At 43.5% G+C, this 72089-nt stretch overlaps 2 protein-coding genes across 3 annotated transcripts; one reads left to right on the forward strand and one right to left on the reverse strand.

The window, feature by feature from the left end:
* Positions 1–18474: 18474 nt before the first annotated feature.
* LOC139538473 (UV excision repair protein RAD23 homolog B-like) lies at positions 18475–37734 on the forward strand. 2 transcript variants are annotated; one of them, XM_071340556.1, is made up of 10 exons: positions 18475–18829; positions 19526–19607; positions 21214–21293; positions 30297–30475; positions 31056–31111; positions 31383–31510; positions 33587–33707; positions 35298–35425; positions 36377–36547; positions 36847–37734. In XM_071340556.1, exons 1-10 carry the CDS (start codon positions 18764–18766, stop codon positions 36958–36960), a joined length of 1125 nt encoding a protein of 374 aa, XP_071196657.1. In that variant the 5' UTR covers positions 18475–18763; the 3' UTR covers positions 36961–37734. The 2 variants fall into 2 exon arrangements, with proteins under 2 accessions (XP_071196657.1, XP_071196665.1); XM_071340564.1 differs by having other exon boundaries at positions 31383–31447.
* Positions 37735–58901: 21167 nt separating this feature from the next.
* On the reverse strand, positions 58902–59387 carry LOC139567610 (ribosome-binding protein 1-like). Its single transcript, XM_071388983.1, has one exon. The coding sequence runs from the start codon at positions 59385–59387 to the stop codon at positions 58902–58904; it is 486 nt and encodes a 161-aa protein (XP_071245084.1).
* Positions 59388–72089: the final 12702 nt, after the last annotated feature.

Genomic DNA, 72089 nt, shown 5'->3' on the forward strand with positions numbered 1-72089 from the left:
AGAGGGACAACAAAGGCATACACTTGTAAATATGTAAATTGCAACTTATTTTCGAATGAGCAGATGTGCATGTTCAAAGTATTAGCATTTCTATGAGTGTAGTCAACTGTATGTACGTGGGTCCACTCTGAGTTTCCCGCTCTTGAACTGTCCCCACCCCTTTCCTTTGTCTACCAAGCAGTCATATCAGTTTAGCCCACTAGGGACTTTTCAGTGTATCATGTGAGTAACCAATGTATAACTATTGTGTGTGTTTATGTAATTCTGTGATTGATTAGTTAGTAGGTTAGTAAATAAATAATTAAGCCAATTTGTATATCGCTGATTCATGATTTATGCTAGGGTTCGTGCAGATATCCAAGGGTTTGCAACATTCAGAATATGACTGAGGAGGTAATAAAACATTAATAAGTGACTGTAATTGATAAGATATGAAAATATCTGAGGAGTTAATTCGGGAAATAGAGACTCTTTAAACATTTTCCCGTGGTGCCCGGACTTCCTAGTTAATTAAATGTACATGATTAATTGAATCATGTAATGAATAATTATACAGAGAATTGATAATATAACAGTCTTCACATTTAACGATAGTCACGTTACGAGAACTGACTATGTACAGACTCAGTGAGTATAGCCTTGCTATTGAGAGAGGCAGGCCTGGCTCTCAAGAGAAGACAGGCTATGTGCCCACTGCCCACAAAATGAGGTGGAAACTGAGCTGCACTTCCTAATCTCCTGCCAAATGTATGACCATACTAGAGATGTATATTTCCCTCAGGTTACACAGACCCACCAAGAATTTTGATAAACTACCATATCTACTGGATGAAATACCACAGTTTTAAATGTCTCTATTCATTTGAAACTTTTGGAAGTATAATGTTTACTGTTCATTTGTTATTGTTTATTTCACTTTTGTTTATCTATTTCACTTGCTTTGGTAATGTAAACATATGTTTCCCATGCCAATAAAACCCTTTGAATTGAATTATAGAGAGAGAGAACTATTTGACCTGTAGAAGAAAGGCTGTGCAACTGCCGCACCACAGCAGAACCCGAGACAAAGCTGCATTTCCTGACAAAATGTCAAAAATATAAAACAATTAAAGAGTGTCATTTCCCCAAATTTGAAACCCTTATTTAAGGTTTCAAAGACCTTTCTAATGAGGATAGGCTACCCTGTCCTGTTGGGGGAGGACGCAGGGGGAGGACGCAGGGAGCTGTGGGTTGGCAGCGCACTACATTGATGCCTGCCATTGTTCAATGTATGGTTACTTTGACCCTTGGTTATTGTTGTTACGTTGACAATATTGATTATTAATTATGTTAATATTTTAAATGTCCATAGTAAGCTTTGGCAATATGTACATTGTTACATCATTTAAAAAATGTATTCAACCGTTATTTAATTAGGTAAATCAGTTACGAACAAATTCTTATTTACAATGACGGCCTACCCCGGGGGACGCTGGGCCAATTGTGCACCGCCGTATGGGACTCTCAATAACAGCCGGATGTGACACAGCCTGGAATCGAACCGAGAGAGAGACAGGGTCCTCTCAAAGTCAGATGGGTTGTTCAGAGGGACGGGAGACAGCAGTTACACAGGGTACTGACAGAATACTGAATTTGTAATGATTTAAACGGTTGAATGAGTTTAGATTGTTGAAAAACTATTTTTACACTTAAAAATGGGCTTCTCGTCCAGTTACTAAAGGGATGATACACTATGAAATGAACAGCATATAGAAAGTGGCAATACTATTTGTAGTGAATGTGTTCTAAATCAACTGATCTGGTGAGATACAAGTAAATGGATAACAAATAAATCAGACCACATTACCTTGGCTTGAGTTGACTTATACTTGGGTAATACTAAATTCCGTTAAAGTCAATCCAGTGCAGTGCTCAAATTCATTATCAGGTGTACATTGTATGAATCTTCATAAAGCAAAGCAATGACTGATTGGGTATGAAGAGCCAGACTTACCTTTCCCATTGGTGTGGTCTCGATGTTGAAAAGTCAAACAGGTTGAAGCCAAATTGCCCTCTGGTCTTCCAGGGCACAGATCCATTCTTATGGTGTTCACTGGGTGGCTGCAGAGGGTCAGAGGTCTACCTTCTCCTCCACTCTGTAACTCCTCTGTGGGTCTGACCTGAAGTCCTGACTTTACACCCTCCGACACTTCATGGATTAGCATGATCTAGCACTTCATGGATTAGCATAATCTACCTGCTTTCTGCTTCACAGGAAGCAGGTAGGTCAGGAACAGTCCAACTGTCCGCCAGATGGCGTCGTTTGAGGCTGTCTATGATAATTGTCTTTCTGGGCCAAGCGTCAGATAAACTGCAGTATTGAATCAAAACTGTAGGAAGAGACAAAACCGTGCTTCCAGACCAGAACTTTTTCCCATCACTCACAGCCGAAGATATTAACCTTTTATATGAATTAGTCTGCCCCGTGGTTGGATGACGTGATGATGTTGTCACTGATCGTGCGGCTGTGTCCTCACTGAGTGCTAGTGTGCATGTGACGTTGGTCCGTATAAACCGGATGCGACCTGGATATAGACGGTCCATGAATCAATGTAGGTGAACGTGAGTAGATTACTTAGAAAACAACGGCGGGACATTTTGGATGCACTCTCTAGTTCTTATTATACCTCAGTGGGCTAGACCAGGGGTAAACGACAGACTGCTGCAGCCTGATTGGCTGAACACTGTAGACAACATCAGGAAGTAGTACTAGCAACTAGTATGGGCGTAGAAAATTATAGTATGCACATTTTCCCAGTATTTTTAGACCAGCAGGCCATTATAACAGAGGAAACCTACGCTAATCTGCAGCCTAAATTAAGGATGTTTTATTTACCGAGCCGGTCGAAAGGGAACCCTAGTGTATCACCGGCTGAGCATATTACAGTTAGATCTCAGGTAGTGCCATCAGGTGGGCAGTTGGGCTGAAGAAGAGTAGCATAGCCTAAAATAACACCAGTGTGTCGTGAACAACATTAGCGAGAGCAACAATAGTGGAACGGGGCAGTTTGCCTTTGAAATAAAAGTCCCCCATTGAAACTGATGCAAATGGTTAAAAATAATGGAATTATGGCACAATTGGACTAGATAATGCTAAATAAGGTTGGAATGTTGATATACAAATTCAACAAAGAACAATTATTGGTTAATTTCACACGCAAAACATTACAAATATGTTGATATCGAACAGTGGATGTATAAGATATCTGAATTGCATTGAGGGCATACTTACTGTATATGCACAGCCTGGATTGTGCACCCATGAAACGGGGTATCAGCAGGGGTGGAAAGAGTACTGTAAAATCCTACTCAAGTAGAAGTACTGTTACTTAAATTAAATTGTAATCAAGTAGAAGCAAAAGTACCTGTGTAAAAAACGACTCAAATAAAAGTAAAAAGTACCACATTTATAAAGTACTCACAGTAAAAGTTACAAAGTTAGCTTTAGTGAAATAGCACAGTTACAAGTGGAAATCAAACTAGATGGACAACAGAAATAGAGGAAGGACTAAGAACAAACAAGAGAGAACTATTATAAAGTAGACTGTGTCTGTAAAATGTGTATAAGATGTATAAATTGAAGTATTTATTAGTTTACTCCAATTGGGGAATCGGTGGTAGGGTTTGCGGGGAATAATAATAAAGCTATATTCTTTTAAAAAGTATGTCTATATAGGTATGTGTATGTATATATGTGTATATGTATACATACGTGTATGGATATACATATTTATCCAAAAAGATATGGGGGATTGGAAATGATGCAGACAATTACATTGGAAGCAACATTCTTTCCGCAATATTAAGCTGATCCACAAATTAAAAATTAAAATTTTAAAAAGTTACTTCTAAAATAATTAGCTATTTCAATTTTGATGGTTAATTTTAATTCTCCTTTTACAAGAATGGAAGTTCATGTGAAAAGGGTGTGGCAAATGTTCCATAAAACACCAGTAAATAACCAACAAGATAAGATCCAGCACAGCTGATTTTAATATTAAATCTTCAACTTCACATACACAAATATTCAAAGGAATGTTCAAAAGGCATATTTTTTGTGGAACTACCTATCGAACACTTAACTCACTTCACTTCTCTCTGAATTTGCCATTCAGTTTCAGTATGAGCTGATTTTCTAAGTTAATGTCACGGATCCCTCCGGAACTTTTATCACGCACACCTGTCCCTTATTCCCACTGATTAGCATTTGTATATACAGTTGAAGTCGGAAGTTTACATACACCTTAGCCAAATACATTTAAACTCAGTTTTTCACAAGTCCTGACATTTAATCCTAGTAAAAACTCCTTGTCTTAGGTCAGTTAGGAATACCACTTTATTTTAAGAAAGTGAAATGTCAGAATAATAGTAGACAGAATGATTTATCACATTCCCAGTGGGTCAGAAGTTTACATACACTCAATTAGTATTTGGTAGCATTGCCTTTAAATTGTTTAACTTGGGTCAAACGTTTTGGGTACCCATCCACAAGCTTCCCACAATAAGTTGGGTGTATTTTGGCCCATTCCTCCTGACAGAGCTGAGTCAGATTTGTAGGCCTCCTTGCTCGCACACGCTTTTTCAGTTCTGCCCACACATTTTCTATGGGATTGAGGACAGGGCTTTGTGATGGCCACTCCAATACCTTGACTTTGTTGTCCTTAAGCCATTTTGCCACAACTTTGGAATTATGCTTGGGGTCATTGTCCATTTGGAAGGCCTATTTGCGACCAAGCTTTAACTTCCTGACTGATGTCTTGAGCTGTTGCTTCAATATATCAACATAATTTTCCTACCTCATGATGCTATTTATTTGTGAAGTGCACCAGTCCCTCCTGCAACAAGCACCCCCACAACACGATGCTGCCACACCCATGCTTCACAGTTGGGATGGTGTTCTTCGTCTTGCAAGCCACCCCCTTTTTCCTCAATGGTCATTATGGCCAAACATTTCTATTTTTGATTCATCAAAAAGTACGATCTTTGTCCCCATGTGCAGTTGCAAACCGTAGTCTGGCTTTTTTATGGGGATTTTGGAGCAGTGGCTTCTTCCTTGCTGAGCAGCCTTTCAGGTTATTTCGATATAGGACTCGTTTTACTGTGGATATAGATACTTTTGTACCTGTTTCCTCCAGCATTTTCACACGGTCTTTTGCTGTTGTTCTGGGATTGATTTGCACTTTTCGCACCAAAGTACATTCATCTATAGGAGACAGAATGCGTATCCTTCCTGAGCGGTATGACGGCTGCATCGTCCCATGGTGTTTATACTTTCGTACTATTGTTTGTACAGATGAACATGGTACATTCAGGCGTTTGGAAATTACTCCCAAGGACGAACCAGACTTGTGAAGGTCTACAATTTTTTTCTGAGGTCTTGCTGATTTTCCCATGATGTCAAGCAAAGAGGCACTCACTGAGTTTGAAGGTAGGCCTTGAATTACATCCACAGGTACACCTCCAGTTGACTCAAATTATGTCAATTAGCCTATCAGAAGCTTCTAAAGCCATGACATAATTTTCTGGAGTTTTCCAAGCTGTTTAAAGGCACAGTCAACTTAGTGTATGTAAACTTCTGACCCACTGGAATTGTGAAATAATCTGTCTGTAAGTAATTCTTGGGAAAATTACTTGAGTCATGCACAAGTAGATGTCCTAACCGACTTGCCAAAACTATAGTTTGTTAACAAGAAAGGTATGGAGTGGTTGAAAAACAATGATTCCAACCTAAGTGTACGTTAACTTGTTTCTTTTTTTGCTGAATTTATATTGTGTATTACGGGTATTGTCCCGTGTTGGTCAACAAGGTTTACCCGGGCTCTTTTGTTTGGGTACAGCCCAGTGTTTTTGTATACGTGTTTGTTTTGGGTGTATTAAAAACCCCTATTGTGTATTCCTGCGCCTGTCTCCAAAATTCTTTATACCAGCGTGACAGTTAATTGAGTCTATCCTGGCTCGCTTTGCAGTGAAGAGTAGTCCAGCACAGATAAAAAGTCGCCACAGGCAGCAGACGCAGGCCTGTGTTGAGTTTGAGGGACAATTTCTGTATGTACAGAAACAAATGAAGTAAATCCAGCTCCCCTGTACCTTCTGATCCTCTTCATCAGATGAATGCTGCCTTAGATGCTCAGTCTCGTCCTGTGTGATTGTGTCAAGATAGTTCTTCAGGTACGCCATAAATGTACATTGGAAACAACACAACATTCACATATTCAGTGTTGCAGCAAACTCTGTATGTGGCTGGCAACACAATCATATTATTGACATTGCAATAGCTCTAACACAGACTTCCACACTTGTTATTCTCATATACTGAGATTGAATTGAGATGTTCAAATACATTCATACCTAACAAATGATCTAATGTTGAGGTGAGTCCATGTCTGGCTGTACCCAAACATAAACTAAGGGGGAAAAAGTAACGTCCCTTTTTTAGGACCCTGTCTTTCAAAGATAATTCGTAAAAATCCAAATAACTTCACAGATCTTCAATGTAAAGGGTTAAAACACTGTTTCCCATGCTTGTTCAATGAACCATAAACAATTAATGAACATGCACCTGAGGAAATGTCAAAAAGACACTAACAGCTTACAGACGGCAGGCAAATAAGGTCAGTTATGAAAACTTAGGACACTAAAGAGGCCTTTCCACTGACTCTGAAAAACACAAAAAGAAAGATTCCCAGGGTCCCTGCTCATCTGTGTGAATGCGCCTTAGGCATGCTGCAAGGAGGCATGAGGACTGCAGATGTGGCCTGGGAAAGACAGAGCTACAGGGAGACAGGAAAGAGAGCTGAACGTCCTCGCAGTGACAGACCACGTGTAACAACACCTGCACAGGATCTGTACATCCGAACATCACACCTGCGGGACAGGTACAGGATGGCAACAACTGCCCGAGTTACAACAGGAACGCACAATCCCTCCATCAGTGCTCAGACTGTCCGCAATAGGCAGAGAGGCTGCAGTGAGAGCTTGCAGGCCTGTTGTAAGGCAGGTCCTCACCAGACATCACCGGCAACAACGTCGCCTATGGGCACAAACCCACCTTTGCAGGACCAGACAGGACTGGCAAAACGTGCTCTTCACTGACGAGTCATGGATTTTGTCTCACCAGGGGTGATGGTCGGAATTGTGTTTATCGTCGAAGGAATGAGCGTTACACCGAGGCCTGTACTCTGGAGCGGGATCGATTTGGAGGTGGAGGGTCCGTCATGGTCTGGGGCGGTGTGTCACAGCATCATCAGACTGAGCTTGTTGTCATTGCAGGCAATCTCAACACTGTGCGTTACAGGGAAGACATCCTCCTCCCTCATGTGGCACCCTTCCTGCAGGCTCATCCTGACATGACCATCAAGCATGACAATGCCACCAGCCTTACTGCTCGTTCTGACAAGAATGTCAGTGTTCTGCCATGGCCAGCGAAGAGCCCGGATCTCAATCCCATTGAGCACGTCTGGGACCTGTTGGATCGGAGGGTGAGGGCTAGGGCAATTCCCCCCAGAAATGTCCAGGAACTTCCAGGTGCCTTGGTGGAAGAGTGGGGTAACATCTCACAGCAAGAACTGGCAAATCTGGTGCAGTCCATGAGGAGGAGATGCACTGCAGTACTTAATGCAGCTGGTGGCCACACCAGATACCGACTTATTTTTGATTTTGACCCCCCCTTTGTTCAGGGACACATTATTCCATTTCTGTTAGTCACATGTCTGTGGAACTTGTTCAGTTTATGTCTCAGTTGTTGAATCTTGTTATGTTCATACAAATATTTACACATGTTAAGTTTGCTGAAAATAAGCGCAGTTGGCAGTGAGAGGACGTTTCTTTTTTTGCTGAGTTTAGTTACTGTATATGCAAAGGTTATTGCCCAGCATCTGTAAAGCAACTTAAATAATGAAAAAAATAAAAACATAACAAAAAACTATTAAAGAAAAGACTCAAAGACCAAAATATATCATCATATGGACAATGAGGTTAAAACTTTTTGGAGTAAAGAAATCATACCAGCTGTGATGAGATCAGCTTTGTCAGTACAAGACGTCTTGAAATTTGGCAGAAGGATTGCAGCAGCAATAAGCTGTGCATCATTTCCAACAAAGCGCTTTTGGAGACCGTTCTGAATGGATCTGAGAAGTGGTAGGCACATTTGGAAAGATGCTTCCGGCCTTTGAAGTTTTGTTTTTAGTAAGAAGATCACTGGCAGCAGACAGATATGCGTGTCAAATCAAATCAAATCTTATTGGTCACATACACATGGTTAGCAGATGTTAATGCGAGTGTAGCGAAATGCTTGTGCTTCTAGTTTCCGACCGTGCAGTAATATCTAACAAGTAATCTAACAATTTCACAACAACTAGCTTATACACACAAGTGTAAAGGAATTAATAAGAATATGTACATAAAAATATATGGATGAGCAATGGCCGAACGGCATAGGCAAGATGCAGTAGATGGTATAGAGTACAGTATATACATATGAGATGTGTAGTGTAAACATTATATAAAGTGGCATTGTTTAAGTGACTAGTGATACATTTATTACATCCAATTATTAATTATTAAAGTGGCTAAAGATGAGGCTGTATGTTGGCAGCAGCCACTCAATGTTAGTGATGGCTGTTTAACAGTCTGATGGCCTTGAGATAGAAGCTGTTTTTCAGTCTCTCGGTCCCAGCTTTGATGCACCCATACTGACCTCGCCTTCTGGATGATAGCAGGGTGAACAGGCAGTGGCTCAGGTGGTTGTTGTCCTTGATGATCTTTTTGGCCTTTCTGTGACATCGGGTGGTGTAGGTGTCCTGGAGGGCAGGTAGTTTGTTCCCGGTGATGCATTGTGCAGACCGCACTACCCTCTGGAGAGCCTTACGGTTGTGGGCGGAGCAGTTGCCGTACCAGGCAGCGATACAGCCCGACAGGATGCTCTCGATTGTGCATCTGTAAACGTTTGTGAGTGTTTTTGGTGACAAGCCAAATTTCTTCAGCCTCCTGAGGTTGAAGAGGCGCTGTTGCTATCTGTGTGGGTGGACCATTTCACTTTGTCCGTGATGTGTACGCTGAGGAACTTAAAACTTTCCACCTTCTCCACTACTGTCCCGTCGATGTGGATAGGGGGGTGCTCCCTCTGCTGTTTCCTGAAGTCCACGATCATCTCCTTTGTTTTGTTGACGTTGAGTGTGAGGTTATTTTCCTTACACCAGACTCCGTGTTGGTCTCAGACTGTAGAATGTTCAAAGCTGAGACCAAAGGCTTCATCACTTTGCAGTACACATTCAAGAAGGACATTTCTGCCGGGCTCAGCCTGAAAGATAAGGTAAATGTAATACCTCTTAGAATTCTAACATTTCATGGACAATACATATTACTGTAATAGGAAAACAGCACATTGATTCAAAGAATTACTACTCACATTTTCACTTTTAATTCTTCACACACATTTCTTATGGCATACTCTGGAGATTACTTTGCATTGAGGATGCAGGGTGGTTACCAACTCTTTAAAAGCTGGTTGTATGACCACAGAGAATGGCTGTTGGCCCTCACAGATCAAATTAATGACAAGCTTGTCAACGGTTGCCTGTGAGACACACCTGGCTCCTCCCACTGCCATCATGTCAGACATCTTTGCTTGCTTGCAAGTTGAAGAGGTGTTTGATAGTTCCTTGATTCGTTTGTTTGTGGTTACAGAGGTGAGCATATTGTAGTTTGTCATCTTTAATGGATGTTTCCTCTGTGGACAAAATGACTGCATCAGTCTGGGCAAAATGTATATAGCCCGACCAGTTTGGTTTTATACAAATTAACTTAAACTAGCACAAAGTGCAATCTGTAAGTATTTGGGCAATGACAACATTTTTGTTTTGGCTCTGTAGTCCAGCACATTGGATTTTAAAATATACAATGACAATGGGGTTAAAGTGCCGACTGTCTGCTATAAGAAGGTGTTTTAAATAATGTCACTGTCCAAACACATATGGATGTTGGGGAATATTGTTCTTTCTTTTCCCCAGTTATAAGAATTATAGTTTTACCAAACATGATTTTTGGCTATTATTTGAAACTCAGTGATCCAACCAGGTATATTAATAAGCAAACAAAAAAAATGAACGCAACACACCTAAAAATCCCAGGTCTCAAAATTATTTATTTTATCTTCACAAGTCCATTCATTTCACGTTTAGCTATCACCAACAACTTACATTATGGGGATGGCTAGCGACTGGCCACAATAATGTCAATGCGGTAGTAGCCCGCACTACAGCTTATAGTTCCTTCAACTGTGTAAAAACGTTGGTCAGGGTTAGCTTCTAACTAGCTAGCAACAGGATGAGCTAGCTACCGTTCGCATTATGCTACAGATTGAATGCAACTGGCTAATAGCAACACTTTGTTTACTACATTACATAGCCTACACAACAAACGCCATTCGTGGCGATAAAATATATGGTACGAATATTTACTTTTCGTACCATTAACTTACATGTTTCCTCAAGTTTGACGCAGAGTAAATGTAGGCAGCCACCTCCACCATCTTTGGTAAGCAGAGCCTACATTCCATAGTTACACTGTCTTCTCTTCTACTCTTGTGTTCTTTGAGATGCGGCCAGGGATTTCCTTCCTCATGGTCTTCAGAAGACCCGGTCACTGTCTGAGTGTGTCAGTATTGTCTCCTGAACCTGCTCAATTTATTTTTCAAGTTGATTAGGCAAACTTCTTTTTTCATGGCATGTAGCTACGTTTTTTTTACTGTTACAAAATCCTGCTACCGATCATCATTTGGTTTGCATACACAGCTGTGATTGGGCCGTTTTGGCGCGATGCGTGAAATTGAATCGTATTGGTCCATCTGGTCATGTAACTTGTCACTGACAAAGAAGTGAACAGTTCTAGCTGCTACAATATGAAGAAGTTTAAGGAAAACATCAACTCAAATTGCTCCTTTTGTAATGACCACCCAGAAACAGTGTTGCATCTTTTTTTGGCATTGTAGTCATGTAAGAAAACTGTAGATTTATAATTGAACACATTTATGAGGATCTTACACTATTGTGGAGAGATGTACTACTTGGAATCTTTACCTATGATAGAAATAAGATTAAACATTTTTATGTAATTAATATCATTATTCTTTTGGCCACATTTCATATTCACAAATGTAAATTTACAAACAAAAAAACACATTTTCTTACCTTACAAAAAGAAAAATAACTGTATTTTAAGACAATTAAATACTCTACTAACAAAAAGCTGTTATAATTATAAGTGTATGTATGTGTCACGACTTCCGCCGAAGTTGGTGCCTCTCCTTGTTCGGTCGACGTCACCAGCTTTCTAGCCGCCACCGATCTACGTTTCTTTTTCCATTTGTTCTGTCTTGATTGTACACACCTGGTTTCCATTACGTTATAATTTATTCCATATTTAACCCTCTGGTTCCCACATGGTTTTGTGCGTGTTTGTTCTTTGTTAAGTAGTCGCTCTGTTGTGTCGAGCTGGAAAATTGTTCCCTGTATGGAATTTGTTTGTGAACTCTGAGTAAAGTACATTGTTACTCAGGTCTGTGTCCTGCGCCTGACTCCGTCCTACCTGCTGCACACGGACTCTTGACAGAAACACGTACCTCAATATGGAGTCAGCAGGTACACCGGTCCTCAGTTACCAGTGGAGGAGCGCGTCCAGCTGCACACCATGGAGCGATGGGAGAGAGGGGGTTTTCCCACAACCCCGCCCACTTCACCCCAACCCACATCGCTGTCCTATCCTCCGTCACCTGAACCCAGTGGGATTTGGCTCTCGCTCCCGAGGGCATGTGGTGGGACGGTTGCCGGGTGCCAGGGGTTCCTGCTCCAGTTGGAGCTCTACCTGGCGACCGTCCACCCGGCTCCCTCGGGACACGAGAGCGTGTCCGCCCTCATCTCCTGTTGTCGGGGAGAGCACTTGAGTGGGCCAACGCCGTATGGGGGAGAGAAGGCGCAGCGTTGGTCCACTATGAGGATTTCACCCGCCGTTTCCAGGCGGTATTTGATCATCCACCGGAGGGGAGAGCGGCGGGGGAACGGTTGTTCCATTTTCGACAGGGGATGAGGAGCGCACAGGACTTTGCACTGGACTTCAGGACCCTGGCAGCCAGCGCGGGATGGAATGAAAGGGCCCTGATCGACCATTACCGGTGCATTCTACGTGAGGTTGTTCGTCGGGAGCTGGTCTGCAGGGACACCACCCTTACCCTCGACCAACTGGTGGATTTATCCATCCGGCTGGATAACCTGTTGGCCACCCGCAGACGTCCGGATCGGGGCCCGTCCATTCCATCCCCCAGCACCTCCGACCCTACACCTATGAAGCTCGGAGGTGCTGCTCTGAGGGTGACTGGAAGGGGGGCAGTTTCCTGCACCACATGTGGCTGCAGAGGGCATACTGCTGGTTGGTGCTGGGGAGGTTCCCTAGGGAGTCGAGGCAGCAGGCAGGGCACTGGTGGATTATCCCAGGTGAGTAGGCACCCGACTCACCCAGAGCTTCCTGTTGCGCACATGAGTGTATGTATAGAGTTTTCCCTGCATTCCCAGCATAAAGCGCTAGTAGATTCAGGCGCAGCTGGGAACTTTATTGACCGGTCATTTGCACTTAGATTAGGGATTCCTATTGTTCCTGTTGATGTGCCCGTCCCTGTACATGCCTTAGATAGTTGTCCTTTCAGATCGGGGCTGATTAGGGAGGTCACAGCTCCACTATGTATGATAACGCAGGAGGGTCATGAAGAGAGAATTAGTATCTTTCTGATCGATTCTCCTGTGTTTCCTGTGCTGTTGGGGCTTTCCTGGTTGGCCCATCATGACCCCACAGAGGGCTCTTAAGGGATGGTCCCGTCAGTGCTCAGGGAGGTGTGTAGGTGTTTCCATAGGTGTGACTACGGTGGAAAGTCCAAACCAGGTCTTCACCATGCACATTCCCCCTGAATATGCCGATTTGAGACTCAACTACCACCCCATCGACAGGGGGATTGTGCGATAAATATCCTGGTAGACGCAGCACTTCCCAGGAGTCACGTGTATCCTCTGTCACAGGAGGAGATGCCGGGTATGGAAACGTATGTCTCCGAATCTCTGGGACAGGGATACATTCGGCCTTCCACTTCACCTGCCTGCCTGTTTCTTTTTTGTGAAGAAGGATGGAGGTGTACGCCCGTGTATTGACTATCGAGGTATAATTAAGTACAGTTATCCGCTGCCTCTCATAGCCAGTGTGACAGTCATTACACGGGGCGCGCTTCTTCACAGAATTGGATCTCAGGAGCGCTTACAACCTGGTGCGTATCCGGTAGGGGGATGAGTGGAAGACGGCATTTAGTACCACCTCTGGGCACTATGAGTACCTCGTCATGCCGTACGGGGTTGATGAATGCTCCATCAGTCTTCCAATCCTTTGTAGACTAGATTTTCAGGGACCTGCATGGGCAGGGTGTAGTGGTGTATATAGATGACATTCTAATATACTCCGCTACACGCGCCGAGCATGTGCTCAAGGTGCTTGGTCGACTGTTGGAGCATGACCTGTACGTCAAGGCTGAGAAATGTTTGTTCTTCCAACAGTCCGTCTCCTTCCTAGGGTACCGCCTGTCAGCGTCAGGGGTGGAGATGGAAAATGACCGCATTTCAGCCGTGCGTAATTGGCCGACTCCAACCACGGTAAAGGAGGTGCAGCGGTTCTTAGGGTTTGCCAACTACTACCGGGGGCTTTGGTCAGGTAGCGGCTCCCATTACCTCCTTGCTGAAGGGGGGACCGGTGCGACTGCAGTGGTCAGCTAGGGCGGACAGGTCTTTTGGTCACCTGAAGGCTCTGTTTACCTCGGCTCCTGTGCTAGCTCATCCTGATCCCTCCATGGCATTTATAGTAGAGGTGGACGCGTCCGAGGCTGGGATAGGAGCTGTGCTGTCTCAGCGCTTGGGTACGCCACCAAAGCTCCGCTGTGCTTTCTTTTCGAAGAAGCTCAGCCCGGCGGAGCGAAACTATGATGTGGGTGACCGGAAGCTGTTGGCTGTTGTCAAGGCTCTGAAGGCATGGAGGCATTGGCTTGAGGGTGCTAAACACCCTTTCCTCATTTGGACTGACCACCGCAATCTGGAGTACATCTGGGCGGCGAGGAGACTGAACCCTCGCCAGGCAAGGTGGGCCATGTTTTTCACCCGTTTTGTTTTCACCCTTTCTTACAGACCAGGTTCCCAGAACGCTAAGGCAGACGCACTGTCCCGGATGTATGACACAGAGGAGCGGTCCACGGATCCCACTCCCATACTTCCGGCTTCTTACCTGGTGGCACCGGTGGTATGGGAGGGGGACGCGGACATCGAGCGGGCGTTACGTACAGAGCCCACTCCCACCCAGTGTCCAGTTGGGCGTCTACACGTTCCGTCTGATGTCCGCGATCGTTTGATCTGTTGGGCCCACACGTCACCCTCCTCTGGTCATCCTGGCATCGGTCGGACAGTGCGCTGTCTTAGTTGTAAGTATTGGTGGCCCACTTTAGCTAAGGACATGAGGGTTTATGTTTCCTCCTGCTCGGTGTGCGCCCAGTGCAAGGCACCTTGACACCTGCCCAGAGGGAAATTACAACCCCTACCGGTTCCACAACGGCCGTGGTCACACCTATCGGTGGATTTTGTGACGGATCTTCCTCCTTCACAAGGAAACACCACGATCCTGGTCGTTGTGGATCGGTTTTCTAAGTCCTGCCGTCTCCTTCCTTTGCCCGGTCTCCCTAGGGCTCTACAGACTGCGGAGGCCCTGTTCACCCACATCTTCCGGCATTTCGGGGTGCCTGAGGATATAGTTTCTGATCGGGGTCCCCAGTTCACGTCTGGAGGGCGTTTATGGAACGCCTGGGGGTCTTGGTCAGCCTCACCTCAGGTTTTCACCCCGAGAGTAACGGGCAGGTGGAGAGAGTTAACCAGGATGTGGGTAGGTTTCTGCAGTCCTATTGCCAGGACCGGCCGGGGGAGTGGGCGGCTTTCATCCCCTGGGCAGAGATGGCCCAAAACTCCCTCCACTAACCTATCTCCTTTTCAGTGTGTACTAGGTTATCAGCCAGTCCTGGCACCGTGGCATCAGAGCCAGATCGAGGCACCTGCGGTGGATGAATGGTTTCGGCGCTCGGAGGAGACATGGGACACTGCCCATGTGCGCCTGCAACGGGCCATCAGGCGGCAGAAGGCGAGCGCCGACCGCCACCGCAGTGAGGCCCCGGTGTATGCACCGGGGGACCGGGTCTGGCTCTCGACCCGAAACCTACCCCTTCGCCTGCCCTGCTGGAAGCTGGGTCCGCGGTTTGTGGGGCCATTTAAAGTCCTGAGGAGACTGAACGAGGTTTGTTATAGGTTACAGCTTCCCCCTGATTACCGTATTAACCCCTCGTCCATGTGTCTCTCCTCAGGCCGGTGGTGGTTGGTCCGCTCCAGCAGTCTGAGGTGCGGGAGGTTCCTCCGCCCCCTCTGGACATCGAGGGGGCCCCGGCGTATACTGTGCGAGCCATCATTGACTCAAGGCGTCTGGCGAGGGGCCTTCAGTGCATGTGTCTGCTCAAACGGTCAGAAACAGACTCCATGAGGGTGGTATGAGGGCCCGACGTCCACAGGTGGGGTTGTGCTTACAGCCCAACACCGTGCAGGACGTTTGGCATTTGCCAGAGAACACCAAGATTGACAAATTCGCCACTGGCGCCCTGTGCTCTTCACAGATGAAAGCAGGTTCACACTGAGCACATGTGACAGACGTGACAGAGTCTGGAGACGCCGTGGAGAACGTTCTGCTGCCTGCAACATCCTCCAGCATGACCGGTTTGGCTGTGGGTCAGTCATGGTGTGGGGTGGCATTTCTTTGTGGGGCCGCACAGCCCTCCATGTGCTCGCCAGAGGTAGCCTGACTGCCATTAGGTACCGAGATGAGATCCTCAGACCCCTTGTGAGACCATATGCTGACACATGCACATTTGTGGCCTGCTGGAGGTCATTTAGCAGGGCTCTGGCAGTACTCCTCCTTGCACAAAGGCGGAGGTAGCGGTCCTGCTGCTGGGTTGTTGCCCTCCTACGGCCTCCTCCATGTCTCCTGATGTACTGGCCTGTCTCCTGGTAGCGCCTCCATGCTCTGGACACTACGCTGACAGACACAGCAAACCTTCTTGCCACAGCTCGCATTGATGTGCCATCCTGGATGAGCTGCACTACCTGAGCCACTTGTGTGGGTTGTAGACTCCGTCTCATGCTACCACTAGAGTGAAAGCACCGCCAGCATTCAAAAGTGACCAAAACATCAGCCAGGAAGCATAGGAACTGAGAAGTGGTCTGTGGTCACCACCTGCAGAACCACTCCTTTATTGGGGGTGTCTTGCTAATTGCCTATAATTTCCACCTTTTGTCTATTCCATTTGCACAACAGCATGTGAAATTTATTGTCAATCAGTGTTGCTTCCTAAGTGGACAGTTTGATTTCACAGAAGTGTGATTGACTTGGAGTTACATTGTGTTGTTTAAGTGTTCCCTTCATTTTTTTGAGCAGTGTATATCTTATTTCGGGACTTTGACTGTGGACAATCACCTCCCCAGTTAGTCTATTGTGTGTAATGAACATTAATTTTGCACTGTACAGACTGACATATAGATTGTGCACCAATGAAATGGGGTATCAACCTACTTGTTGAGACCCACAGTAGGGTGACGAGGATTGTGCGAGACAGTCCACCATTTTGGCCCTTTATTCCACGTCCCGCAACCAAACAATAATGTCCCGCATTTTATCAACAAATTCATCCACCACAAATTTAGAAAAAAAGGTAAATTGTCCCGTATTTCAGGCAGACATTCCAACCTGTCTCTTGCATTCATGTTGCGTGTATGAAAATATATATAGCATATCATAAGGATGTGGTACTGGTGATGTCCAATTATTGTTGAGATCAAATATTATGCGGAGCGCAAGACGAGTAGTAGGCCAATGTCACAGGCCTATAGTCAACCAATCACATTTTTGAAATCCTTTCGGGCTACATTCCAGCTAGCCTTGGAGAGGACAGTTAGTTCTCACTACTCACAAAATGCGTGCTTCTGCCGAAGAGCAACAAAAGTAAGTAAATAGCCGAATTAGACTTAAAGATATAAGATAATTTAATCAAACTTGTCAGGCTCTCCAGTCTCAATGCTCATTCAACACATTTGCCGCTACTTCACTCAATACCGTTTAATTTTACATTCCCTGAGACCAACCAGAATGTTTCCTGGGCCACATATTCCCAGATTGTCATTAAACAGCCACACTTGTGGTCTCTCGTTTTTGCATCACCAAAGTTTGCACGAGGAAAAATAATAGACTAGGTGTGGCTGGTGCGCTTAAATTAGCTCGTTCTGTGCAGCGAACTGCAGGGGGTATACTGTAGTGCTGCCAGAGCGCACTGGAGCGTCACTTCGCCACTTCTCACCGTGGTGCTCGTTTAGTAAAGTTAAAATCAAAGTTGAATCAATGTCTTGGAAGATCACATAATGATTAATTAGTATTCTGCATAAGAGAAACATATATAATAGTATACTATAACGTTACTGTTACACCAAAAACAACACCTAATTTCTTATGAGATTTTTGTAAATAAGAATGTGTTCTTAACTGACTTGCCTAGTTAAATAAAGGTTAAGTAAAAAAAAAAGTTCTAGGATGGTTAGCTAAATAGTCCAACAACAAAAAAATCGCATGAGGCCAAAACGCAACAGTGCTCGAATGTAAGCTACTAAACAGAAGGTGCAGGAAATACAGGAAGGATATATACTGTAGTTTGTTAACACCATCTGCTCAAATTTGCAAATGAAACAGTCATTCAATTACAAGAAGATCTAAATGCATATTCCGTATTGTTGTGTTCTGTTGGTGTCACTGTGTAGGCTTATAGCCCATTTCATGGATGCTCAATCCATAGGCTAGGCTGTACAATGCGTATAAGCATGCGCCCAATGCAATTCTGAATTTAAATGCATCCACATTGCATTTTCAACAGATTTGTACTTTTTGGGGGTCAAAATCATTAATAATTGTTTTTTGTTAAATTTATATAACAACATTCCAACCTTTTTTATCATTATCTAGTCCAATTGTGGCATGTTTTCACAACGTTTATCCTTTTGCATGTTTCAATGGGTGACTTATTTTGAAGGCGAACCGCCGATTCCACTATTGTTGCTGACGCTAATGTTGTTAAATACACACACCTGCCTAAAAGCTAGTGAGTGAGTAACTATTTAATTTGAGAGAAAATTAAACCCGAGTGCGTTCATTTAGCTTAAAATCAAAGTCGCGAAGAAACAAAAAAGTATTCCCTCGACCGGGAATGATCATGGATGCGCCGATGATGCTGGTGTTGATGATGATGCACTCAAAACATTTTTTTTTTTTTTTTAACTTATCTGTGATGCGCTGCTACCAATGAATGCATGTATGAATGGACGGATTAATTCAAATGAATACTCAATTTCCCATGTTTCTTGCAATGTCGCACTCGCGTCACCAGTTGCACATGCCTACTCGTCTTTTTGTGCAAAGTCAGGTTTGTTTATGCACTGAAAAGCCAAAAGCGTAATGGCGCCGGACAGGTTGTGATGAGCTAGCGGGAATAGTAACGAATCTACCTACACCCTCGGAAAGAGTACGTGGTGAAATAAGTAAAGAAACCTAAGCTAAATTGCTCATCGCGAAAATGCAGATTACTTTGAAAACCCTCCAGCAGCAGACATTTAAAATCGACATAGACGAAGAGGAGACGGTGAGTTGAAACCACCATGCATTTGTTGAAGGGGGCGGATGGCTTCGGCTAAATTACCGTTGGCTAACGTTAGCTAGCACACATTCTAGCTAGTTTGACATGGATAGCTAGATAACTACTGTAGGTAGCGAAGCAATTTAAACATGTTCAAGTCCCGAATTAGTAATCATAACATAAAGTAGTAAGTTGCTTCATATACACTTATTGCGATTTTATGATGCAAAACAAATCTGAAACTTGAGGAAATAGTAACTAAGGTTGGCTGATTTATGCTAGCTTTAGCTAGTATCGTTAGCTACCTAATTAGCTCAACTTTATCAATCGTTGTCTAATTAAATCACCTTTTTCATGCATAGTTGTAATTTATGTTTACAATAGATATTTATTCAAAATGGCAACTTTTGGGTTTGTTATAGCTAGTTAGCTAGCAAATGTTCGCTAGCTAACTACTGTTAAGTAACATTAGCTATCTATTATAGCTAGCTAACGTTAATTTGTTAACGTTAGTCACACTTAGTTAGGTAGCTAGATAATTATGAAGCAGTTGAATAGTTTGTTAGCTATTTGGCTAATTAATGATTCAGATCATTGATCCATATAGCTAGCTATCTAACGACAGCTCTAGGTTTGACAACATATTTCTCACAATGGACTTCGATCCCTTTATACTTTGTCTACTTCTCTTTTTCTTTACAGGTAAAAACCTTAAAGGAAAGAATTGAGAATGAGAAGGGAAACGATGGTTTTCCGGTTGCAGGGCAGAAATTGATATATGCAGGTACAGTTTGTATTTTATTACACTACTCTACATTTCGTCTGGCAGTATAAGGACTTGGATAAAGAATGCATAATAAATCGTTGTCCTGTCATAATATAATTACATGTCTCTGTTGGCTTGCCTTGTGGCGCACTGATAAGAGAGCTGCATAAGTATGTCAGTACACAGATGATCATCTCAATGTTTTCATGTATACTGAACAAAAATATAAACACAACGTGTAAAGTGTTAGTCCCATGATTCATGAGCTGAAACAAAATATCCCAGAAATGTTCCATTTGCACAAAAAGCTTATTTATCAGAAATGTTGTGCACATCCCTGTTAGTGATCATTTCTACTTTGCCAAGATAATCTATCCACGAGACAGTGTGTATAAGAAGCTGGTTAAACAGCATGATCACTACACAGGTGCACCTTGTGCCGGGGACAATAAAAGGCCACTCTAAAATGTGCAGTTGTTACACAACACAATGCCACACACGTCTCAAGTTTTGAGGGAGTGTGCAATTGGCATGCTGACTGCAGGAATGTCCACCAGACCTGTTGCCAGAGATGTTAATTTCTCTACCATAAGCCGCCTCCAATGTCATTTTGGAGAATTAGGCAGTACGTCAAACCAGCCTCAACTGCAGACCACGTGTAACCACAACAGCCCAGGGCCTCCACACCCAGCTTCACCTGAGACAAACCACCCAGACAGATTTGTTTCTGTAATAAAACCCTTTGTGCAGGAAAAACTCATTTTGATTGGCTAGGCCTGGATCGCCAGTAGGTTAGCCTATGCGCTACCTGGCCCACCCATGGCTGTGCCCCTGCCCAGTCATGTGAATTCCATAGTTTAGGGCTTCATTTATTTATTTCAATTGACTGATTTCCTTATGAACTATCTCAGTAAAATCATTGAAATTGTTGCATTTTTAATCAGTATAACTATGTTATGGGAATGCAGCAATAGTGTTCAATCCGTGTATGTGACATTTTAAAGGTGCAATATGTGACTTTTTGGGAGACTTGAACAAATTCACATGGAGATGTAAGTTATAGATCTGTCATTCTTATTGAAGTAGTCTGTGGTAGAGCTGTTCTATGTACACTATTTATATGCTTCCTGGTCTTAAGTTTAGTTTTTGTATTTTACTTTCGGTTTTCTACACCAGCTTCAAATACAATATTTTTGGTTATGGAAAATATTTCACAGCGGTTTAGATTGTGTAATGATCATCTACACTATAGTTGCTTGTTTTGTAAATAAACTGAATTTAGGCCAACTATTAGAATTTTAGTAACTAGGAAATGGTGGAGCGATTTCAGCATCGTGCATCATTAATGTTTCTTCACCACTATGACTTAACTTATCAAATCAAGTTTATTTTATATAGCCCTTCGTACATCAGCTAATATCTCGAAGTGCTGTACAGAAACCCAGCCTAAAACCCCAAACAGCAAGCAATGCAGGTGTAGAAGCAGGTGTAGAAACTTATAGGTGACAGGATAGCAGGGTTCTCCCCAGGGATAGGCTTCTGTGAATTTCATTGGCATAGAATGTCAGGGTTCTTGAAGCATTGTTGGCTGATAACTGACTATCTTCATGTTTGTTTCTTGCAGGGAAAATCCTAAATGATGACACTGCTATCAAGGACTATAAGATTGATGAGAAGAACTTTGTGGTTGTCATGGTGGCAAAGGTAAGGTATTAGAGGGGTTGAGATCTGGCCTTTATTGTGTTGTGGTGGAGAATTTAAGAGTAGATGGCACAGAACTGTTTTTGCATCGTAAAACAATTTTCACTCACACACACACACCAGACCATAACACACACACCAGACCATAACACACACACCAGACCATAACACACACACCAGACCATAACACACATACTGTGGCAACCCACTGATAATGGCAGATGGACTTAATTAACTTTCCATGTCATTGGACGTACGTGTCTGTGTGTATGATGTAGATTTCCTAGGCCTGTCACACCGGTGTTAATTTAGTCAACAAAAATTGTGACAAGTATTAATCGAACACCAATTTCTTTTCAGTGGCAATTAACGAGATTATAACTGACTAAATAGACCCAGAAAAAAATTACTAAACAAATTAATTTTAATTTCAGTTGACTGAAACGAGACTATTATCCCTGTGACTAAAATCTCACTAAGTGGACTGAACAATAGTTTTTGGAGAGATTGAGCGCTTTTCAGTGACGAGCACAATTAATATTAGCAGCACAGATGCTCAGTTCTGTTCAGCATTGGGAAGGACACGCCACACCCGTCACACACAGCCTAGCCTACATCAGTTCTTGTCATAGATTTTTAAGCGGATTTAAGTCAAACTGTAACTCGGCCACTCAGGAACTTTTATTTTCTTCCTGGTAAGCAACTCCAGTGTAGATTTGGCCTTGTGTTTTAGGTTATTGTCCTGCTGAAAGGGGAATTCATCTCCTAGTGTTTGGTAGAAAGCAGACTGATCCAGATTTTCCTCTAGCATTTTGCCTGTCCTTAGCGCCATTAAGTTAAAAAAATATATATTGAAAAACTTCCCAGTCCTTAATGATTGCAAGCATACCCATAACATGATGCAGGCACCACTGTGCTTAAAAATATGGAGTGATCCTCTGTAATATGTTGTATTGCATTTGCCCCAAACATAACTTTGTATTCACGACAAAAGGTTAATTGCCTTGCCACATTTTTTGCAGTATTACTTTAGTGCTTTGTTGCAAACAGGATGCATCATTTGAATAGTTTTTATAAAGTACATGCTCCCTCCTTTTCCCTCTGTCAATTAGGTTAATATTGTGGAGTAACTACAATGTTGTTTTTGCCTATCACAGCCATTAAACGCTGTTACTGTTTTAAAGTTACAGAGGGTAGTACGTACCAGTACATCACTGGGGCCAAGCTTCCTGCCATCCAGGACCTGTATACTAGGTGGTGTCAGAGGAAGGCCCAAAACATTGTCAGACTCCAGTCTTAGACTGTTCTCTCTGCTACCGCTCGGCAAGCGGTACCGGAGCGCCTAGTCTAGGTGCAAAAGGATCCTTAACAGCTTCTACCCCCAAGCCATAAGATTGCTGAACAATTAATCAAATGGCCACCTGGACTATTTACATTGGCACACCCCCCTTTGTTTTTACACTGCTGTTAGTCACTATTTATTATCTATGCATAGTCACTTTACCCTACCTACATGTACAAATTACCTCGACTCACCTGTACCCCTGCACATTGACTCGCTACTGGTACCCCCTGTATATAGCCTCGTTGTTATTTTACTTTGTTACTTTTGATGACATTCTTTTTACTTTAGTTTATTTAGTAAATATTTTCTTAACTCTATTTCTTGAACTGCATTGTTGGTTAAGGGCTTGTAAGTACGCATTTCACTGTAAGGTCTACACCTGTTGTATTTGGAGCATGTGACAAATAACATTTGATTTGAAGATGTGATTTGGCCGGGGACTTTAATGCAGGGAAACTTAAATCTGTTTTTCCTAATTTCTACTAGCATGTTAAATGTTCAATCAGAGGAGACGCGTACAAAGCTCTCCCTCGCCCTCCATTTGGCAAATCTGACAGTAATTCTATCCTCCAGATTCACACTTACAAGAAAAATATATAGCAGGAAGCACCAGTGACTCGCTCAGTAAAGAAGTCGTCAGATGACGCAGATGCTAAACTATAGGACGGTTTTGTTAGCACAGACTGGAATATGTTTCGGGATTCTTCCGATTGCATTGAGGAGTAAACCACATCAGCCACTGGCTTCATCAATAAATGCATCGATGACATCGTCCCCACAGTGACTGTACGTACATACCCCAACCAGAAGCCTTGGATTACAGGCAACATCCGCACTGAGCAAAAGGTTAGAGCTGCCACTTTCAAGGAGCGGGACTCTAATCTGGACGCTTAAGAAATCCCACTATGCCCTCCGACGAACCATCAAACAGGCAAAGCATCAATACAGGACTAAGATTGAATTGTACTACACCGGCTCCGATGCGCGTCAGATGTGGCAGGGCTAGCAAACCGCTGTCCAGTGTCACGAGCCTACCAGATGAGCTAAATGCTTTTTATGCTCGCTTCGAGGCAAGCAGCACTGAAGCATGCATGAGAGCATCTGCTGTTCTGGACGACTGTGATCACGCTCTCAGTAGCCAATGTGAGTATGGCCTTTAAACAGGTAAACATTCACAAGGCTGCAGGGCCAGACCGGATTACCAGGACGTGTACACCGAGCATGCGCTGACCAACTGGCAAGTGTCTTCACTGACATTTTCAACCTTCCCCTGATTGAGTCTGTAATACCAACATGTTTCAAGCAGGCCACTATAGTCCAGACCTGCCAACATGCACGCATTTTGCGTACCAACTACGCTCTTCTCTGTCCATGAACGCAGGTACGAGATCTGATTTTAATAGTACGCAGAAATGTTATTTATTTTACATTTGAATAAAAAATATGTTCACAGAGTAAATCTAACATCCCGATTCTCGAGCTGCAACATACCGACATGTACGGAGTTTGTGTCAACAGACATGGAGATTAATACATCATTATTCGACGTAGCTACCCCGTGTTTGCCCCTCCTGTTTGTTGTGATGCTGAGTTTGCCCGACTGTCAGCTGTACGTAAACACATGGACAAATCCCTTTTCGACTCCGTGCCAGCAGTTCACTCGCTAGTGAAAGAAATTAAATGCAAATACGGAAAATAACTGGTTGCATTTGTGCGAGTGTGATATACATTTAATTCTGCATCCCATTAGTTGTATTTTCCACGTAACATTACGAGGATCACGCAACCTGATATATTGTAACTAATTATGATCCACGTCACAAAAAGCATTACAAAAGTATAATCAAAAATAAATGTTAACATCTTGGCATTAAATGGAGTCGGGAGTTTAGAAGACTGAGCAGTTAATGAATGAGTGTCCGGTATTAACTATAGAGGCAATGCTTCTAAAAGGCCTTTGCACTAGATTTGAGATTTTTATCAATTTCGAAAATCTGTAGTTATGTATGCGCTGCAAAGAAATACAAATCCAATAGGCACCTTTTTACATCGGCTGAAACACCGGACTCTTCTAGCGAACAGCATTCAGATTCCCTTTGCGGTAGCCTACTGAACAGCGGTCAGATTCCCTTTGCGGTAGCCTACTGAACAGCGGTCAGATTCCCTTTGCGGTAGCCTACTGAACAGCGTTCAGATTCCCTTTGCGGTAGCCTACTTAAGCTCTGTCTAGCCAGTTTGCGGTCTGCGTCAACGCGATCATTTGTTTTTATGTATTCAAAAATGATTTTGCTTTTAGTGTTCATTAGGAACCGTGTTTTAAAAGCGTTCAGACTCACAAACAGCACGAGCATGCGGGGGGAAAGAACCCCAATTCGGCACGTGCTACGCGAGCGAGTTGAATCTACAATTTGCTGCACGTATCTGGTACTCTAAAAAATTGGACAGGGTTGGCAGGTCTGATAATCCCTGTGCCCAAGAACACTAAGGTAACCTGTCTAAATGACTACCGACCCGTAGCACTCACATCTGTAGCCATGAAGTGCTTTGATACGCTGGTCATGGCTCACATCAACACCATCAACACCATTATCCCAGAAACCCTAGATCCACTCCAATTTGCATACTGCCCAAACAGATCCACAGATGATGCAATCTCTATTGCACTCCACACTGCACTTTCCCACCCGGACAAAAGGAAGACCTATGTGAGAATGCTATTCATTGACTACAGCTCAGCGTTCAACACCATAGTGCCCTCAAAGCTCATCACTAAGCTAAGGACCCTGGGAGTAAACACCTCCCTCTGCAACTGGATCCAGGACTTCCTGGCGTGCCGCCCCCAGGTGGTAAGGGTAGGTAACAACACATCCGCCACGCTGATCCTCAACACAGGTCCTCCTCAGGGGTGCGTGCTCAGTCCCCTCCTGTACTCCCTGTTCAGTCTTGACTGCATGGCCAGGCACCAAGTTTGCCGACGACACAACACTGGTAGGCCTGATCACCGACAACGAGGAGAAAGCCAATAGGGAGGAAGTCCGAGATCTAGCCGCGTGGTGCCAGGACCACAACCTCTCCCTCAAAGTGATGAAGGCAAAAGAGATGATTGTGGACTGCAGGAAAAGGGGTACCAAGCATGCCTTCATTCTCATTGCCGGGGCTGTAGTGGAGCAGGTTGAGAGCTTCAAGTTCCTTGGTGTCCACATCACCAACAAACTATCATGATCCAAACACACCAAGACAGCTGTGGAGAGGGCACGACAAATCCTATTCCCTCCCAGGTGACTGAAAAGATTTGGCATGGGTGCTCAGATACGCAAAGTTCTACAGCTGCACCATTGAGAGCATCCTGACTGGTTGCATCACTGCCTGGTATGGCAACTGCTCTGCCTCCGACCACAAGGCACTACAGAGGGTAGTGCGTACGGCGCAGTACATCACTGGGGCCAAGCTTCCTGCCATCCAGGACCTCTATACCAGGCGGTGTCAGAGGAAGGCCCTAAAAATTGTCAGACTCCAGCCACCCTAGTCAGACTGTTCTCTCTGCTACCGCACGGCAAGCGGTACCGGAGTACCAATATAGGTCCAAAAGGCTTCTTAAGGGCTGTAAGTAAGTATTCCATTACAGTGTACACCTGTCGTATCCAGCGCATGTGACAAATGCATTTCGATTTGAAGTCAAATTGGCCTCATGTTGAAATCCCGTAATGGTTTCCTTCCTCTCCGGCAACATAGTTAGGAAGGACACCTGTCTCTTTGTAGTGACTGGGTGTATAGATACTACACTTTGGATGGTGTATCTTCCCCATGCTCAAACGGCTATTCGATGTCTGCTTAAAAAAAAAAAAAATCTCGCCCCATCTACCAATAAGTGCCCTTTGCGAGGCATTAGAAAACCTCCTTGGTCTTTGTTTGTAATTCACTGCTCGGCTGAGGGACCTTACAATTATCTGTATGTGTGGGCTGCAGAGATGAGGTAGACACTTATTGCACACAGTGAGCCCATGCAACTTATTAGGTGACTTGTTAAACACATTTTTACTCCTGAACTGTAGGGTTGCCATAACAAAGGGGTTGAATACTTATTGACTCAACATTTCAGCGTTTCATTTCTAAACATAATTCCACTTTGACATTATGGGGTATTGTGTGCAGGCCAGTGGGAGGGGGGGGGGTCCATGTTGAACTCATTTTTAAATTGTCTTTAACACAACAAAATGTGGAGAAAGTCGAGAGGTGTGAATTCATTCTGAAGGTACTATCTGTTTTTCCCTCCCTTGAGTATAGAAAAGTATTTACATTTTTAGTCTCGCGCAACCCTCACTTTCCTCACTGCATCCCTCACACTTTCCTCACTGCATCCCTCACACTTTCCTCACTGCATCCCTCACACTTTTCCTCACTTCGTTTCTTAGCCAGGTTCTGTAGCCAATGTACTAGCTAAGTCTACCTCTTTTCTAAAGAGAAAGCGGCTTGATTCTAGCCATTACTGTTCAAAACGTATGACCCATAATACCTCCGCTACATTGGCAGGCCGCATTTTCCATTCATAAAGTATATTGCGGGCCGTTCTAAAACCAGGCTATTTGCGGCCCGGATTGTTAGCCATTTGTTTTAGGCTACGCCTTGTTCAGTCATGTTATCTCATTAGCTAGCTATTGCTAACAACCTGGGGTGCGTTCAGCAGGGTGGAACTTTTGGTAACTTTCAGCTATGTAGAACAAACTTGGCTGTCTGACATGTTGAATAAGGAATAACGTCAGCTCTGTTTTTGCAACTGAACGTGGCCCTGTAGCCTGCATGCAAACATTTGTGGCACAGAAACGAATGCATAGCAAACAATTTATTGAGTAAATAACGTTGGACCGTTGATAACGATGACAATGTGACTGAGGTGCAACCCATACTACTTTGCAAATACTTTGAAGACGTGTCGAGAGAGAGACTCTTGTCAGTGAAATGCCTTTCTTGCCAGCTCTAAACACAACAATGCAGTTATGAATGTAATACTAAAAATAGCAAGGTGGAACTAAAACTCATGATAAATAGAAGAGCACAAGAAAGACTGTGTGTGGAGGCAGTATAATATTAAATACAATGGTCAACTCAGTCCCTGTAGCTATTTTGTTGGCTATTTATTCATTTCCTGCAATCCTACACATTTTGGCATGGTGCGGAGCCAATTCTAGTTTTAAAGCACATTTCCTGCATTTCTACACTTTGCCATGGTTTGTCGGGTTCTTATGCAGAGTGACTCAAACATAACAAAATCAATGGGGATGCCATGACATTTGACATTCTCCCGACTGTCATATTATTAGTTTAAATTTACACTTAAAGTATTTTAAATGTATTTTTTTGGAGTGGTAGCCACGATTTAGCAACGGTGGCCCACCGCTACTAGATTAATATAGGGGAAACACTGATTTGTTTACGATAGGTTAATGATACAATACAAATGATAGGTCATTTAGTTGATTAAAATGGCCCAGTGTTTTTGTAATTTTGACAACTATAGTGACAAGAAAAAGTATGTGAACCCTTTGGAATTACCTGGATTTCTGCATAAATTGGTCATAAAATTTGATCTGAACTTCATCTAAGTCACAACAATAGACAAACATGGTGTGCTTAAACGAACGCACAAATTATTGTATTCAATATAGACAAAAAAAATACATTTAAACATTCACAGTGTAGGTTGGAAAACGTATGTGAACCCCTAGGGTCAGCTAACCTGGAGAACAATTATTGAGATGAGATGTTGGTTAGAGCTGCCTTGCCCTATAAAAAACACAAGAAGCATTGCCTGATGTGAGCCATGCCTCGAACAAAAGATCTCAGAAGACCTAAGATTAAGAATTGTTGACTTGCATAAATCTGGAAAGGGTTACAAAAGTATCTCTAAAAGCCTTGCTGTTCATCGGTCCACAGTAAGACAAATTGTTTATAATTGTAGAAAGTTCAGCGCTGTTACTACTCTCCCTAGGAGTGGCCGTCCTGCAAAGATGACTGCAAGAGCAGTCCTAGAATCCTGGAGTGTCAGCTAAAGACTTACAGAAATCTCTGGAACACGCTAACATCTCTGTTGACGAGTCTACGATACGTAAAACACTAAACAAGAATGGTGTTCATGGGAGGGCATCACGAAAGAAGCCAGTACTGTCTGGAAAAAAAACATTCCTGCGCATCTAAAGTTTGTAAAAGTGCACCTGGATGTTCCAAAATATTCTGTGGACAGATGAAACTACAGTTGAGTTGTTTGGAAGGAACACAACACTGTGTGGAGAGAAAAAAAGGCACAGCACAACAACATCAACCTCATCCCAACTGTAAAGTATGGTTAAGGGACGTTGTGGTTGGGGGTTGCCTCAGGGCCTGGACAGCTTGCTATCATAAACTTAAAAATGTATTTTTCTGTCGATCAAGGCATTTTGCAGGAGAATGTAAGACTCTGTCCACCAATTGAAGCTGAACAGAAGTCGAGTGATGCAACAGGACAACGACCCAAAACGCAGAAGTAAATCAACAGAATGGCTTCAACAGAAGAAAATACACCTGGAGTGGCCCAGTCAGAGTCCTGACCTCAACCTGATTTGAGATGCTGTGGCATGATCTCGAGAGCAGTTCACAACAGACATCCCAAGAATATTGCTGAACTGAAACAGTTTTGTAAAGAGGAATGGTCCAAAATTCCTCCTGACCGTTGTGCAGGTCTGATCAGCAACTACAAAACGTTTGGTTGAGGTTATTGCTGCCATAGGAGGGTCAGCCAGTTATTAAATCCAAGGGTTTACATACTTTTCCCACCCTGCACTGTGAATGTTTACACGGTGTGTTCAGTAAAGACATGGAAACGTATAATTGTTTATTAGTTTAAGCAGACTGTCTATTCTTGTGACCTAGATGATCAGATGAAATCTTATGACCAATTTATGCAAAAATCCAGGCATTTCCAAAGGGTTCGCATATATTTTTTCTTCCCACTAGACTAAATTCTTTTTGTCATTTTGAATAAGACTTAATGATATTTTAGTCAATGACTAAATCTAAAAAATAAGTGCCAAAATTAGGTGACACACACACATCACACTGCAATATGCAAGGCAGATTGCATCCCACTGTGCAGTCGATTGGAGTCAGTTGTTACAGCTCCCCTTCCCATGCATACAGGTGCAGCAACAGTTCATGCAATGATTGAATATTCTACCACACTGAGCTACAATATGTCACTTCTGCACAGTTTGAGTGTCTGACAATTGGCAGCAGGTACTGTCCTTGAGAGATTGAATGGTAAAGATTGCTGTTTATTTGCTTTACTTTGAGTCTTGGAACTGATTCTATATTGATGGAAAAATCTAACTTAGCAAGATGAGTAGCCTACGAGGCTAGCAAGCTTGTTTTCTTGCTGTGTTTTTGCTTAGTATAAAAATAACTATTGCTACCTCACAAAGTGAAAGTGACCTAAAATGAATACCGCTTCACAGTAATTCCCAATGTGTCCATGTCTGTAGCCTAAAGCAGATCACAGGCTATTTACACGACACAATCCATATTGGTTAAATCATTGTTACTGTATCACTTATAGGCATAAGTGTTCTTTAAAAAATGCCTTGGAAAGCAACAAAAACCGAGCGCTGTGGGTGTCCCCTTTCTCTCTGTAGCCTAAAGCAGCCCCGGCAGCTGCCCAGCCTTCCGGTTCTGCCGCCACCACCTCCTCCAGCACTACAGCCCCCACAGTACCCACTGCTGCCTCGCCAGGCTCAGATAACCCACCAGAGGCGTCCAAACCAGCCGAGGAGAGGCCCTGCAGCACTTCAGCCCCAGCATCAACCCCCACCAGGTAGATATGGTTTGGCAGTCACTGCTGTGTCACAAATGACATCTTATTCTCTATATTGTTCACTACCTTTGACCAGAGCCCTGTTGCCTATATAGTGCACTACTCTTTCTTTTATTTAGTGCACTACATAGGGAGTAAGGTGCCATTTGGGATGCTGTCAATGTTACCTCGGCCTGAAGACCACAGCCCAGCTGGCAGCCATTAATAGGAAGCTGTTTTTACCGGCCCATTTCAACGGTAGCCTCATGCAAAGGCACATACACGCCGGCTGAGACTATTTAGCACCTCGGAACAGAGTGCCAGCCGTCATTTGCAAACCGATTCTACATGTAGAATCATGTGAAAAAATGTTGGCAGTCGCCCACCGGTGGGTGGTCCCTAAAACACACTGAACGAACGGCAGATGGACGTGCGGTGTGTTCTCTCCTAAGACGAGGCCAGTAGACTAGTTGACATGTTGCTAGTGTCTGAGCTTATAGAACGATGAATGCATCTCTTTGTGGTTGTATTTTAGTACAGGGCAGACCATGTGATATACTACAGAACAGTACTCATCAGTGTCACGCTCCTTCTCTTTCAGTTCCTCTGGTCTATTGACAAATGTGAACATGTTTGAGGAGGCAACATCTGCTCTGGGTAAATGGTCTTCCTGATATAAGTTAACATAATTGAGTGTATATATGATTGATTATCCTTTACCTCGTCCTGTAATAGATGGGTATATTCTCATGTGTCTTGGTAGTCTTCCCTGTATAAATATAGATAAAGAAGTGAAAGGCATAGCTCTGCCTCGCAATCTGTTTTTATTAGGCTATGTTCATCCTAGTGAATGATGTCATCTGAAGCTTTCAGAATCTCTCAGATCTAAATGCTGTCTGGTTGGTTGGTTGTTCTTCCTGCTCCTCAGTGACAGGCCAATCGTATGAGAACATGGTGACAGAGATGATGCTGATGGGCTACGAGAGGGAGCAGGTAGTGGCAGCGCTCAGAGCCAGCTTCAACAACCCAGACAGAGCTGTGGAGTACCTGCTTACAGTAAACACACACACACACACACACACACACACACACACAGCTTCAACAACCCAGAGCTGTGGAGTACCTGCTTACAGTAAGCACACACACACACACACACACACACACACACACACACACACACACACACACACACACACACACACACACACACACACACACAGCTTCAACAACCCAGACAGTGCTTCAACAACCCAGAGCTGTGGAGTACCTGCTTACAGTAAGCGCACACACAGCTTTAACAACCCAGACAGCTGTGGAGTACCTGCTTACAGTAAGCGCACACACAGCTTTAACAACCCAGACAGCTGTGGAGTACCTGCTTACAGTAAGCGCACACACAGCTTTAACAACCCAGACAGCTGTGGAGTACCTGCTTACAGTAAGCACACACACAGCTTTAACAACCCAGACAGCTGTCGAGTACCTGCTTACAGTAAGTATCTCCACATCACACCATACACTTCTCTAGTCTGACATGTCTTTTTATTCAGTGTGAATGATCATGGGTCATGTGAAAGAAATGATATAACCAACCCCCATCCACATCTAGCTTAGTGGATGGGTAACTATTGTCTAGACATATACACATCTTCATTAAATAGAATAGATGGCTGTAATAACCCCCAGACACACCTGGCTAACTGGATGGGTCATGTAATCATCTAGAGAATTGGGAGTTTTTTGTTTAGACAAGTAGCTAGCTAGCTAAACAATGAACCCAATGGTGCTTTCAAGACCACTGGGAACTTGGAAAATTACAAGGTCAAAACATGACTGCAGTGATCTTCAGGTCGGAAAGTCTGGGCTCTAGGATGACCTTTTAAAATGATTCTTCCCATTCGCCTCTTTCTCCCCCCCCTCCCCCAAGAGTTCCCAGTTGTCTTGAACGCACTGAAGTCAGAGATTTCCGACTTGCCAGTTGTTTTGAATGGGGCAATAATTCCAACCCATACTACTAGCAATAAAAACTGATAGTCATAGCTAGCCACCAAGCTTGAATCTGCAGGTAGCTAAAGCTAACTAACTAGGTTCAATGTTAAATAATATTATTGCACAGATCATACACGTAACGCCAGCCAGCCAACGCAAGCTAGCTAACTGTATGCTTTAACTTGCAATGAAAATGACTTTCTGCCAAAATTCGAAATGTATAATATCTGAAAATGTAGCTATCTAGACTCTTACTCGTATGAATGAACGATTCTTCCTCTGTCACGATGCTGTGGTTGCCCTTAGTTTGAAGATGTAATCCGGAGACAGGTGTTTTATACAACAGCCTTCTGTGTGTTCTCTTTTCAACTCCTTCCACATATTTGCAATCAAACCGCCAGAATTATCTCCATCTCCTTAGCTATCATACTCATCTTCCACCGGGGATTTTACTGATTTCAAAACTCAACTTCTGTGATTGCCATTTCTTCCCCATCACTGTCATCAGAAACAACACTTTTGTGGTTATTCATGATATCTTTCAAAAAAGCTGCAGTGGAAAGGATTATCTACACATACTGAGCAGCTCATGTTATTGACAGAAGCATGGCAGACCAATCCGAACTCATCTCTCGGCATGTCCAGCCCATCCATTATCTTATCCATTATCCCATCCAATCATGGCTAGCGGGAAGGTTCTTGGCTTTTTCCGTGGCTAAATCAACTAGGCTCGTAATTTAACAATTTTATTAGTATTTACAGATGGCATACAAGTTTATTATGGCACATGAAAGTTCACATGTTCCAGTAGGCATTTCTGGGAAGAAAAAAAAATGCATTTTGATAAAATAAAAATATATGTATGTTTACGTTCAAATACCTCTCCTGTGAAGTAGTGTCGTGCGCCATATGCCGAGTTTCCTGAAATGAGTCACACATGATATTGACTGGTTATTCCATAGTAACACAAACAAAATATCCCTTGTTTTTCAAGTACATCAGGTTTTCTATTTTATGATGGTTTTCATCCACATGTTACTTAGAGCTGGAATGAAGCAAGCTAGATTCCTCCACAGTCTGACAGTTCTCACGTTGGGTCGCTAATGCGATAGCGAACGTTGTCGTTCGTGTGTTCTTCTTCAGGGGATCCCAGCTGGGGAGGAGAGCCATGCGGCTGCTGACCCAGTGGTGCCCTCTGTGGGTGGAGGAACTCCAGCTCTCAACACAGGCAGTATGACGACCCCCGCCAGCGTTGCAACAGGAGGTGAGTGTGGGTGTGCGCGCCTGCCTTTACACTGGGTAACAACACTTATGTATGCTGTGGACACTTAAGAAAACATTTGATGCATTTTATTCTCCTTTCTCTGAAATAATAAGAAACTGGTAACATATTGACTGACTATTCTCAGCATCAGCTAGATTCTGAGATGACCTCCATGTTGCACTGGATCGATTGTTCCATGCCGTAAGCGGTTTGTCATACTGGAGGTTAAACCCAACAGGTGTTGGTTTAATAAGCTGAAATAAAAGATCCCATAAATATTCTATGCACACAGTTTGTTTCTCTCTAATGTTGTATACAAATTTGTTTACATCCCTGTTAGTGAACATTTCTCTTTTGCCAAGATAATCCATCCACCTGACAGGTGTGGCTTATCAAGAAGCTGATTAAACAGCATGATCGTTACACAGGTGCACCTTGTACTGGGGACAATAAGGCTGCTCTAAAATGTGATGTTTTGTCATACAGCACAATTGCAACAGATGTCAAGTTGATGCAGCATGCAATTGTCGTACTGACTGTAGGTATGTCCACCACAGCTATTGCCAGAGAATTTAATGTTAATTTCTCTACCAAAAGCCACCTCCAATGTTAGAATGTGGCAGTACGTCCAACCAGCCTCACAACCACAGACCACGTGTAACCACGCCAGCCCAGGACCTCCACATCTGGCTTCTTCACCTGTGGGATTGTCTGAGACCAGCCACCCGGACAGCTGATGAAACTGTGGGTTTTCAAAAGCAAAGAATTTCTGCACAAACTGTCAAAAACCGTATCAGGGAAGCTCATCTGCGTGCTAGTCGGCCACACCAGGGTCTTGAGCTGACTGCAGTTTGGCGTCGTAAGGCGACTTCAATGGGCAAACACTCAACTTTGATCGCCACTGGCATGCTGGAGAAGTGTGCTCTTCACGAATTAATCTCGGTTTCAACTGTACATGGCAGACAGTGTCGTGTGGGTGAGCGGTTTGCTGATGTCAACGTTGCAAACAGTGCCCCGTGGTGGCGGTCGGGTTATGATATGCACGGCCCCATGTCACAAGGATCTGATCTGTACACAATTCCTGGAAGCTGAAAATGTCCCAGTTCCCCATGGTGTACATTCTCGCCAGACGACATGTTTGTGATGCTCTGGATTGACGTGTTCGACAGCGTGTTTCAGTTCCACCAATGTTCAACAACTTCACACAGCCATTGAAGAGGAGTGGGACAACATTCCACAGCCATTGAAGAGGAGTGGGACAACATTCCACAGCCATTGAAGAGGAGTGGGACAACATTCCACAGCCATTGAAGAGGAGTGGGACAACATTCCACAGCCTGATCAACTCTAAAGGAGATGTGTTGCGCTGCATGAGGGAAATGATGGTTTTCTGATCCAGCCATGTGAAATCCATAGATTAGGACCTAATGAATTTATTTAAATCGACTGATTTCCTTGTGAACTGTAACTCAGTAAAATATTTGAAGTTGTTGCATTTTACATTTTTCAGTATAGTACAAGGACCTGTGTGGACATGGAATGTAGAATTGTGGAAGCAAAACACCTCTTCTCCCCTCTCTGTGTATCCAGCCAATCCTCTGGGGTTCCTGGTTAACCAGCCTCAGTTTCTCCAGATGAGACGGATCATCCAGCAGAACCCCTCTCTGCTCCCTGCCTTACTACAGCAGATAGGGAGGGAGAATCCCCAGCTTCTGCAAGTATGGATGACTCGCACACTACTCTTTTTATTTTATTTTTGTGTTTATTTAACCTTTAACTAGGCAAGTCGGTTAAGAAAAAAATCTTATTTACAATGACGGCCTATCCCCCCCGGCCAAACCCTCCCCTAAGCCGGACGACGCTGGGCCAATTGTGCGCCGCCCAATCACGGCCGGTTGTGATACAGCCTGGGATCGAACCAGGGTCTGTAGTGACGTCTCTAGCACTGAGATATTGTGCCTTAGACCGCTGCGCCACTCGGGAGCCTGCTGCGCCACTCTTACCGCCACCAAAGACACAACACACACACTGCTATTTACAAGCACTGCTATTTACGATATACTCCTGAATTGATGATCCAGACTATTATTCCACAATCTTGTAGTTGAACTGGTTGAAATGAGCAGTAGATAGACTAGTTTTGTATGCCAAATCAATTCCCCTCTGTATCCTTCATCTCTTCAGGCCTGCATAGTGAAGAGATGAGTTCAGAGCCTCAAGGCATCGCAGCAGACCCCCTCTGGGAGACTGTCTAAAACACAGTGTGTCCCAAATTGCACCCTAGTCCCTTTTACAGTGCACTACTTTTGACCAGGGTCTATGGGTATCTACTAGCATGCTAGATACCCATAGACTTCCAGTCATTGCACTAGCGCTAGTTAGCATTACCTTGCGAAACTAACTTCCTTCAATCTGGACACAGATGCATAAAAATGATATCCACAAGTTCATCTGACTCTAGGCCGGTCATTGTAAATAAGAATTTGTTCTTAACTGACTTGTGTAGTTAAATAAAGGTTACTTTTATTTTATTATTAAAAGTACATAAGGGCCTCATTGTAAAAATCCCGAAGTATCCCTCTAAGAAATGGCTGTTCTTTTCCGTTGGAAATGTTTTGCTACAGTGTGCCCTAATGAACACGACCATGTCTTGTTTGTTTCCCTCCCAGCAAATCAGCAGCCACCAAGAGCAGTTTATCCAGATGCTGAACGAGCCAGCCCAGGAGGGGGGACAGGGTGGCGGAGGCGGAGGTGGTGGTGGAGTGGGGGTTGGTGGGGAGGCTGGAAGTGGCATGAACTACATCCAGGTCACACCTCAAGAGAAGGAGGCCATTGAGCGGGTAAGGAAGGAATCTCACAGGTCATGATGGCTGTTAATAAGTGGCTACAGTTGAAAATGAGCTAGTTAGCTAAATCTGGAACATTTACAGAAATGTCAGTTAATCTGCATTGTCCATGTCAAATAAACCTAATAACAAAAAGCCAAGTGTTGATTTCAGACTGTGTTGTTTTCAACTGAATATGAATGACTCTATTACATAGATATCTATCTGAACATGTCATGCAAATCCTGTCATTTCTGTATTCAAGATCTTTGTTGATTTAATTTCCATGTTGACTTTGTCTGTTTCCTCTTCAGCTAAAAGCCCTAGGATTCCCAGAAGGACTTGTTATTCAGGCCTACTTTGCCTGTGAGAAGAACGAGAACTTGGCCGCTAACTTCCTTTTACAACAGAACTTTGACGACGACTAAAAAGGGAGCCATGATAGTAATTTTGATCCTCCCCCCCCCCCCCTCCCCTCTACTTTTGTGATTGATCAATATCTGATAAAAGCATAAAAACATGGGCCTTCACGGTTTCCTGAATTTTCCTACAAATACATGATACATCTTCTTGGTAACAGTGGATCATAGTTTTTGTGAGAAATAAAAGCTTTTTCTAATCACCTTAATGGTTGAATTGAGTAACAGCTACTTGGTTCATCAGATCACCGGTGTACTACCCGTTATTTTATTCAGCCAAAGACCAACATGATTGATTCTCATACTGGTTTAAAGGGTTGATCGCAGAATGTGTTTCCCAATGTTGTTATAAAAGAGGAGATTGTATGTGATTGGGACGTTTATGGTATATTCATTCCTATACATAATTGTTCTTGCTTTTTCTGTGTCTCAATTTACCAGTATAGGGCTCCCAGTACATAATCAAAAATTGCAGTTTGAAATGACAGTGAAGGATTTTAAACAAGCAACATTGTTTACTTTTTAATTTTTTATTAAACTTCCGACATGAACTTCTAGAGAAGTGTAATACAGCATCTAAAGTGAGTTGCCACGGCAACTGTACAAATATGGGAAGTACTGATGTATTTTCATGCAACTTGAAAATAGAAATTGAACCTAGTTCTTTGTCTTCTGAGGCATGTATATGGTTTCCCTTGCTTATAGTAGCCTAGTATTTACAGTTACTATCAACTTGATTTACTGTAATTTTTACATAAAAATAAAACTTTTCAACATGAATAATGCGCAATTTGTGTTGGTGGGGGTAAAAGGCTCTTATTGACTTAACTGTTAACTCCATGAATAATACTCAGGAATAGGATATTGTTCTTATTTAAAAATGCATTTTGGTCATGTTCTGTACCACCATACAGTCTTCTACAGGACAGTCTTTCAAAAAGTATGATTTTTAAAATGTATTATTCCTTCTCTAATTGGTATGCTGTCATCTGAAAACCCATGATAATCGGTTAAGTGGCAAATGCCTACATGAGAGGAAGCCACATTAGAGTATTGAGACGTGACCATACTCGATCACATGTAAACAATCCTCCCTCCCCGAGCAGACTGTTCTACATAGACCAGCAGGGGGCGGTATTGACCAACATACATTGAAATGCTCGATCCAGACCACTAGGTGTGTGTGTGTGAGAACCAGCGTTCCACATGTTATATGTCACTGACACTCAATGAAATACATTTTTGACTGACTTAACTACGCTTGGTACATTATTGTAAAGTTTAGAGATGTGTTCCGTTTGAAAGTGAAGTTCGGCATCGTGCATTTGTGTTGCTTATTGACATTTCTGTAACGAACTTTGGCAATTAAATATCTAGTGTTTTATTGTTTCAAGGGTTTGATATTTTGTGATTTATGACCCTTAAATGAGCCTTCTCTGTTTCCACTCAGAAACAGAATGTAAATGTTATTTTCAAGTCAACATTTGTTGTAACTGTCTGACATCAAAATCCACCACTATAATGCAAGCTGGCTCTGATTTACTTTAATTCAAACTATGATATGAAGCTGGGGAGACATTTTGATTTATACAAGGCCAGTTTTGACGGAACAGAGTGTGAGCATCTAACATGGGAAAAGAAAACGTTGTACTAAGCCATTAACTGACTTGCCTGGTTAAATATACTTTGAATGTAAGTCTTCGTCTTCAAGATCAGTCAGTCAAATGGCAAACATTCAAGTCAAGTGTATGACTTCACTCAGAGAAGGGAGATTGCATTAGGATAATTATAAAAACACATGACACGAAAGTGTTCTGCGGAAGTTGCCCCTATACAGATCTAGGATCAGCTTGCCCTCCACGCATTGTAAGTCGGAGCAATGCAAAACTGACCCAGGATTAGTGTCTAAGGATAACGTCACCCTAACCCTGCGTATGTCTAGCCCTCTATAGTACCAATAAATAATACTCTCAGTTCTGCGCAGGTACCAGCAGGTTTCTGTGTGATTGTTACCTAAACATCGACTTCCGGTACATCAACCTGCCTGGGTGACTCATCTGTCTGTAGTGCTCAAGCATGACATCTTTCCCATTCATGATAATGTCCAAATATAATCGATTTAGACAGGCCCGTGCGCAGACCTTTTGGTAGCAGGTGCTCAAACTAAAAAAAGGCACCCCCCCCCCCCCCCCCCCAAAAAAACAAAAATCCCCGAAGCCTTCAGTCACAGACTCGTTGGGCAATTATGGCTTTATATATTTTTACAAAAAAACAATAGATGGCCAAATATTAATGGCTAATTAAATGACACATTCACGGTAAATTTAACGACTTGGGGGCAGTGGGTTAAGAATAACGACAATCTCTATACAAAAAGGTATGTTTATTTTGACCCAAAACAGAAGGACACTTCAGAGACGAAGGGCAAATGGGGAATGTGCTCTGCAGATAGGTAATGCCCTATCTGCACGTGCCTAAAAACATTTTGGCAGTACCTTTTTAAGTGAAAATCTTCCCCATATGATAATCAGTGGTAGGGTAAACTCAAGGAAACCCAGTTTACCCACCTTTTTTATTTTCTGGATAGCGTTTAGGTCTGTTCAGCAAGATAATTGTGTTATTTTTTATTTTTTTTTGCATTATGGTTTTACCCACCTATATACCCAGGGTGCTCCTTGTCACAGATGGGCTATTGCAGCAGACGACCACACCGGGTTCTATCCTATCAGCTAAAAACAATAAGCGGCTCCGGTGGGCACGATCACCAACATTGGACAAATGAGGAGTGGAAAAACATTGCCTGGTCCGATGCATCCCGGTTCCTGTTGCGTCATGCTGATGGCAGAGTCAGGATTTCACATAGGAAGCTTGAGCCCATGGCCCCATCCTGCATGGTGTCAACGGTACAGGCTGGTGGTGTACTGGTGTGGGGAATGTTTTCCTGGCACACGGTAGGACCCGTGATACCAATTTGAGCAACGATTGAACGCCACAGCGTATTTGAGCATTGTTGCTCACCAAACCCAATAGAGTCTTTGGGATCAGATGCATTCATGCTGTTGGCAGCATGAATGTACCACCGTCCACTCTGCAGCAACTGCGTGATACCCTGAAGAATTCCGGCTGTTCTGGAGGCAAAAGGGGGGGGGGGGGGGGGTCTGACCCGGTAATAGATGCATGTCCCTAATAAACTGGCCACTGAGTACACCCCCTGATGATGATGTAAATACAGTACTACACCGTCAGGTCCCACATCAACAGACCATTTGTCCAAATGTCTCCCAACAGTGCACTGTTCATTAGATCAAGAGAGTGTAACAACCTGTTGACCATAGGAAGCTGCTGCTTGTCTGCCTGACTCATTGACCATAGCAAATAATCCACAGATCTTAACTTCTGGATGCCAGTTACACTCTAGTATGCCAAGTCTGGAATAGAAAATGCAACTACTGGAAAATACCATTACCATTAAAAATGTTTTCCTTCCTCTATCCCTGAGCAGAAAGACGTTTTGGTGTCAAAGAGAGACTATAAAGTTGATGGGTTCAAAGCAGCTGTAGAGGGAAGGAGGGAGAGAGATGTGGTAAAGAGGTCAATGGAACGGAGACCGTGGGGGTTAGGAGGAGGATGCTGGATTGGTGCACAATCAACCAGTCTGATCTAACAACGTGGATATTAGTAAAGATCCGTCATGATTGATGTATTGTAACAGGCCCACAATGTAGTTACTGAAGACTGATTTGGATATATTTGTCTGTTTTCTCTGCATAACATTTAGAAGTTGTTCCTTTTCAGGTTTAGAAGAAGTGACTGCTGTTGGTATAACCTGGTTAGCATAGCTAGCATACAGAAATCGCTGGTGTAGTCAAAGTCGTTTAGGGACTGACATCCACACAAGCATTATGCTCACATTTTTACCACAACACAGAGTGAAATACACACAAGTAATAGCCTAAATATAGCCTAATTCTGCTGGGGGACAATGAGGAGATTAGGGATCTCACTGCACCTTCCCCATGGCATTTCCATTGTTTTGGTCGAGTTCCATTGACCTCTATTGTCTAAGGTCAGAGCCAGGGAGGACCCCTCTTTCCCAGACTTACTGCTGGAGGGTGAGGCGGTCTGAAGGAAGGCTATGGTCCGCAAAGGACTGTGAACGGCAGTTTTTAGTTGAGATCGGGGAATACAGCCTAGATACAACGTATCCCTGAAATATTTTTCTTACTCTATCAAATCCCTTAAGCAGCTTGCTTATGAAAATTCCTTTTGACTTTATGTGTAGGTTCTATTGTGAAAAAACAAAAAACCCTGCCAATTTTTTCTTAAAATCTGAGCCCAATAGCCCTCTCTGGATCCCAGCATACCAGTTAAACTGCCAACCACGAGGCCCGCTCCCAAATTTTAACATGACACAGTGGGAACATCAGAAGTCCATTAGGTGTCATGGTAACCTGGTGTAGGTCATTTATCTTATGTTCATTAACAGCTATGAAGTCGACACAACACGTCAGATACAATTGAAACCAAATGACCCTTTTGGAGACCCTTGAGTGTGTGTTGATAGGCACACACACACACACAGAAAGTTTCCTGCTCTACATTGTACAGATCAGACCGTGGAGTGCCAGAGGTATGTGACAGAAACTGTGCCCTGGCTCTGTGGTTTGTATGAGTTTCAAATGTTCTGTGAAGAACATTGCAGCATGCGAACCGGATGGGAACTCTGGCTGGGACTGTGGTATTCTTCACTCAGGCATGCTGCTGCTAAATACTGTTATAACTCTCTGGATAGTGCTTAATGCTCCCATTGCTCCTCTCAACGACATTACCTTAACACTACATAATCAACAAGGTGGACTTGCTGAATGAAGCTATTGGGGAGGTAAATGCTTCAACTGTAGCTGGTGAGGAGAGGTATCATTAATACTTTACTTCTCTGTGTGAATGTTGTTTCTTGTCTATACCAGAACTATAATCGTAATGGTTACAAATGGCCTCTCTACCAGCTGAATAAGTCACTATAGTCATAAAACTCACACCAGAGTGTAAATGACTACATAATTACAAGGTTCTGGTTCCTGAACCTTAGACATTGTAGCTAGATGGACGTTTAAACACAGAGAGGCAGGCAGCCATTTACATGTACACCCAGAACCATGACATCACAGGCATGCAGTGTGTGTGTGTGTGTTATTGAGAGCAGATGAAGGAAAAGTATACAGGTCTTAGTATTGCTCTTGGACCAGAGCCAGAGCTGCAGATGGTCCTGGTTTGTGTTTGTGCAAAACGGCTATGATGCTCACGCCTCCCGAGTGATCATGACGAAACACACACACACCAGACTACTCTACTCCAGCAGACCCTGGGTCGAGTCAGCTAACTCCACCGAGAGTTCTGGGTTGTGCTTTTATTAAATGGCACTGTTAAGACTAACTGTTAAGACTAACTGTTAAGTCACACAACGCCTCACTCTGCAATACTCCCTGAAGGATTACCCTACACACATCTTTCCCATAGTGGTTAGCTCTGCATGTACATGTACGTCACTGTCAACGGCAGCAATACCAGCTTTAATAAAGGAGGCCTAGCCTCTGTACAGTAGGTAGAGGTAGTAGACCTGCCAGCTTTGCACTTCCTTAGCAACAACAAACAATAATAACAACAAGAGAGAGAACCCTGCCTCCCGGGTGTTCCTCTGGAATGCTAAGCTCCAGTCTGCCCTGATGTTTGTAGAGTCTGGAATGAGGTTGTCTTGGCGACGGCAGGCCGTCTGAGGGAAGACCCGTGTCTTGCTGACGCTGACGCTTGGATTGTCACGGTACAAAGGCCATGGAGGTAGAACCAACCTGCCAACAAGCCGGAAGCCGCACCTTGTGTTGGTGAAGGTGGATGCACAGATAGCTTTTCTCTCTGTGTGTGTGTGTGCAGCCACGCGTCATGTAACACTATCTCTATTTACATGATAAAGGTTTTTCCCATTTGAAGGTGTAACAAACCAGCATTACTGTATGCTAAATGCATCTGATTGTGCAACCATGATATGTATTGCACAATCACCCGAAGTGGCAACATTTTTGACAAATCCCTCACATTGGCTTTCTCCACGTCAAAACCCCAGTATCTACAGTTGAAGTCGGAGGTTTACATACACTTAGGTTGGAGTCATTAAAACCCGTTTTTCAACCACTCCACAAATTTCTTGTTAACAAACTAGAGTTTTGGCAAGTCGGTTAGGACATCTACTTTGTGCATGACACAAGTAATTTTCCCAACAATTGTTCACAGACAGATTATTTCACTTATAATTCCCTGTATAACAACTCCAGTGGGTCAGAAGTTTACATACACTAAGTTGACTGTGCTTTTAAACAGCTTGGAAAATTCCAGAAAATTCTGATAGGCTAATTGACATAATTTGAGTCAATTGGAGGTGTACCTGTGGATGTATTTCAAGGCCTAACTTCAAACTCAGTGCCTCTTTGCTTGACATCATGGGAGAATCAGAAGAAAGCAGCCAAATCTGGTTCATCCTTGGGAGGAATTTCCAAAAAATCAGAAGAAATCAGCCAAGACCTCAGAAAGAAATTGTAGACCTCCACAAGTCTGGTTCATCCTTGGGAGCAATTTCTAAATGCCTGAAGGTACCATGTTCATCTGTACAAACAATAGTACGCAAGTATAAACACCATGGGACCACGCGGCCGTTATACCGCTCAGGAAGGAGACGCATTCTGTCTCCTAGAGATTCATGTACTTTGGTGCGAAAAGTGCAAATCAATCCCAGAACAACATCAAAGGACCTTGTGAAGATGCTGGTGGAAACGGGTACAAAAGTATCTACATTCACTGTAAAACAAGCCCTATATCGACATAACCTGAAAGGCCGCTCAGCTAGGAAGAAGCCACTGCTCCAAAACCGCCATAAAAAAGCCAGGCTACGGTTTGCAACTGCACATGGAGACAAAGATCGTACTTTTGGAGAAACGTCCCCAGATCTGATAAATCAAAAATAGAACTGTTTGGCCATAATACTCATCGTTATGTTTGGAGGAAAAAGGGGGTGGCTTGCAAGCCGAAGAACACCATCCCAACCATGAAGCACGGGGGTGGCAGCATTATGTTGTGGGGGTGCTTTGCTGCAGGAGGGACTGGTGCATTTCACAAAATAGAGGCAGGAGGCAGGAAAATTATGTGGATATATTGAACAACATCTCAAGACATCAGTCAGGAAGTTAAAGCTTGGTCGCAAATGGGTCTTCCAAATGGACAATGACCCCAAGCATACTTCCAAAGTTGTGGCAAAATGGCTTAAGGACAACAAAGTCAAGGTATTGGAGTGGCCATCACAAAGCCCTGACCTCAATCGTGTAGAACATTTGTGGGCAGAACTAAAAAAGCATGTGCGAGCAAGGAGGCCTACCAACCTGACTCAATGCTTCCCGAAACATTTGACCCAAGTTAAACAATTTAAAGGCAATGCTACCCAATACTAATTGAGTGTATGTAAACTTTTGACCCACTGGGAATGTGATGAAAAATAAAAGCTGAAATAAATCATTCTCTCCACAATTTTTCTGACATTTCACGTTCTTAAAATAAAGGGGTGATCCTAACAGACCTTAAACAGTGCATTTTTACTAGGATTAAATGTCAGGAATTGTGAAAAACGGAGATTAAATGTATATGGCTAAGATGTATGTAAACTTCCGACTTCAACTGTATCAGCTGACAGTACCTTGTGCAACAGATGTAAAATCATCCCAGGCTCCAGATACAATAAGGGCTTAAAGGGCCCTAAAGCCTTCAGCCTGAATTTACAGTTTTAATCACATCGACGATGACAGACGAGCAGTTTGTACTGCATCACCTGTGGTAGTCAGAAGAACTACCTGTCAGACAGACCAAAGCCAGCTTAGCTCCAGTAAGACACCCAACCTCCCCTCCCATCCTCACCGCCTCCAATCCTCCCTGGCTCCCAGAAACGTTTTCACAAACCCAGTGGGAGGGGAGGAGAGGACAGAACTACGGAGGCCAGGTGAATAACTGCTCCTCTCACGTCACTGTCTGAAGACATGTCAAAACAGCCTACTCTTTGATCATCCTCAGCCAATCCTGTTAGATCAAAATGTAGTAGCCTACCACTGTACTCTATGAGGGAAACTTTTTGATCAGAAATTGCCAAGTAGGCCTAGTATATTTGATGTTATAGTCCAAAGAAATTTGGTCCTTGCTATCCGGGATCCCTGGGACATCCCTACCCCATTGAAGTTAAGGTGAAGGTTAGGGTAGGTTAGGGTTCAGATAGCACTGACCTATCATAGACCAACCGGCAGTATGTGATGACAATAAGGTTTATGTACAAGTGGCCCCGGGCCGTCGGTCTACAAACAGTTGATCGCTGATGCTGCGTTTTTATTATTTATCAAAACATTTGAGTTTGAGAAATGGTATTTTTGTAAAAAAAAATGTTTTACCGTTTTTCTCCCTAATTCGGTGATATCCAATTGGTAGTTACAGTCTTGTCCCATCGCTGCAACTCCCGTACGGACTCGGAAGAGGCGAAGGTCGAGAGCCATGCGTCCTCCGAAACACGACCCCCGCCAAGCCGCACTGCTTCTTGACACAATGCTCGCTTAACCCGTAAACCAGCCGTACCAATGTGTCAGAGGAAACACTGGCGACCGTGTCAGCGTGCATTGCACCCGGCCCTCCACAGGAGTCGCTAGAGCACGATGGGACAAGGATAACCCAGCCGGCCAAACCCTCCCCTAACCCGGACTACGCTATTCATGCGTCTCCCGGTCGCGGCCGGCTGCGACACATTCTGGGATCAAACCAGGATCTGTAGTAATGCAGACTGTAGTAACGCAGGCGCGCCACTCGGGAGGCCCCTGATCACTCAAATCGTTTAATCAACAGTGTGATCTATGTAGACTACATGCTGACCATGTCAGTGACATTGATCTTTGTCAAACTACTTGATCCTGGTAACAAGCATGATGCTTTTGATTAGTTTGATGTTTATCATCAGCTTGTTGTTTTATCATGACGTGCTGTGTCTATGATGGTTTTACAGTGACATTCTATATCCCTGTCCAACTGGAGGATAGTTCACAGTGTGGCTTCGCATGTCATTCTTTTATGACCATTATTGCTCTTCTCTTTCCATACAAAGTCATTGCCAAATTATAGTTCGATTTTTTATATAGTAGATTATAGTCTTTACACCCATCAACACATTGTTTCTCTCTTTGCTTTGGTTACTGCAATATGAAGCTGTCTTCTGGATACTAGGCTGTGTCCCAAATGGCACCCTATTCCCAATATAGTGAACTACTTTTGACCGGGACCCATATGGCTCTGGTGAAAAGCACTGCATTATGTAGGCAAGAGGCTGCCATTTGGTACGCACATCCAGTCTTCCCCTGTGATGTTTTGGAGTGTTAAATCTGTCATGAGGATCTGCTAATGTGGCTCGTCTCACAGTATACCTGACTGGGTGCCAGTCCTCTGTCTCTGATGAGTGAGTCTCTCTCTCGCTCTCTCTCTCTCTCTCTCTCTCCTTCTCTCTCTCCTGCTCTCTCTCCTTCTCTCTCTCTTCTCCCTCTCCTGCTTTCTCTCCCTCCTCTCTCTCCTCTCTCTCTCCTGCTCTCTCTCCTTCTCTCTCTCTCCTTCTCTCCCTCTCCTTCTCTCTCACTTCTTCTCTATCTCTCCCTCCTTCTCTCTCTCCTCTCTCTCTCCTGCTCTCTCTCCTTCGCTCTCTCTCCTTCTCTCCCTCTCCTCTCTCTCTCCTCTCTCTCCTGCTCTCTCTCCTTCTCTCTCTCCTTCTCTCTCTTTCTTCTTCTCATTCTCATATTCTCTCTCCTTCTCTCTCTCTCCTTCTCTCTCTTTCTTCTTCTCATTCTCCTATTCTCTCTCCTTCTCTCCCTCTCCTTCTCTCTCTCCTTCTCTCTCTCTCCTTCTCTCTCTCTCCTTCTCTCGCTCTCCTTCTCTCTCTTTCTTCTTCTCATTCTCATATTCTCTCTCCTTCTCTCTCTCTCCTTCTCTCTCGCTGGCATGTTTCTGGTATGAGAGTGATTCCTGTGTCATTTTCATATCACTCATCTTCACTTAGCTTTAGCCAGTCCCTTAAAGCTGGAGTTGATCCATGCAGTAACACTGAACTATCTCAGACATTACTATGAGTGAGAAAGAGACAGGTTCTTTTTTTTCTAAGAGTGTATTTCTTATGTCTCTGTTGGTGTCAATCTATGTGATTAATGGGGGCTAAGCTAGAGCGGTGTTTGTGAGACGGGCGGATCCCAAAGGGGCCCTGGGCAGGGTCTAAGGCCCTATCAAATCTGTGATACAGAGAACGCAGACAGAATCACGGAATCCAGACGATAAAACGGAATTCAACAATATTCAACTGTAGGGAATAAACTAAATGTATTGAAAAGTAACCAATTTGCCCAAGTTGATCATAAGACATGAACAGAATGCATCAGTGATTCGTATTTCCAGCAACTTTCTGAAGAGGCAACACATAGACGCACACCCGTCTATGTGTGTGCGCTGCGTGCAGCTACCGCCGTGTGTAGCCGTTAGCAATGATGCTAAATAAATACATCTTCTGTTAGATGGAAAGGCTTTCCCAAACACCTTCTCAATTAAATGTTAACTACAAAGTAGCATATGCTTACCTGGCATAATGATATCATGATTATTAGCATCAATCCAGTGGGTATTAGTTTTGATAACTGTACCATCACGTGCGCTACAAAAACACAACTAAACAACAGCCTCTTGCTAGGGCAACTACACCCCAAAATAAAAAATAGTGGTCTCCTGATGTGGTTTAAGCATTGTTGTGGACTTAAAAAAATAAAACAGATTTTATAGGGACCTAAGGGTCTGTTATACAAAAACGTCTGAAGAGTCCGAATAGTTTGAGCTACAAACTATTAAAAGCTATCTATGAAAAGCTGAGACTCACAAGCTATACAAGAGTCGTGCAGTAAGGGGTTCTTCTACATAGAAGATCCTAGTAAATCCCAGGACATAGTGCAGCCTGATGTCACATTCTGTTTTATAGAGGGCACTGGTTGCAATGTTTATGTTTCAATAGCGACTGAGGAAAATGGGAAAAGTGTTTGATGCTCGTCGTTGTGAAAGAAATATGATTTGTTTTCCTTTGTCCCCCCCCCCCTCCTTAAAAGAGTTAGATGCACTATTGTAAAGTGGTTGTTCCACTGGATATCATAAGGTGAATGCACCAATTTGTAAGTCGCTCTGGATAAGAGCGTCTGCTAAATGACTTAAATGTAAATGTATTAGTGTCTATAATACTGTTATAAGCTCACACGGTTGCTGTCACAAACTCCAAACTCCACACAGTTGTCACTGATTAGTTGTATATTAATTTTCCAGCGAGTAAACAATTTCTATACTTACAGCATTCATATAAATCAATTTTTATCAGGTTTTTGCTTTGGTTGACCTTATTTTTCATTGACATTTGTTAATAAAACTCATGAATGAAACTGTTTATGGCAAATTGTTTTGTGTTCTTTTTGTCGCCCTGGTTGTTCTGAAAAGAAAATGGTAAAACACTTCATTGTGAGGCTTTAATGTAAGGGCTGCACATGCAGCTACTGTAAATGAAAGTCAGATCTATTAAAAGTCCATTTTTTTTTGCTGTAATCTTGGGACTGATAAGGTTAATGTGTTTAACGAGCTGCCTCAGGGATTTGGCTCACACATGCCGCACTCTATTCTATCAGCATCGGTACAGTAGTTGGCTTGATTGAGTCTCACTGTAATGGAGGCGCAGGGCGTTAGGAAGCAGGTGTAGTCGGAGAGTTTAATATAAATGAACACATAATGATACAAAAACAAGAGAAGCGTCTGGACATGAGAACAATAACAGAGACAATAACGCCTGATGGGAAATGACAGCTGAGTGCTATATATTGGGGGAGTAATCATGAAAGTGATAATGCTTAATGAAGGGTTGCCAGGTGTGCATAGAGATGGGTTGCCAGGACCGGTGGTTAGTATACCGGCGACGTCGAGCGCCGGACAGGGGGAGCAGGAGTAGATGTGACACTCACTCTCCCTCTCCCTCCTTTGATACCTGCTTCCCAGCTCTCCCACTAACCCCATGTCAAATCAAATCAAAGTTTATTTGTCACGTGCACCGAATACAACAGTGAGTTGTACAGTGAAATGCCTACTTACAGGCTCTAACCAACAGTGCAAAAAAGGTATTAGGTGAACAATAGGTAAGTAAAGAAATAAAACAACAGTAAAAAGACAGTGAAACCCTATACCTTATTCCAGCTGTATAAAGGGCTGCTTTCGTCATGTCATGTCATGTCATGTCATGATCAACATGAATAGTCGTTATTTGACATCTGTCCTGCTTACCTAGGACGTTAGATTTTGAACTCGGCAGAAACCTCTGCACAGTCGGTATTGACGGCTAAGTATTTCTCATGGTCGTCAGCATTTTCTGCACAATATCAAACAGAAACGATCAGCTTGATCAGACTAATGAATTCAACAGCCTGATGTCACATTCTGTTTTATAGAGGGCACTGGTTGCAATGTTTATGTTTCAATAGCGACTGAGGAAAATGGGAAAAGTGTTTGATGCTCGTCGTTGTGAAAGAAATATGATTTGTTTTCCTGATTTGGCCCGTCGGTGCAACACATCAAAAATCACAACACCAAAGACCCCGGCATACAAAGTAAAGAAAAAGAACACTGCCTGCCATTGATGACCCGATAGTGTAATGTAGAAACAGCATCAAGATACTGTATGACTCTAGTTCACTGGCCTAATGCATTGAAAGAAACCATTCGTTTTTTTATGAATCAGATCAACTTTAAGTCTCTGATTTGCTCTGTTCTGATCCATAGTTCAAGCACGTTTGGAATTTTTTTGTTGTTGTGGATACACAGCAATTAGTCCACTTTGATAATGTTGATATATGCCTGGCTTTAAAATATTCATTAGGATTAATTTACCACCTATCTTGATTACTCCCATGAGCTCGTTAAAATACCTAGGCTGCATCCCAAATGGCACCCTATTCCCTACATAGCACACTATAACCCTATAGGCCTTGGTCAAACGTTGTGCACTATACAGGGAATAGGGTGCCATTTGGGACGCTTACAATCCTCATAGCACTCAGCCATGAGACATAGACCTGCAGGGCTGTTAATCCTGCCACTGACCTGCTGAATAAAAGATCAACAAATCAAAGTTACCCTTAAAATAGCGCATTAATCATTTATGCCGTATCAAAGCCTTTTCTTTTGGAAGATTTTAATTTATTCTTTACTACTTGGCTACAGTTTGGCATCACCTGTCAATATCGGTGGACGTAAGAGTCAGTTGTACTTTAACTTGGAGTACCCTTGGTTATAGTATATGGATAGTAAATGGTATTGCCTTCTAATATTAAGGTTCACACTACTATTCAATTAGTTAAACCAGGGTTTCTCAACCTCTGTCCTGGGGCCTCCGCTGGGTGCACGTTTGCCCTACACAGCTCAGATAATCAACTCATCATCAAGCTTTGATTATTTGAATCAGATCTGTAGGGCTAAAAACTAAACGTGCACCCAGAGGGGGCCCCAGGACCGAGTTTTGGAAACCCTGAGTTCGACAGCACATCACCATTACTGTACCGTGTGGGCCGTTGAGAGCATTATGTTAGTACAGATACGAGCGTCTCATGGGAGTGATTCCGCCTGATTTAAGACAATGAGAGAGCTTTTACTTATCTGGTCCTACAGGTATCTAGCAGCACAACATGACTATGAATCATGGGAAAATTAGTACTGTATACAAAATTCCTTCCACCTCTAAAGCCCCACCCCGCTACACTACAGTCAAAGGTGTAATTACACACTCATTATACACACACACACTCATTATACACACACACACTCATTATACACACACACTCATTACACACACACAAACACACACACACACACACGGCGTAACTCCTTGCGTGATAATTTTGCAGTCAGGTGTTACCTGGGTGTCAGTCAGAGCGGCCCTGTTTCATTTTCCATGATGACAGTGAGGGAATACTCTGACACCACCCTTTAAGACGAAGCTTTGTCTTCAAATCACAAAAGACTATTTTACAGCGTTGTACATTAAAGTAATTTTTGAATCATCATATTTAACCATCTTTGTGCTAGCATGATGCTAAATTAATCATATTTCTGAAGATACAATGCTTTAGACTTAAGGCAAGGCCTCTTTTTAGTTTGACCTATCTACTGTAAAACTCATGATAAACGCAGTCTCAAATAGCCGCCAATCCCTTTTAAAAGTCACACATTTCAGCAAAGAAACACCTGTTTCAAATAAACGGCAGGTTTAAATGAATTGCTTACGAGGTTACCATGAATTACCATGAATTACCATGAATTGTTTACGAGGTTTAGTGTTTGATTTGTTACAATAAACAATTCATTAATGACTTGAAAAAATGATGGCAATCGTCCGTTTTTATCGCCAGTAAGATACTGCTAGCCATTGGCTAATAACAGCTTAGAACTGCTAGCTAACTGGCAAGCACAACACAATCAACAGGTTCGGGAGTTGTCTGATCGCCTTCTAGTGACGAAAGTAAGAACTGACAAATGCACAGTCAAAAAAGGAGAATAATTATTTTGTGAAGGATTTTTTTATTTTTTTTATAGAGGCATCCTAAGAGAAAAGAAACGTGACACAGTGTGTACATGATAACACATTAGTGCAGGAAATGAAGAAATTGATTAAAATACTGAGAATGAATGCTGGAATTAAGCAATTAACTATGCAAAATAGCAAAAGCTGTGTACATGAAGGAAATAGACGCCTGGCTCAAATAAGCGCCTGTTGTGTTGTGATTTAAGCAAATAAACAGCCAGGCTATTAATTGAAGTTTTTCCCGTATGTTTACGTTTGACATTTTTGTAATTTAGTAGACGTTCTTATCCATAGCGACTTACTGTAGTGAATGCATACATTCTCATACTGTTTCGTACTGGTCCCCCATGGGAAGCGTACCGACAACCATGGAGATGAGAGGTCCATGGTCTACCAACTGAGCCACATCTCTACTGTTTCGTACTGGTCCCCCATGGGAAGCGTACCGACAACCATAGAGATGAGAGGTCCATGGTCTTAACAACTGAGCCACATCTCTACTGTTTCATCACGGCTGAACTTGGAGTACTCTATAATTCTGGTTTATAGTTTGAACTAAAGTAGTGGTGCACTAAAGCTTTGTTTCTTATGCTTCATGTCAAAGATGGTTGACAATTACAGATGTCATTGTACAGTGTTTCCTACTCGCATCAGATCCAAGCTTTCATCTTCTCCTCGACTCCATCAAAGGAACATAAGATTCAGGGTAAGTAAACACTGGTTTTATGATTGCCCCCTTCCATAGTACGGAATGGTCCATATAATTGAAAAGTCCTCAGGGACTATTTTGGGACTAGTGGGAACGAAACCTCATGATACTAGCTGAGAATGGGACTCTCACATTCACTCTTCTATTCAATGATTCTTCAACCAGGAGCCTGAACAGTCTTTGAATCTTTTGTATAAATGTTTTGAGGATTCCCATTTATAAGGACTACCGAGGAACATGATGTTGTGTTGTCTTGCTAAATTTATAATTTTACCATTTTAAAGTTGAAAATCAACATACCATTATATACCGTCACGACCGAAATTATTGGCACCCTTGAGGAAGATGAGCAATAAAGACTGTATATAACAGTGAATGCAAAACATATTGTACGCACTTTTTTGTTTTTTTTACTAATATAATTGCTTTTGTAGATCTTCCAGCAAGACAATAACCCCAAGCACACATGAAAATCCACAAAGAAATGGTTAATTGTCCACAAAATTAACATTTTGCAAAGGCTGTCTCAGTCTCCGTGTAGCACCCTGATCTGTTTCACCTGTTTTTGTGATTGTCTCCACCCCCCTCCAGGTGTTGCCCATCTTCCCATTATCCCTTGTGTATTTATACATGTGTTCTCTATTGGTCTGGTTCCAGTTCGTCTTGCTTGTCAAGTCAACTAGGTTGGCGCCCCCCTTGGGTTGTGCCGTGGCGGAGATCTTTGTGGGCTATACTCGGCCTTGTCTCAGGATGGTAAGTTGGTGGTTGAAGATATCCCTCTAGTGGTGTGGGGGCTGTGCTTTGGCAAAGTGGGTGGGGTTATATCCTTCCTGTTTGGCCCTGTCCGGGGTTATCATCGGATGGGGCCACAGTGTCTCCTGACCCATCCTGTCTCAGCCTCCAGTATTTATGCTGCAGTAGTTTATGTGTCGGGGGGCTAGGGTCAGTTTGTTATATCTGGAGTACTTCTCCTGTCTTATCCGGTGTCCTGTGTGAATTTAAGTATGCTCTCTCTAATTCTCTCTTTCTCTCTTTCTTTCTCTCTCTCAGAGGACCTGAGCCCTAGGGCCATGCCTCAGGACGACCTGGCATGATGACTCCTTGCTGTCCCCAGTCCACCTGGCCGTGCTGCTGCTCCAGTTTCAACTGTTCTGCCTGCGGCTATGGAACCCTGACCTGTTCACCGGACGTGCTACCTGTCCCAGACCTGCTGTTTTCAACTCTCTAGAGACAGCAGGAGCGGTAGAGATACTCTTAGTGATCGGCTATAAAAAGCCAACTGACATTTACTCCTGAGGTGCTGACTTGTTGCACCCTCGACAACTACTGTGATTATTATTGTTTGACCATGCTGGTCATTTATGAACATTTGAACATCTTGGCCATGTTCTGTTATAATCTCCACCCGGCACAGCCAGAAGAGGACTGGACACCCCTCATAGCCTGGTTCCTCTCTAGGTTTCTTCCTAGGTTTTGGCCTTTCTAGGGAGTTTTTCCTAGCCACCGTGCTTCTACACCTGCATTGCTTGCTGTTTGGGGTTTTAGGCTACGTTTCTTTGAGATATCAGCTGATGTAAGAAGGGCTATATAAATACATTTGATTTGATTTGAACTAGCGTTTTTGTGTCTCAGCTCCTGCTTTTCCCAGTCTCTCTTTTTCTCGCCCTCCTGGTTTTGACCTCTTGCTTGTCCTGACTCTGAGCCCGCCTGCCTGACCACTCTGCCTACCCTGACCCTGAGCCTGCCTGCCGTCCGGTACCGTTGCCCCACCTCTGGTTTACTGACCCCTGCCTGCCTTGACCTGTCTATTGCCTGCCCCTGTTGGATTATTAAACCATTGTTCATTCAACGTTGCCTGCATCTGGTTCTTACCTTCATATCTGATACTACGGACATGAACTCCATCGAAAACCTGTGGTTTTAATTGAAGAGGGCACTCCATAAGCGCAGATGAAGGATATCATGGATCTGGAAAGATTCTGTATGGAGGAATGGTCTAAGATCCCTCCAAATGTGTTCTCCAATCTCATAAAACATTTTAGAAAAGGCTAAAATGGATTAAATAAAACCTCATCAATCTACACACAATACTCCATAATGACAAAGCGAAAAAATTGGTTTTTAGAAATACATGCAAATGTATAAAAAAAAAAAAAACTGAAATATCTTATTTATATAAGTTTTCAGACCCTTTGCTATGAGACTCGAAATTGAGCTCAGGTGCATCCTGTTTCCATTGATCATTCTTGAAATGTTTCTACAACTTGATTGGAGTCCACCTGTGGTAAATTCAATTGATTGGACATGACTTGGAAAGACACACACCTGTCTATATAAGGTCCCACAGTTGACAGTGCATGCAATAGCAAAAACCGCCATGAGGACGAAGGAATTGTTTGCAGAGCTCCGAGGCAGGATTGTGTCGAGGCACAGATCTGGGGAATGGTACCAAAACATTTCTGCAGCATTGAAGGTCCCCAGAAACACTCCATCATTCTTAAATGGAAGAAGTTAGGAACCACCAAGACTCTTCCTAAAGCTGGCTGCCCGGCCTAACTGACTAATCAGGGGAGAAGGGCCTTGGTCAGGGAGGAGACCAAGAACCCGATGGTCACTCTGACAGAGCTCCAGAGTTCCTCTGTAGAAATGGGAGAACCTTCCAGAAGGACAACCATCTCTGCAGCACTCCACAAATCAGTCCTTTATGGTAGAGAGGCAGGCGGAAACCACTACTTAGTAAAAGGCACATGACAGCCCGCTTGGAGTTTGCCAAAAGGCACCTAAAGTACTCTCATACCATGAGAAAAAAGATTCTCTGGTCTGATGAAACCAAGATTGAAATCTTTGGCCTGAGTGCCAAGCGTCACATCTGGAGGAAATCTGGCACCATCCCTACGGTGAAGTATGGTGGTGGTAGCATCATGTTGTGGGGATGTTTTTCAGCGGTAAGGACTGGGAGACCATAACGACCATAAGCACACAGCCAAGACAATGTAGGAGTGGCTTCGGGACAAGTCTCTGAATGTCCTTGAGTGGAACAGCCAGAGCCCGGACTTAAACCTGATCTCTGGAGAGACCTGGAAATAGCTGTGCAGCAACGGTCCCCATCCAACCTGACAGCACTTGAGAGGATCTGCAGAGAAGAATGGGAGAAACTCCCCAAATACAGGTGTGCCAAGCTTGTAGCATCACACCCAAAAAGTCTCGAGGCTGTAATCACTGCAAAAGGTGTTTCAACAAAGTTCTGAGTAAAGGGTCTGAATACTTATGTAAATGTAATATTTCAGTAGTTTTATTTTTTTATATATTTACTCAAATGTCTGAAAACCTGTATTCGCTTTGTCATTTTGGGGTACTGTGTGTAGATTGATGAGGATAAATAAACAATTTAATCAGGCTGTAGCGTAACAAAATGTGGAAACAGTCAAGGGGTGTGAATACTTTACGAATGCACTGAATATGTACATCTAACCATTGTACACTGACTGTACAAAACATTAAGTACACCTTTCTAATACTGACTGACTCTACAAGGTGTCAAAAGTGTTCCACATGGATGCTGGCCCATGTTGACTCCAATGCTTCCCACAGTTGTGTCAAGTTGGCTGGATGTCCTTTGAGTGGTGGACTATTCTTGATACACATGGGAAACTGCTGAGCGTGATAAACCCAGCAGCGTTGCAGTTCTTGACACAAACACCTACTACCGTAACCCGTTCAAAGGCACTTAAATCTTTTGTCTTGCCTATTCACCCTCTGAATGGCACACATACACACTCAATTTCTCAATTGTTTCAAGGCTTAAAAATCCTTCTTTAACCTGTCCCCTCCCATTCATCTACACTGATTGAAGTGGATTTAACACAAAGGACATCAATAAGGGATCAAAGCTTTCCCCTGGATTCACCTGGTCAATCTATGTCATGAAAAGAGCATGCTTTGTATACTCAGTGTATATTAAATCCAGGAAAATCATGTTTTTGACTGTACTGGCCCTTTAACACGGACTCCATAATCCCCAAACCACCAACATCCCACAAACCATAATTAATGTCATTTCACTGTGAGGAAAAGTTTAAACAAACAGAAATATCAGCAGTCAGCGTCTTCTCTGTGTGCTATAATGAACTGCTTGTTCGGTTGAAATTATAACCAGCTATTTTGGACCTTGGTTGTCTATAGTATATCTGCCCTGTCCCACGTGTAGTTAGGCCCCGTGAGGACACTATGAGGACACTACCTCAGATATAGTTCTAACAGTTGTTAGGTATTCTTTAAAGATACTTTTGAACAGTCATGAGTACCATTAAGTAATGTTGTCAATTGATTATTATGTTAAAATAATGTAATTTGTTGATAAACTCATACAAAGATGTGTCAAAGCATGTAACATATTATCAAAGTAGACCCCAGTCTCTCTAAAGATTCATGCTTACCATCACCTTGTGTAAGTTTGACACTGACACTGAGTTATTAAGACCCACCGGTAAATAAAAAATAAGTCCTATTTTTGAACTATATCCTGTTTGTAATATTAACTATCCTCTCTATCAAACAAACCTTTCATTGCGCATTAGAAGAAAGCTGGTCTGGAGTGAAAGAAATCAACGTGACTATGGCAGGTATTTATGCTATGAAGGTTCAAAAGTACCAGGAATAAGCAAAAGATTATTTGAAAGTAAAAACAAACAAAAAATATACATTTAAAGCCTATGTTTTAAATCAGACAAATGATTGGCTCGTAAAGTAAAGTTAGAAACTTAAAAGAACTTCTCTATAAATCACTCACTCACATCTGAGAACGTTGCTTGCTCTAATTGTGTTTATCATGAGCCCATAAACATGTGATATATTACACGCTGTGTTGTAGAACACGCTGTGCGTACACATCTTTTCCACTGCTATCACAGAAATAATGGCTGCTGCTTCCTTTATAGGAGTTTCCACTAATTAACTCTGGCTAGCCGAGCTACTTTGTGACTTTGTTCACTCAGCAATCTAAAGGTTTCTTTACACAGACAGAATATACTGCTATAGTCTATAAAAGAGACATAACTTAATTCCCACACAGAATTCTTACAGGTTTCTAGAACTATGTGGTGCCTCAGTAGTAGTAACTCTTGAGTTGTAAATTATTCACAAATGAACAATTGAATTTCAGGCAATACATTCATTGACATCCTGCAATTGCTGACCTTTGACCTATTTCTAACACTTCAAGGGTTAATGCCTTGTAGTAAGAGACAGTGATGATGCCAGTCAGTCACTGTGTTGAAAAACCCAACAACATTGCTCAGAGAGAATGGGCTGTGATCTTCAACACCATAGATGTAGAGCTACATTATGGCTCACTTATGTTAACAGCCACTTCAATGACAATATAAAAATGTAAGTAAGCTCAACAATGAAACCCATGAGCTTTTTCCAGCATGGCAGTATGATCCAGACTTCATCAAACAGAAGCGTTCTTTCCCCTCGCATCAGCAATTAACTGTAGAGGGTTATTACGTCTTTTAGAAAACAAGATACTTTAAGCCGTCGCTCTCTGGCAGACATTGTTTTGCTTTCACGGAAAATTATACACACATAAAATACCCCTTTAATTTAATATAGCCCGTCTAGACTATATTTTTATTTTCATAAATGCTAATTGGCGTTTTATTGTGTCAGTCGATTGAGGTTTGTTTCTCCAAGTTTTTGCGATGCTGGTGCAGGGGGTCCACTCCTGAGTCCTGACCATGGGGTTGTATCTTTCTCCCACTTTTACTTTAGAAAGCTCCAACTTGTTTTCCAAAGCAAGCCATTTCAATTGAGATATTTAAAAAAAAATATATAAAAATGTGGATTAGAGTTTTATGTTGATTTAAGGCTAGATTGACCACCTATATGTTAATCATTGTTGAAATTCAGTGGTGTAAAGTACTTCAATAAAAATACAGCTTAAGTATTTTTTTGTGGTAACTGTACTTTAATATACTATTTATATTTTTGACAACGTTTACTTTTACTTCACTTTTTACTCCATACATTTGACCTCAAAACCCAAAAGTACTCGTTAGATTTTGAATGCTTAGCAGGACAGGAAAATGGTCAAATTCACACACTTATCAAGAGACCAACGCTGGTCATCCTTACTGCCTCTGATCTGGCAGACTCACTAAACCAAATACTTGGTTTGTAAATTATGTGTTGGAGTGTCCCCGTCTATCGATAAATAAATAAAAACCTAAAATGGTGCCGTCTGGTTTGCTTAATATAAGGAATTTGAAAATATTTGTACTTTTACTGTTGATACTTAAGTATATTTCAAACCAATACTTTTAGACTTTTCTCAAGTAATATTTTGACTTTGACTTTTACTTGAGTAATTTTCTATTAAGGTATCTTTACTTTTACTCAAGTATGACAATTGGGTACTTTTTTCACCACTGTTGAAATCAAATCCTTGAGTCCAGTTCCCCGGTCCTCTGGCTGTTTTCTCACTGAGGAAAATATCGGCAGCACCAAACTTCGACTTCAACTGTCTCGTTTCAAGCTAATTCAAATGTCAAAGTGGCTATTTTCAGCGTGGTCAGACACACGTAGCCTCTCCCCCCTGATTTCTCCTGCTCCCCCTGCTTCCCCCTGCTCCCCCTGCTTTCCCCTGCTCCCCCCTGCATTCTCCTGCTCCCCCTGCTTCCCCCTGCTTCCCCCTGCCTCCCCATGCTTCCCCCTGCCTCCCCATGCTTCCCCCTGCTTTCCTTTGTTTTCGACTGCTTTCCTATCCTTTCCCCTGCTATCTCCTGCTTCCTCCCTGCTTCCCCCTGCCTCCCCATGCTTCCCCCTGCTTCCCTCTGCTTCCGACTGCTTTCCCCTGCTTTCCCCTGCCTCCCCATGCTTCCCCCTGCTTTCCTTTGTTTTCGACTGCTTCCCTATCCATTCCCCTGCTATCTCCTGCTTCCTCCCTGCTTCCCCCTGCCTCTCCATGCTTCCCCCTGCTTCCCTCTGCTTCCGACTGCTTTCCCCTGCTTTCCCCTGCCTCCCCATGCTTCCCCCTGCTTTCCTCTGCTTCCGACTGCTTTCCCCTGCCTTCTCCTGCTTCCTCCCTGCTTCCCCCTGCCTCCCCGTGCCTCCCCTTGCTTCTCCCTGCTTTCCTCTGCTTCCGACTGCTTTCCCCTGCTATCTCCTGCTTCCTCCCTGCTTCCCCCTGCCTCCCCATGCTTCCCCCTGCTTCTCTCTGCTTCCTCCCTGCTTCCCCCTGCCTCCCCATGCTTCCTCCCTGCTTCCCCCTGCCTCCCCATGCCTACTCCACTGTATCTCTCCTTAGCCATTAAACTCCAGTGGTTCAGATTGTCTTTTTTGTTGTTGTTGTCCTTTTCCCTTTAAGAGCATGCCTTTAATATTTTTAGTTTTGGCTTCCCAATGGAACAAGTCAGGTTCTGTGTTTTCTATAACTTTACTAGAATATACTGTAAGCAAGAAAATATTCTGGTTAAATGTTATGTTGTATCAGTAATGAATTGATTTACATTAAGAACAAGTAGTTACCAACTGTGGAACAAAATTATTTATGGTACTGCCAAAGAAAGTAACTGAATTGTGTCTGGCCTTTTGTTGCTCTTCCTTTAGCATAGGCTAACAACGTTTCTAGAAAGCATAGTTAGCTATGACTGTAAGTAAGTACTGTAAGTAGTAAGCTGTAGCCAACGTCTGTGGAACAAGGATAGCAGTGGCATGATAATGCGCTAGCACTCAAACTAACTGAGTTTTCTAATTATGACTCTACCTCAAAGATCTTGAATGAATCTTTCTCCCAGATTCTCAACCCACCTCATTAAAGACCATGTTAAGTTTAAACCAGATCGAACGTGATGCCGCAAGCCACTAAAACCTGCATGGAATAGGCCTAGGTTTATGTTATGTTTGAGTGAGGACCCATCCCGCCTTCCATTTGTCTCAATTCACAGGTTTTACGCAGCAGCCAAGTGTGATGGTCCCCTTCTGACTAGGTTACCACGGTAATGTGTACAGCAGGGGAGGCTGCTGAGGAGAGGACGGCTCATAATAATGGCTGGAATGGAGTAAATGGAATGGTATGAAAAACATGGTTTTCATATGTTTGGTACCATTCCAGGTACCATTCCATTCACTCCATTCCAGCCATTATTATGAGCCGTCCTCCGCTCAGCAGCTTCCACTGGTGTACAGAGATATTTTTACTCTAAGCACTGTATATTAATGAACTCTCTTTTTCAGCACTTTCTCCTCAATGTCGGGATACTTTACAGAACCCCCGTGCTCTGTATGACTTATTCCTTAGTCATTGCTAGGGCCCTGTGTTTTGGAAATTCAAATAAAATGTTATTTGTCACATGCGCCACATACTTACAAGCCCTTAACCAACAGTGCAGTTCAAGAAATAGAGTTAAGTAAATATTTACAAAATAAAATATAAAAAGAAAAAGTAACACAGTCAAATGACATAATAATAACGAGGCTATATATAGGAGGCCGAGTAAATGTGCAAGGGTACACACACAATATTCATGTCACATGACCTGGGTTTTAACCTTTATTTAAAGCTTTTTAACAAACGGACCTCTTTTCTTTTCATGTCAGATGGTCCAGCACCATCCTCAGTGTAACGATGTGCACTGAGAGTCGGGAAGCAAGTTCAGGGAGTGTTTTAATAAAATAAAATAAACAATAAACACGAAACACAAACAACGCACCGACATGAACACAGAGTCAATAACACCTGGGGAAAGAACCAAGGGGAGTGACAGATATAGGGAAGATAATCAAGGAGGTGATGGAGTCCAGGTGAGTGTCATGAGGCGCAGGTGCGCCAGACGATGGTGACAGGTGTGCGGCATAATCAGCAGCCTGATTACCTAGAGGCCGGAGAGGGAGTATACATGACAGTACCCCCTCCCCGACGCGCGGCTCCAGCCGCAGGACGCCGTCAAGGGGGACGAACCTGGGGATCAGGAGCGGACCGGTCACCCTTGCTGATGTGCGAGAACCTGACACGCCAGCTGAGGCACAGGAACCTGTCGAGTCAGCTGGGGCGCGGGAACCTGACAGATCAGTTGGGCAGGGGAGAGTGGCGATCCGGCTGAGGCATGAGAACCTGACGAGCCGGTGGAAGCAGGGGAGCCTGGCAATCCGGCTGAGGCAGGGGAGCCTGGCAATCCGGCTGAGGCAGGGGAGCCTGGCAATCCAGCTGAGGCAGGGTAGCCTGGCAATCCAGCTGAGGCAGGGTAGCCTGGCAATCCAGCTGAGGCAGGGGAGCCTGGCGATCTGGTTGAGGCATGAGAGCCTGTAGAACACGTGGCAGTGTAATTCTCCTTTCTGGAAGAAAAGGCTTAAAATAAAGGTTAAATCATAGGTCATGTGACATGATAGCACAAAACACAGGCCCCTAGTCATTGCATACATATTCCAACATGCAGGAAGGGACACCTTAGTTGTGATATAATGGTAATACCCCTCACGCTTTGCTGCAAGGCTTTACTAACTTAATCAGGTAAATTTCTAAATGTCAAACAATAACACCCCACTAGAAGAGGAGGGAGGGGGAGAGAAAGAGGAGGGAGGGGGAGAGAAAGAGAGAAAGAGGAGGGAGGGGAGAGAAAGAGAGAAAGAGGAGGGAGGGGAGAGAAAGAGAGAAAGAGGAGGGAGGGGAGAGAAAGAGAAAGAGGAGGGAGGGGAGAGAAAGAGAGAAAGAGGAGGGAGGGGAGAGAAAGAGAGAAAGAGGAGGGAGGGGAGAGAAAGAGAGAAAGAGGAGGGAGGGGAGAGAAAGAGAAAGAGGAGGGAGGGGAGAGAAAGAGAGAAAGAGGAGGGAGGGGAGAGAAAGAGAGAAAGAGGAGGGAGGGGAGAGAAAGAGAGAAAGAAAGGGAGAATAAATGAGAGAAAGTTAAAACTGAAACTGAAAGCAAACACAAGCTAAATATAGGCCAGATGTGGGGTTGGTGATGCTCTCTCTCTATAACAGCAGGGTTGGTGTGTTATGTGCTCTGTCTCTCTCTCTCTACCCCCCCTCTTTCTCTCTACCCCCCCCCCCCTCTCTCTCTCTCTATCCCACCCCCTCTCTCTATCTCCCCCCTCTCTCTCTCTCTATCCCCCGTCTCTATCTCTCTCTCCCCTCTCTCTCTCTATCCCCCGTCTCTCTCTCTCTCTTCTCTCTCTCTCTCTATCCCCCGTCTCTCTCTCTCCCCTCTCTCTCTATCCCCCGTCTCTCTCTCTCTCTTTCCCCACTCTCTCTCTATCCCCCTCTCTCTCTCTATCTCTCTCTCTCTCTATCCCCCGTCTCTGTCTCACCCCCCTCTCTCTCTCGATCCACCCCTCTCTCTCTCTCTCTCTCTCTCTCTCTCTATCTCTCTCTTTCTCTTTATCCCCCCTCTCTCTCTATCTCACCCCTCTCTCTCTATCCCCGTCTCTAGCGCTCTCCCCCCTCTCTCTCTATCCCCCCATCTCTCTCTCTCTCTCCTTGTTGCCTGGTAACTTCCTTTTCTCCTCTCTAACACTGTATTTACCAACCCTGGACCTCACATTTACAGTGTAATTACCCTCAAGAACGTCATCAGCCCAGCGCAGCTCGCCATTCCACAGCTGTTAGGGGGTGTTGTCCAAAGTGTGTGCGTGTGTCTGTGTGTGTGTATATTTGTATGTGTGAAGACACAGAGGTGGCTGCGCTGTTTAGTTTCCAAGGCGCTTTGTTTTCTGCCAGGTAAAGATAACCAGGAGGCTTACAATTTGCGGGGAGAGAAGGCAAGGAATGGGAGAGGGGAGAGGGAGCAGGGAGCAGAAGCGGGGAGCAGGGGGGGAGCTGGGAGAAGGAGCAGGGAGGGGGAGAGGGGAGAAGGAGCGAGGGGAGGGAGCTGGGAGAGGGGAGCAGGGAGAGAGCGCGGGAGACAGGGAGAGGGAGCAGGGAGCGGGGAGAGGGGAGAAGGAGTGGGGAGAGGGAACAGGGAGAGGGAAAGGGAGCAGGGAGAGGGAGTGGGGAAAGGGAGAGGGAGCGGGGAGAAGGAGCGAGGAGCAGGGAGAGGGGAGAGGGAGCAAGGAGCAGGGAGAGGGAGCAGGGAGCAGAGAAATGGAGCAGGGATCAGGGAGCAGTGAGAGGGAACAGGGAGAGGGAGCAGGGAGAGGGAACAGGGAGCAGGGAGCAGGGAACAGGGAGATGGAGCAGGGAGCAGGAAGCAGGAAGAGGGAGCAGGGAACAGGGAGCAGAGAGCAGGGAACAGGGAGATGGAGCAGGGAGCAGCAAGCAGGAAGAGGGAGCAGGGAACAGGGAGCAGGGAACAGGGAGATGGAGCAGGGAGCAGGGAGAGGGAACAGGGAGATGGAGCTGAGAGCAGGGAGAGGGAGCAGGGAGCAGAGAGCAGGGAGAGAGAGCAGGGAGCCGAGAGAAGGGAGAGGGAGCAGGGAGATTTAGCAGGGAGCAGGAGGCAGGGAGATGGAGCAGGGAGCAGAGAGCAGGGAGCAGAGAGCAGGGAGCAGGGAGAGGGAGCAGGGAGAGCGAGCAGGGAGCAGGGAGATGGAGCAGGGAGCAGGTGTGGTGTAGGGTCCCTGAGGTAACAGGTTGAAGGGGCATAATGGAATAATGGCCGGGGGCAATACTGTAGACTGGGAAAAACAGCAGGAGACAAACCTGGATGCACCATTTCATGGGAGTTGTGATGACAACAGGATGTCGAGCTGGCACTTATGGAACATTTTTACGCATTACATTTTTCCTGTTGATACAGGTATTTCCAGTGTTGCATAAATGCAGTTTTACTGCACTCTCTCTCTCTCTCTCTCTTTCTCTCTCTCTCCCTCCTTCCCCCCTCCGATTGATGTACATGGTCTCTAGTGTCTAGTTCTCAGGAGAACCACAAGGCTGCACTAAACTCCACATCTTAGCATCGTGAGACAGAAGGGCATATCACCCTGAGGAAGGGAAAGACTTGACTGTACTGTGAAGCTGAGAGAGAGAGAGAAAGAAAGAGGGAGAGAGAGAGAGAGAAAGAGAGAGGGAGATTTACAACTCGTTTTTCAACCACTCCACAAATTTCTTGTTAACAAACTATAGATTTGGCAAGTCGGTTAGGACATCTACTTTGTGCACGACACAAGTAATTTTTCCAACAATTGTTTACAGACAGATTATTTCACTTATAATTCACTGTATCACAATTCCAGTGGGTCAGAAGTTTATATACACTAAGTTGACTGTGCCTTTAAACAGCTTGGAAAATTCCAGAACATTATGTCATGGCTTTAGAAGCTTCTCATAGGCTAATAGACATAATTTGAGTCAATTGGAGGTGTACCTGTACCTGTGCATGTATTTCAAGGCCTAACTTCAAACTCAGTGCCTCTTTGCTTGACATCATGGGAAAATCAGAAGAAATCAGCCAAGACCTCCACAAGTCTGGTTCATCCTTGGGAGCAATTTCTAAATGCCTGAAGGTACCATGTTCATCTGTACAAACAATAGTACGCAAGTATAAACACCATGGGACCACGCAGCCGTTATACCGCTCAGGAAGGAGATGCATTCTGTCTCCTAGAGATTCATGTACTTTGGTGCGAAAAGTGCAAATCAATCCCAGAACAACAGCAAAGGACCTTGTGAAGATGCTGGAGGAAACAGGTACAAAAGTATCTATATCCACAGTAAAACGAGTCCTATATCGACATAACCTGAAAGGCCGCTCAGCAAGGATGAAGCCACTGCTCCAAAACCTCCATAAAAAAGCCAGACTACGGTTTGCAACTGCACATGGGTACAAAGATCGTACTTTTTGGAGAAATGTCCTCTGGTCTGATGAAACCAAAATAGAACTGTTTGGCCATAATGACCATCATTATGTTTGGAGGAAAAATGGGGAGCATTGTAAACCAAAGAACACCTGGTGCATTTCACAAAATAGATAGCATCATGAGGTTGGAAAATTATGTGGATATATTGAAGCAACATCTCAAGACACCAGTCAGGAAGTTAAAGCTTGGTCACAAATGGGCCTTCCAAATGAACAATGACCCCAAGCATACTTCCAAAGTTGTGGCAAAATGGCTTAAGGACAACAAAGTCAAGGTATTGGAGTGGCCATCACAAATCCCTGACCTCAATCCGATAGAAAAGTTGTGGGCATAACAGAAAAATCGTGTGCGAGCAAGGAGGCCTACAAACCTGACTCAGTTACACCAGCTCTGTCAGGAGGAATGGGCCAAAATTCCCCCAACTTATTGTGGGAAGCTTGTGGAAGGCTACCCGAAACGTTTGACCCAAGTTAAACAATTTTAAGGCAATGCTACCAAAAAACTAATCGAGTGTATGTGAACTTCTGACCGACTGGGAATGTGATGAAAGAAATAAAAGCTGAAATAAATCATTCTCTCTACTATTATTCTGACATTTCACATTCTTAAAATAAAGTGGTGATCCTAACTAACGTAAGACAGGACATTTTTACACAGATTAAATGTCAGGAATTGTGAAAAACTGAGTTTAAATGTGTTTGGCTAAGGTGTATGTAAACTTCCGACTTCAACTGTACAGTTCAGGAGGTGTAGTTTTGGGTTAACTGATTTAGCGGTTTTAGCTGACAGAGAATAGAGGAACATTTAAAATGTTGTAAATGGAATGTTTATAATCTTGAGCAAGCTTTTGGATCAAACAAAAGTGACATAGCCCCATGCCCCAATGCCAGCTACAGTATGTCACAGGTCTGGATGAACCTGCATGACCCCTCTCACATTCCTTATAATATACTGAACGAAAATATAAATCGGCACGCAACAATTTCATTGATTTTTACTGAGTTACAGTTCATATGAGGAAATCAGTCAATTGAAATAAATTCATTAGGCCCTAATCTATGGATTTCACATGACTGGGAATACAGATGTGCATTTGTTGGTCATCACAATGGCCCTCATGGTCTGGTCACTGTATTTCTGTGCATTCAAATTGCCATCGATAAAATGCAATTGTGTTCGTTGTCCATAGCTTATGCCTGCCCATACCATAACTCCACCGCCACCATGGGGTACTCTGTTCACCACGTTGACATCAGCAAACCGCTTGTCTACATGACACGTGGTCCCGTGTGCCTCAGTTGGTAGAGCATGGCGCTTGCAACGCCAGGGTTGTGGGTTCATTCCCCACGGGGGGACCAGGATGAATATGTATGAACTTTCCAATTTGTAAGTCGCTCTGGATAAGCGCGTCTGCTAAATGACTTAAATGTAAATGTAAATGACGCCATACACGTGGTCTGAAGTTGAGGACGGTTGGCCGTACTGCCAAATTCTCTAAAACGACGTTGGTAGGTAAAGCTCTGGTGAACATTCCTGCAGTCAGCATGCCAATTGCAAGCTCCCTCAAAGCTTGAGATATCTGTGCCATTGTGTTGTGTGACAAAACTGCACATTTTAGTGGCCATTTATTGTCCCCAGCACAAGGTACACCTGGGTAATGATCATGTTGTTTAATCAGCTTCTTGATATACCACACCTGTCAGATGGATGGATTATCTTGGCAAAGGAGAAATACTCACTAACAGGGGTGTAAACAAATTTGTGCACAGAATTTGAAAGAAATAAGCTTTTTGTGCGTACGGAAAATGTCTGGGATCTTTTATTTTAGCTCATGAAACAATGGACCAACGCTTTACATTTTGTGTTTATATTTTTGTTCAGTGTAGATAAACTCCATATGCCATGATTCAGCTCTCTGCTCCTATTTTTACAAGCTAAACTAAACCACTAATACTTGATATTCTCTGATCCAGAGAAAGAAGGGAATAATAAGGGGCATCCCGCTGAGCTATGTGTGTATGTATGTGTGTGTGTATTGGGTTACTCTGGTCTGGACTGTAAATGACTGCGACCTCAGTATGGGACCCATGCTGTTTGACAGCGTTAGATGTAAACAAGCGGATAGAGACGTTATGCTTCCTCCACACACACACGCACACATTCACGCATGCACGAACACACACACACACACACCCACACACACACACTCGCACACACTCGCGCCCCAGGCAGGCAAGACGAAACACGAATTACTGACCTTCACAGATCTGTTATATTGCGTTGTTGGGGTTGTGTTCTGTGCTGCATTCAACTCAATACCAGACTTTGGTTAAAATAGTATTTGTTTTGTTATTTGTTATTCAAATACCATGGGATAGTCCCAAAAGTGCAAACCCCGCCCTTTCAGGCAGGCTCAATTAAATGCTCAAAATATTTGAAAGAAAGCAAATACTGTTTGAGCCCAGTTCAGATTCCATTCTGGACTGGAGGTACTGTAGAAGAACCCTTCCTTCTCACTCATACAGCTGGTGCCAGGCTGTATCTGGTGGGCAGCACCCAGTTGGTTTGATTCATATGCCGCTGATCACTGATAGATAACAGGTAGTCTTCATGCCACCACTGCCCCACCCGACCCTCAATCTACTAATTACATTTTACATTTGAATCATTGAGCAGATGCTTTTATCCAGACCATTCAACTAAAGTAGCTGAGCAGAACCACTGCATGATCTCTCTGAGGCGACCCAAACCAACTACCATCTAGTTGGATGCAGATTGTATTTTGCCAATCTCATGCCATTGATTTACTACTTTTTTTGTTCAGTTGGGGTACGTTTTGTTGTTCTATTTGGGGTACGTTTCGTTGTTCTGTTGGGGTACGTTTCGTTGTTCTGTTGGGGTACGTTTCGTTGTTCTGTCGGGGTACGTTTCGTTGTTCTGTCAGGGTACGTTTCGTTGTTCTGTCAGGGTACGTTTTCGTTGTTCTGTCGGGGTATATTTCGTTGCCTGACTACTCATCCACATCGCTCCGGCTAAACCTCACGCCCACTATCGTTTCTTCTCCACGATGAGTCTAGATTTGCTTCCTCCCTGACTCTTGTAGAATGTGAATATATTCTGACCGTTCTGATTGGTTTCAGAAACCGATGGGTTGGGCCAGAGCCGGCCTACATGATAATGGTGTCAACTCTGATTGGTTAGATTTGTTAGAGATGATCCAATCGCTGATGAATTTGTTTTGTACAATTCCCCTCATTTTGACGTCAGCACAAACGACTTCTAGGATGGCAGATTCGGACTCAACGTTGATCTGTAAAGCAGCAGAATTAAATTCAAGAAGAGTCGTCAAGCAAAACTTTTTGCTGTGTTAGCTCAGTAATAGCATGTTTTCACAAGAGAAATGCACTTTAGTCGTTACGATCAAACTAAAGTAGTAGGGCAGAGTGAAGGAAAAGGCAGAGGCGGAGGCACTAGTCACGTAAAGCTTAATTGGACCAGCCAGTGATGATTTGTTTATTTTCTCACTGAGAATGAGAACGAGTGATTGGGGAATATTTTCTCTGGAAGGACTACAGTATGTTAAACTGATTTAAATTAAAAGGGTTTATAATAGACAACTGGCAGCATGTATACTAAATACCCATCAAGCCTTTTGGAATCCGAAACAGCCCGGTCATAAGCAGGTCCTAAGCGTTAAGAGGAGGATTCCTCATGTATTCTAATGTCGCTTGTGACATCACAGTAAAGAACCTCTGTGCTGTAGTCAGTTTAATCCCACCTCAGGGCTAGATACAGCTAGGGTTATCTCTCCATCCTATGAATAGAGGGATCCCATAAAGAAAGGAAAGGGGTAACCCAAGCTTCCGACTTATGTCGCTCGATAGCGTGCCGATTGTGAGAGGCCTCGATTGCATTCTGTGTTTCCCTTGGCTCGTAGGAAAGAGTCGATTGGCCTCCTCGGTGTCTTATATCAGCGCCTCCTGTGTGTGTGTGTGTGTCTGTGTGTGTGTGTGTACGTGTGCGTGTGTGTGAGTGTGTGTGTCTGATATCAGCTCCTCATACAGGGATCTACTTACCTCTATTACCTGGGTATCCTGGACAAAGAGCTGAACATACTACAGGATCCCAGACAGACTGGATGATCAGGACACACTTCTGCTTCCCAGATGGCACCATATTCCCTCTATAATGCACCCTATTCCCTATATAATGCACCCTATTCCCTATATAATGCACCCTATTCCCAATATAACGCAGCCTATTCCCTATATAATGCACCCTATTCCCTATATAATGCACCCTATTCCCTATATAATGCACCCTATTCCCTATATAATGCACCTTATTCCCTATATAATGCACCTTATTCCCAATATAACGCAGCCTATTCCCTATATAATGCACCCTATTACCTATATAATGCACCTTATTCCCTATATAATGGGTGCATTATATACAGTTGAAGTCGGAAGTTTACATACACCTCAGCCAAATACATTTAAACTCAGTATTTCACAATTCCTGACATTTAATCCTAGTAAAAATTCCTTCTCTTAGGTCAGTTAGGATCACTACTTTATTTTAAGAATGTGAAATGTCAGAATAATAGTAGACAGAATGATATATTTTAGTGCATCACATTCCCAGTGGGTCAGAAGTTTACATACACTCAATTAGTATTTGGTAGCATTGCCTTAAAATTGTTTAACTTGGGTCAAACGTTTCGGGTTGCCTTCCACAAGCTTCCCACAATAAGTTGGGTGAATTTTGGCCCATTCCTCCTGACAGAGCTGGTGTAACTGAGTCAGGTTTGTAGGCCTCCTTGCTCGCACACGATTTTTCTGTTCTGCCCCCAACTTTTCTATAAGATTGAGGTCAGGGATTTGTGATGGCCACTCCAATACCTTGACTTTAAGCCATTTTACCACAACTTTGGAAGTATGCTTGGGGTCATTGTCCATTTGGAAGGCCCATTTGCGACCAAGCTTTAACTTCTTGACTGATGTCTTGAGATGTTGCTTCAAAATATCCACATAATTTTACTACTTCATGATGCCATCTATTTTGTGAAGTGCACCAGTCCCTCCTGCAGCAAAGCACCACCACAACATGATGCTGCCACCCCCGTGCTTCACAGTTGGGATGGTGTTCTTTGGCTTGCAAGCCTCCCCCTTTTTCCTCCAAACATAATGATGGTCATTATGGCCAAACAGTTCTATTTTTGTTTCCTCAGACCAGAGGACATTTCTCCAAAAAGTACGATCTTTGTCCCCATGTGCAGTTGCAAACCGTAGTCTGTCTTTTTTATGGAGGTTTTGGAGCAGTGGCTTCTTCCTTGCTGAGCGGTCTTTCAGGTTATGTCGATATAGGACTCGTTTTACTGTGGATATAGATACTTTTGTACCTGTTTCCTCCAGCATCTTCACAAGGTCATTTGCTGTTGTTCTGGGATTGATTTGCACTTTTCGCACCAAAGTACGTTTATCTCAAGTAGACACAACGCGTCTCCTTCCTGAGCCGTATAACAGCCTTTGTCTGAGGTCTTGGCTGATTTTTTCTGATTTTCCCATGATGTCAAGCAAAGAGGCACTGAGTTTGAAGGTAGACCTTGAAATACATCCACAGGTACACCTCCAATTGACTCAAATGATGTCAATTAGCCTATCAGAAGCTTCTAAAGCCATTACATAATTTTCTGGAATTTTCCAAGCTGTTTAAAGGCACAGTCAACTTAGTGTATATAAACTTCTGACCCACTGGAATTGTGATATAGTGAATTATAAGTGAAATAATCTGTCTGTAAACAATTGTTGGAAAAATGACTTGTGTCATGCACAAAGTAGATGTCCTAACCGACTTGCCAAAACTATAGTTTGTTAACAAGAAATTTGTGGAGTGGTTGAAAAACAAGTTTTAATGACTCCAACCTAAGTGTATGTAAACTTCTGACTTCAACTGTAGGGAAAAGGTCGCATTATATAGGGAATGTGGTGCATTTTAAAGGGAATGTGGTGCATTATATAGGGAATAGAGTGCATTATATAGGGAATATGGTGCATTATATAGGGAATAAGGTGCATTATATAGGGAATAAGGTGCATTATATAGGGAATAAGGTGCATTATATAGGGAATAAGGTGCCATCTGGAACACAGCCTTTGTCTCAGCTATGAAGGCATGAGACTTTCTATATCAGCAAATGTTGGGTCTTTGGTTTTAAATCTGTTTCTCTCAGCTTTCCTAACGGCCTTCTGAATGCACTGTGCAGAATAACATTTATCCCCTGACCCCTGATTCCTGACCCCTGACCCCTGATTCCTGACCCCTGACCCCTGACCCCTGATACCTAATCCCTGATCCACTTCAAGAGAGGTCAAATGACTGACACTATCTTGAAAAGGTCTGCCCTGCACATGATACTCTACTAATCTCCAAAACCCAGGACTAAATACTGTGTGTGCTGGTCTCGGTTTGTCACGAGAGACTACTGTATTAGCCAATAGCAACAGTCGTTGGCAGCCAGTTGCCACGCTCTGGAACCATTGTGAAAGCCATCCCAGTGTAAGGTGACTGGAGAGGATGTGCAGAGACAGGGATAGGATGACACAACACACAATACAGGTGCTGGATCCTGACATTTCCCAAGGTAATCATCTATAGCTAGGATTTCCAACCGTCTATGTGACCATAGTGTGCACAGGACGCCTCTGAAAGAGAATATACCCCCCTGTGGTGTGTGTGTGTGTGTGTGTGTGTGTGTGTGTGTGTGTGTGTGTGTGTGTGTGTGTGTGTGTGTGTGTGTGTGTGTGTGTGTGTGTGTGTGTGTGTGTGTGTGTGTGTGTGTGTGTGTGTGTGTGTGTGTGTGTGTGCGTGCGCGCGTGCGTGCGTGCGTGCGCGCGCGGGGGGGGGTCCCTTTGTGCAAAACCATCTGTCCCAGCG

Source organism: Salvelinus alpinus, chromosome 1, assembly GCF_045679555.1.
Source record: "Salvelinus alpinus chromosome 1, SLU_Salpinus.1, whole genome shotgun sequence".
Lineage (NCBI taxonomy): Eukaryota > Metazoa > Chordata > Actinopteri > Salmoniformes > Salmonidae > Salvelinus > Salvelinus alpinus.

Excerpts from the sequence above, each read along its gene's own strand:
- LOC139538473 (XM_071340556.1), top strand. The coding sequence starts at position 18,764 with ATGCAGATTACTTTGAAAACCCTCCAGCAGCAGACATTTAAAATCGAC. Across the intron at positions 33,708-35,297 it reads CGCCAGCGTTGCAACAGGAG|CCAATCCTCTGGGGTTCCTG; the intron begins GTGAGTGTGGGT and ends CTGTGTATCCAG. Across the intron at positions 35,426-36,376 it reads AGAATCCCCAGCTTCTGCAA|CAAATCAGCAGCCACCAAGA; the intron begins GTATGGATGACT and ends TTTCCCTCCCAG.
- LOC139567610 (XM_071388983.1), bottom strand. The coding sequence starts at position 59,387 with ATGGGGAGGCAGGGGAAAGCAGGGGAAAGCAGTCGGAAGCAGAGGGAA.